Raw genomic sequence first — 71,896 nt, forward strand, 5'->3', positions numbered from 1 at the left:
CAAGTTGTTTATCTGGGGAAAAGGCTGCATAATTAAAGAAAAAGAAAGAAAAATCAGTGACTTATGATGAAATTCACAATAACAAATGACTAAAATCACTACAATATTATTTCTGTGCACAAGAAAGTCTTCAGAAATAATTTGTATAGGACACTGGCTCATAATGTTCTAGTCTTCAAACCCAATGAAAAAAACAAGACTAACACTTGATTCATCAAACAAGTTTTATCTACGTATCTAAAATAATATAGACTTAAAATATATATATGTACCTAACCTCTGCAGCAGGTCACCTCTTCCTCTGTTTATTCCCATCAGCACCATCCTGCTGCCTGAAATACTCACAAGAGCAGAAAAATGTCGGAAATTATGCATTCAAGTGCTGTTGGTATAATCGGAAAAATGTGTTTCCCCCTGGAAAAAACTATGTGAACGCCACCTCATGTTGGAACAACAACTCTGAAAGTCTGTGAAAATGTTGGTACATGAGTAGTAGGGTTGCTGATTTAGTTGCGTTCAATGCGAACAGATGTTTTTAGGATTATGTGTGTGTTCAGCATCCATGTTTTTTTCACAATCAGACTTCAAAGAACAGGAACGACAACTTGGCAACTCGGGAAGTGGGACCTTCTGAGGAGCATGTGACTGCACAGTTATCCTGCCGCTGTAAATATCCCACAACAAAGGCACTATTTTTAACGGATGATTAAAAACTACAGTTTTTTATCGGAAGCAAAACTGTACACGAGTGAGATATTTTTTTAAAGATTGTCTGAAACCCACAGACAGCCTGGGGAATTCAGAGTGAATTGAGCAACAGACCCATTTTACTCTGGTCATTTCATTGGATTTGTTGAAAAAGAAAATCAACTAGGAAGAAAACAGTGATCGTCAGTGTTTTTGAATAGAAAATTTTATTCTAAACCTGAAAAGTGATTTGAGGTGACATACCCACAGTAACATATCGACATACTGGAAACACATAGTCGCCATACAAGGAGAGCCTCGTGATTATAGACTCGTCGATCTATAATCACTGGAAGTTACACTTAAAAGTAGCATGCAACACCTGTGGAAATCATACAATTCTAAAATGTGCATGTGTGTACATTACCGCTCATGTTTATAAGTTCTACAAGTGGCTGTATACAAAATTTAAACGTTAGAGATGTCCCTTGACATAATGGTCCTAATTTAAAAACATTATCATGCATACATTTGAGGCAAATGACCAAATCAAACTAAAGATGAAAACATGGATATTGATTCCACTAATGCACATTTATAACGACTGCTCTGAAACCACATGATTCCCCTCTCTGTCATCATATCTTTAATGGCACCATCTTTTTCTATATGATTAAAGGCCAGTGGCTTTAAGAAGCCTGGAGTCGACTCCACATAATTAATCACTAATTGAGCTGCTCTGCCTACGCATACATCGCAACTTTAAATCATGAATGCCCTTACATTCATTAATGAGGCTCATTTCTTCCATTGTGAATGGAGCGATACATTCAACATGCTAGGGCTGGGATGTTGACATGAGCCGTGGGTTTAATTAAAAACTGTCACCCTGGGAAAGGAAGAGGCTGCCACGTGAAAATGTTTGAGTGGGTGGAGATGAAATGAGCTTCCTCAGACCCCAGTGCGCACACACACAATATTCACACGTTCAGTCATGCACGCGCACACACACACACTTACTGTAAACACAATAATGCACACGCATCCTGGCATGTGGCCTCACATGGCCTGACATTTCACGCTCCGTTTTCAGCACATTGTGTATTGCAAGTATGACATACAGTAGGTGATTTTATAATATTGATTGCTTTTCACAATCACATTAAAATGGCATGATGCTATTTTTAGTCCCACATCTTTACTCTTACTTTCTGCAGTGTCTCTCTGTGAACCCTGTTTGACTTGATTGCACATGACAGCAGTTGACCTTACAGTAAAGTCAGAGCGCAAATCAGCGGTTGTGCTTAAGGTGGCAGAGCAGATGTTTGAGCCTTTTAAAGAAAACCAAGATTCAAGCAGAGAAACTGTAACATGCACTTACAATTGGCAGGATTAGGTTGCACCAGCTATTTGTAAATCCCTTGCTAAATTTGTATTATTATTATTATTTGTGACTACTGGCTGATCTCATAATAGTGATTTACTAAATCAAGTTCAAGCATCCGTAAGGTTTACTTTCATTTATTTGTGCACACATGGAAAAATACATGTGTCTCAGATTAAGGAGATAATAAATCAGGTTTAGAACTGTGGGAAATATCCATCATCTATTATGATCTGCAAACTGCAGTGAGTGTAAATAGTAAAAGCTTAAAACCTCATTAGTTTGATAAATTTAAGGTTTAATGTTTTAATTTAAAAATTGCTGGTGCAAGGACATATTTATTTTCCTTCAGGGCTGATGCTCTGAAGCGAACTGCAAAACACACATGTAGTAAATGTATCACCCTATCCCCCATGAATTAAAGACACAAGGTATAAAGTAGACTTGGGTTGCCACATGAAAAACTGTCTTGTGAGATGCACTGTATTTTAAATGTGCTTCATAATGCTACAAACTGAAAACAGCACTGTCCGATGTATTGAATATTACAGCACATTATGCTGCATGAAAGCGCTAAATAAGACCATAGATAAGACAAACAACCCAAACCATTCAGCTGGGAGAAACCACGACCTTGCATAACAGCATCAAACGCAATCCGGCATGAACCATGAATAACACATATTAGACCAACGTATAGCTTAAAACTCCACATGAAGATTAAATACAATTAATCAGAGTGAGGTTCTTGCCGTTTTCATGATCTTTATCAACACAAATTCAGCTGCAGAGGAATTTATTCAAAGCAGCTACTCTGTTTCTATCTAATGCCATTCAAACACATCTGTAGTGATAATTGTGTCTCTCTATATATCTATAGATATACATAGATATATACAGTAAATAAAGCTTTTTGATGGCGTACATTCAGTATTGGCACGATATAATGGATCTCAGTTGAAGTACTATTACCAAACTCCCTCCATCATGAAAAGCAGGAAGGTAAAGAGATGCTTCACAGCCGCACAGCTTTCAATACTATGGTGCGATACATGCATGCATGAAAAAAAGACAGTTAACGCACCAAAAACTGAGCAGTGGGTTCCATTTGAATTTCTATAAACGCACAGGACAGGAAATCTTTAGAAGTACCAGAAAGCCTCCTGATCCCTTTGATGAGGCTGAAGACCTCTTTTATCCCTCTGTGGGAAATGCAGGATCATTACTTTGGTATGGGGGAGAGTGGGGTTTGATCAGCGAGCCTGGCACCGTGTGGTTAACATAACTATCTCAGCACATCAGGACAGGCAGTAAATAACTAAAACACACCTGCAAGACAGAGAGGCCACAGTTATTAATCTTATTTCAAGATGATCAAACTAATTTCCCTCTTCTTTATACTGTTTTCCCCCATGATGGCTCCTACTTTATTCCTGCTGTGCTCACATATAACAAGTATGAGTGGACGGACACAGTCTTTCATGCATCACCATCCTCACATGTTCAGTGTGGTTTTCAGTAAGGCACGAGCGGGTTTTTCCTTAGGGTGAAAAGCTGAATGTCAGTCGTGAAGGAGCGAGAACGTCAACATTCATCTCTGCAGTGAGGGCACACTGACAAGGCATATAAATTCACACTGTAGGAAGAATTCTAAACTTAAAAAAAACTAAAAGAACAAGCCACGATCGGAGGGTCCTCTTTATCTGATGCAGATTTCAGGGCCACTGGAAATAGAACAGGAGATGAGCACACGTGTGTCTATTGCTTTTCTGAGTTGGGTGAATGTGTTTGTGTCCGTGTTTACAGGCGACATGAGAAAATGAAGTTCAGTGTGTTGCTACCTCAATATGGGCTTTAAATACCTTCCTGCTCAGAGAGAAGACGGTGAAACTCCAGTCAAGGACACGCTTCGGATTTGTCGATCATGTTGTCGCGGATGTTGGACTCCATTGAATGAACGGAACCTGTGAACCTCTATCGCACCCAATAGGATTTTGTCTGAGTATTAAAAACACACATGAAAGTACAGAGGATGAGGATTGGTCTGTTTGAGTCACTCAAGGTTATCAAACAGTTGTTGGAGCTGATGATCACTCTAAACCATGTGTGTTCATCAGCCTTACCACCGCAGTCAATAAGCACAAAAAAGTGTGTATTGTGCATTTCACTCAATTCTCTGAATCTCATTTTCACTCTGCTCCTCATTTCAGATTTTCGATGATGGCGATCTCCCGCCGGTCGGCGTAGTCTGGGCTGAGGCCGTTTAGGTAGAGGGTGCCGTTCCTGGTGAGGGCCCCCGGGACAGGGCTGAGTGAGAGAGTCAAGTTGGGGTAACCCTCCTTGTCCTCGTACAGGTTGGCCGACAGCGTCCTCTTGCCAGGGGTCATTTCCTGGTTGAGGGCTGTGTTGATGCCCAGCTCGGATGACAGCTTGCGCTTGATGGACGCTGCGCGCTGGAACTTGTCATATATGTCAACGCTGAGCCGCCGCCGGGTCTCTTTGAACTCTGCTGACACATTCGCCGTCCACTCAGCTGCGTGAGCCCGAAACTCCCCGACCTGCGGAGAGAAGACAGAACATTAATGCCTGCAGGCTGATATAATGTTGTCTGAGCAGCATTTTTAAGTTTTGTGCCCGCTGATTTTCAAGAAATGACCACCAGTGGGTTTCCTGGAAATAGAAAAGCCAGAGGTGTGTTGTAAAACAACTGTAAATGTACTGTTGAGTACATAAAATACTGCAGAGGTCACTAATAGGTGGATTAGTCACCTGGGTGTAAACCCAAATGCCGCCCTATATTGACCCACAACAAATTATTAAGGATTGTTGAATTTTGACAGCATTTCAATTTTAATCAATGAATATTTAGCCTTCAGAGATAAGTAAAAAATGTATATTGCTCTAAAAAGAGAAAAGTAGTCAATTTTTACCAAAAAGAGAAAGTGAAACTTAATTAATTTAAATCTAAAATTTGCTTTAATTATATTATCTTCTAATATATTCTAAAAACGTTCTGTTATTCATTATTTCTTGAAAAAAGAGTTCAATGTGAGATCTGATAGTGAATGTTTCAACATATTATTGCATTATACTTTCTTTAATTTAACACTCAGATGTTGACAACTGGAATTTTAATTGAATACTCCTGAAATACTTGTATGTTAATTATTACCTATCAGGAAACATATTCATCTTTAAACAGCAATGATAAGATATTATGATATTTCAGACCTTTGCCTGAGGAAAATCAATGAAATACTCACTGGAACATTTGTCCATACACAGTGATGTGCACAAAAAGACACAAACCATCTAAGTTATCTGTTACTAATTTGCATGTGCGTGTGGAATAAAGGATTCGAACAATAGAAAGCAGTCCTGTTTTCTTTTTGTTAAATAATAAGCAACCACAAATGCACAAAATTCTTGTCTCTATTTTCTAATGTATTCTTTGATGGCAGACAGAATAGGTTAATGGAAAAAAATAACCTCACTGCGAACAACGGACCAATAATTAATGGAGTTCATTCTTGCAAACATCCATTTATTTGACCAGAGGAATGTTTGACAGCTCTTGCCTCAGCCACGTCTCAGCTGCTTTTCGATTAGTGAAGCCCATGAAAGAACTCTCTAGATTTCCTTAATTGATTCAGGTGAATTGTCATCTGGCCAGGAACAGATGTGGAAATTGAAAAATTGAAAAAAAAATAGAAGTTAATAAACACAGGATGTTTTTGCAACTGATTTGATGAGGTATAGTTATTATAGGAAGTCTGCCCTTTAGTCTCTGCCATAGAATTAATTGGGAATAAGTTGTCAAAGTTATTATATACTGCATGTAATATACCTGTACATGTATAATATTGAAGCTACAGGCTATATACAGGTATAATATTAACAGCACCACGTACCTCCTCCTTAGTTTTCTTGGAAATGACCCGGAACCAGTCCCCAATCATACTGAGCACGGCGGCGAAGTATGCGAGGCCCACCAGGATCCAAAACCACACCACAGGCTTGTAATAGTCCAGGTAGTCTGGATTGTTCTCTGAGGCACCTGCAGAACCCAAGAAATATCCAAAAAAATGAAGTCAGAGGTATCACGTTCATGAGAATGGGACGGATGGGCAAACATAAAAAAAAACCTAATGTCACTGGCGCAGAGGTATAAAAATACAGGTCTTTCCACAGTGAGCCTTGGTATTCCCTGTTTTCCTGTATACCTTAACTTAGTGGGCAGTCATATCTTTCTGCTGTGTCCCCGAGCTTTCTGTGCAGGACCGTTTTGTACTATACTATACTGTAGAATAAAAATATTCTGATATATACGTATACATTATATGCTAAAAATTGGAGAGATTTTTGCTCCCTGAGACTCTCACTGAGTTCAGGCTTTTCTGTGATATTTAGACATGGGAGTAGATATTGATTTAGATAAGAATATATCTGTAAACTTGCAGTCACTGCATTCTACTTTACTCTACCGAAATAAATAAAATCAGTCGTATCCAGCTGCAAACATAACCTTCAGTGTGTGTAAATGTCGTCCATCACTGACCATGTTCTGTACCGATGGATCGATTCGTAAAATATCAGCAGGGATGAAGCAGCACAGGCCGTCTGCTCACTGTGTGGTTAGATAACCACTCATCACAGCACCAGTTTAACTAACAGGTCCGGGCTGATGAATATACTACCTGGGTTGAGCTGCTGTTATCTAATCTATAATCATTAGATCTGCTCAGGATAATTTAATCTAGCTGTTTTTTCCCATCTGCCCCTCTTGTCGTCGCCTGGAAACCAGACCAGTCAGTGAACTCATTTATTTGCTCACGCACATGGGTCCCCCCCTGGGCCCCCCCCCGCCCCTTTCAGACAGATTCCCATCCATCCTGAGACAGGTCGGACCGATCACAACCATTAATCTAAAGTGGAGCAGGTTCAACACGATGACTGATCTACCAAATGAAATAAAATGGACGTTACATTTAAGATTAAACCGCTGCATTAACGGTGTTTGTTGCTGCGTCACATGTTCTGTTGCTGTGTCGTTCCAGCCGATTGTGTCCAGGGGCATTTTGCTCTGCAATTGTTGATAACGGCATCTTGGAAATCGAAAATGAAATGTGATTTGGTCTGGAGATGTCTGGCTATCTCAGCTATTGACTTTCAAGCAGGTCACATCAAGCTAAAACTAACCACTCGCTCACTCACTAAAAAGGAGCACATATAGCCACTCCCCTATCGTTGTGTCTCTGCAGATATACTCTTATGCCTACTCTATATAATTTATAAATAATACATATTATTTAGGTCTTGAGGCCACAGGGTCAGTCATTAAAGAAATAGCTCAGCATTTTGGAATATGTAGTTTTTCTTGTTGAACGAGATCAGAAAAATCAATTATTGTATCCTGTAATTATTTGAATGGGATGATTGTGGACGTTTCATCATTGTGACAAACATCTGTTGAGTCAGAGCCACTCAACCAGGAATCACTCAGCTATAAAAACAAACAGATGAAAGACAGCCTGTGAATTCAAAGACAAAAAATCAAATGACCCTTTTCACCAGCCACGAAGTCCCCGAAGCCGATAGTGGTGAGGGTGATGACAACGAAGTAGATGGACTCGAGGGTGCTCCAGCCCTCGATGTGCTTGAAGATGACGGCCGGCAGCGCCACAAAGATGAGGCACCCGAACAGGATGAAGACCAACGTGGAGATGACGCGGATTTTCGTCTGGCTGACTTTCCATTTCTGTGGGGAAAATGTAAAAATGTATTTTTACCAATTAGCACGAGAGAGACGAGGGAAAGGCTTGGAAGAAACTCACCCGCTCGACATGGGTGCAGAGGCTACAGATTCGGGGAATAGGTTTGAATTTTAATAGAGTCGATGTGTCTGTGTTACTTCGCAATTTGGCGGAAATCTCTTTAGTATCTCATTAAAATAACATTTGCTTAATGATCAAAATGAAAAATTTTCTGTTTGATCCAAAGGTCTCAATTTCTTGTAGTGCACAACCTGTTCTCTGAATTTCTCTCTCTGATTTTCCTACATGATTTTCTTCGCGATTCCGCCAACCTCCATCTAGAAATACACTCAATCCGCTTTCTAACGCCTCAAACCTCAGGCTGTCAAGTTAATTTGACATAACTTTTCGCCCACTCGAGCTGAAAAAGCTGCACATGACTTGACGTACCACGCATTTGCTGTAATATCAAATAACTTGGATATTTCACAAGCAGTCATAGTAACATGTATACTGACGGATGCATCACAGCTACAATCTGTGCTTCCAACTGTAACTCTGAGGATTTTCATTCGAGGTGACGCCTGCACTCCATCTTTCTCATCACATATTCAGCACTTAGTGTGCTCGGTGGGCTGCCAATCCCCCTGCTGCCCTTCCACTTGAGGTGACTGCTTTCAGCTGGTTCCCTGTGTCTCCTGCTCTGCCCCCCCCCCCCAGTTATGAGAGTTATGTAAGCCTGGTGCTTTCGAGGGGGGGGCAGACAGGCCTCAGAGCACCAAGTCTGTCTGTCATGTCCTCGCGGTGTGGAGTAGAAAACAGTGTACAGTTTACAGGGAATGAGCCTTACAGGAGCAGATAAAGTGAAGAGTAAACAGTGATGTTTTCTAAGGGGCTAATGAGGAGGATTCTCAGGCAGTGTCTTCACTGCAGAGATTTCAGCGGCTGCTACAGTTAATCAATTTCCATTGTTCAAACAAGCTGCCAACCACTCAGCTCGTCTCCGGGGAGAGAGACCACAGAGCCAACAATGACACAGTCGAAGTGTTTAGTTTTTATTTGGTTTCAGTTGGTCGTTTTCTGAGTCTTTGCTGCTGTCTTGGGACTTCGAGCCATCACAACAAGCTACAAAAGCTATAAAGGAACATGAGACACTTAGGAAATTAACTTGCGTACGATAATGAAATGGTGACGTGATTCTTTTATTGCCCAGGTATCATTGCTGAGTGGGTCCAGATCATACCTGCATGTAAAGATGGACAATGCGTTTCTACCTCCTCCCACTATCCCGAAATTAAGCCAAAAGATCCTGAATATGAATGCTGCCATCTTTTGAGGTCCCACCGATACACACACCAATCACATGTGCAACACAGGCATGAGTATGCCATGGCCCTGATAGCCCACTGAAACTTCCAGATGTCAAACGCTACTCACCATGTCATTAACATGTATGTGTGACTGTAGAGATTCTTCATCATATAGCAGAATAATCAGTTGTTTCACCTTTTGAGTTGCTTGCCATTTTACAGGAATCCATTCAAACCTCTTCACAGCCACACTCGACAGTGTTATATTCAGAAACTAATTACAGTGTCGCAGTTTTCCCAACACGTCTGTGTGTTCTGCCAACTCTCAAATCAACTGTAACTGCTCCTTATTTCAGGACAAAAGCCGACCAGGTACTGAGGATGTAGATTTCTTTAATACCTTTATAACAATCATCTTTTCCTTTCTGCATTTATAGGATCTCAACCTAAGACTCCAACTGATTATTTGATGATCATTTTACATTTTCTCTCTATGAGCCTGTTTTCTTCTACTGCATATTCTTTACTCTGTTTTCTTAATGATGCACACTGTTTCCATTCATCTATATGGAAAAGGTTAGTAATGATTTTGTGATTTATTATTACATACCAATTTATTAAATAGCTACACTGTCGCTTTCATAAATAATGGTAAAGTTCTAATAAAGAAAAAACAAATATCAGCTTTTACATTCAATTACAGTCTGGTGCACTTATTCTACTCTTCGGTGGTTGATGCTCCTTGATTGCAACTGTCCCTGTCAGATATCGGACTTGTGCACAAGCAGCCTTTTGATTGCATTGGTTTTTCAGGAGAAGCCAAACCTCCAACAATCAACCAGACTCTCCTGCACAGTTCACTGAGACTCAGAATGAACAACAGTGCCTTCTAACGATACTGTATGTTCTTGTATGTGAAAAGAGGTCAGTGTGTGACCTGCAACGTGGCTGCCAGGACTAACATCATTATTTTAGAGTGATGCACTGAGCTGTGTGTGCTTGTGTATGTATTTCAGTGCCATAAACAGACGTATATGAGTACGTTCAGTTAAAAAAGGCAGAATGAAAAAAGCAGATTTTTGAAATACGACTCTAAAATAACTTGTTGTACTGAACTGAGCATCCACTACTGGAACAAGCTGTACTGGGCTGTGTTGACATGGCAACCAAATAAAAAAAAATTAAAACTTAAAAAACGTTTTCCACATGGTGAAATACCGACTGCTCATCCACTACGCAGCTGTAACCTTGACACCTGGATATCACAGCACTTTATGGGAACATCTCCGGCAATACAATTTTACAGCTGCCCTCGTCCTACCTGGATAATTGAGTTTTAAAACGATCTGATTAAAACAGCTCATTGCACAGAGGTAAACACTCAGAGTTGACAAGGGGTCTCACCACTATCATCTTCTCCACTTTGGCGATGCCCTTCCCAAAAATGGTTCCCAACTGGTCTCCGACACCAGCCAATAAGAATCCAAACAGGGGAATCCCCAGCAGAGCGTAGATTATACAGAAGATCCGACCTCCCTCTGTGTGAGGAGAGATGTTCCCAAACCCTGAGAGACGACACAGACAGAGTTAATTAGTCCATCAGGCAAAAGGTATGTATTTATAAATGAATAGTTCTTTATTTACTTCAAATCTGTGTATGTGCTGCACTTCTGTTTGTTTTCTTATTTTCCACTATGCAAAATACAGACATGTATTCTGTTTAAAACAATTATGAGATCCCATTCTTCCCCCAACCCAGGGTCAAACAAATACAAAGACAGTAATAACAAAGAAGACGATGATAGAAATAAACATACAAATACGATTACATATAAATACACAGAGATACAATTAAATATTTAAAAAAAATAGATGAGCAATATTAAGAACTTTTACGTTGTATAACAATCAAGTGAAATAGTTGCTAAGCAACATTTTTACATTTTGGGTCTTTGAGAACATTTGTTTTTTTATAAACGGGTCTATTACGAATCAGGTGTGTGGTTCAAGTCCCTGACATATTGAAGTGTCTTAAGGCAAGATGCTGAACCCCAAACAACTGTGATAGCAGGGTGTGAATGAGTGAATGTGACCTGTGGATGATAGAAATAAATGGAGACAATAAAATACAGTCTATTTACATTGTTATTTACTTGAATGCATAAATCCGTTTGATGATGCAACTATATCCTGTGAATGCTGCGTTTCTCTGCAGCTTCAAATAAATATGTTTGTAATTTACTGTTGCAGTCTCTTCAAGAAGGAATATGTTTTGCCATCAATTTGAATTTTTCTTGTCTTATTTTTCTTACTTTGCATGTTACGCACTCCTCCATCCTTTCTGTTTTGAACTTGTCCTTGGGAAGAGACCTGATGAATACTTTGTTTCCTCTAAAAGTGCAAGGAAGTTTTGCTAGTGTCTTGTATCAAAGCGCTGAGGGACAGTTCTGGGAATTGTGGTCCTTTGCAAAGTATATACATATATTTTTATTGGCAGCTGTGGCTCAGGAGGAAAAGAAGGTCTTCACTAAATAGAGGGTTAGTGGTTTGATCCACAGCTCCTCCAGTCAGTATTCCTAAGTGTCCTTGGGCAAGATACTGAACCCCTAATCGCCCCTGACAGCTGGGCCAACAATGTGTGAAAAGTGTGTGATAGTGAAATCAAAGAGCTGTGTGAGTGTCTGCGTGTGTGTGAATGGGTGAATGCAACTTGTACTGCAAAGTGCTTTGAGTGGTCGATAAGAGTAGAAATGTGCCATATAAATGCAGCCCATTTACCATTAATGTACATTATAGTTCCATCCAAGCTGGTAGAAGATGACATGAGTTTAAAATAAACTTGATAAATGAGAAAACTTCTTACAAAGCTTGACTGTGAACACATCAATCTAAAAAACAGCTTTGAGGAATTTCATTAGAAAGAGATGGAGGTCTGAGTCAGACTAGAGTTTTTAATTCACATTCTGTTCAAAGCAAAAAGGAAAACTAAAAAAGAAACAAACAAAAATGAAAAGACACAACAGTCTGTATATAGACACACAGGTCCATCACTGCATTTCATCTACGAACCCAGAATCATGTGCAGCTATAAAAAGCAGACGTAGGGTGTATGCTGGTCCATATCCTGGTAAACAAGGTATACCTCTCAGTGCATAAACCTGACTGCATGAGATGTATTATTTAGCATTTAATTAGCATCTGAATTATGAACTCCGTCCACTTATTTATTATTGCAGTCATCAGTCTGAGGACAGGAGCTGCAGGTGGCCTCCTAATGACCTCACAGTCTCACTCTGCAGTGAGGTGACACTAAATGTGAGAAGAACTGTCAATCAAGTCTAATTTCACGACCCGATCAACACGGACAGGATCCCTGATTATTCGTTTTAAGACCTCCCAGTGGCGCTGCATAACAAATGTAAAATTAGAATCTGCACTGGCTTTGTCTTGTTTTTAACAACTCATATTTGAATAATATAAGAATATTAATGAACACCTAAGGTATCATTGTTACACAATGGAATAGAAATGTGGTATTCACAAGAGGAATTTCCTATTCCTCTATAATATTAATGATAAAGTAAAACAGCCTTCTATGGACATTAAGTATGAAAACATGAGCAGTGAAAAAATAGGGAAAGTATGGTTTTATTTAAAAATGCCTGAAAATAAATGGACTACAGATTCAAGAGTATTTTTTTTTCACCCTGAATATTAAAATAAAACCGTGGAAACAGACACGACAGAGTCCAAGGAGGAAAGGTTTATAAAAGTGAGTCATAATTATTATTCCGTACAGACTTGTTTTGATCTATACACTGTGGGGAGTGTGAGTTTCAGCAGGAATTGCTGAGACATAACTCAGGAGCCCCACATGATGAAGTGCAGAGAGTAACTTTTACTGCCAGGAGAGGGGAGAGAGGGAGAGAGGAGAGGCAATAAGATGTAAGTTATTTCAGTTCATTGTCAGGTAAAAGTGGGGGGGATACCGTCGCCAAGAGCCAACAGTCCCCTTGAATTCAATTAAGCTGCACTAAATTACATGCACTCATAAATATCAGTTCAATAAATGTGCCTGATTCATCAAGATTCATGAATAATTTCCTGGTATAGGTGATAATATGAAAAAAATAAAATAAAATCCTGGATTTGCCCCCATACTGAATCTGCTCGAATCCACCAAGTTTCAAGAAACAAAGAAATCTATATTTTTGCTTTTCCACCTAATGCTGAAGTGAGCAAAACCTGGTGAATAGAAGTAAACTGTAATGTCTGACATTATTATTTAAGAATCTCTTCTGTAAACTTTGTTGCACAGCAGCATCAGCGACAGAACATTTTGTACCAGACAAAATGATGGTGATTACCAACAGGCAGAAAATTATATGCTGTGTATGCTAACAAGCCTTTTCCATTTCTGTGCACCTTCACTTTGCAAACATTTGAGAGCTGTGGTTTTTAAATAGACTGCCGCAGTGAACTTTGTGGGAAAACATCACTGTATGTTCAGTCAATCCACAGTAAATCTGCCTTATTCAAAGAACTAGCTATAAATCACAGTAGCACCTGTGAACAACAGATAGTGAACATGTTGATTCTTAGGTGAGCGATGTTCCAATATCGAAACCAGCATCATAAATGCCTCCAATACTTCCAAAAATGCCGAATTGTCAAAGTACATCCACAATTTTCTTTTTCCAAGAAATCACTTCTTTGCTGCTCCAAAACAGCAGCTAACTACAAAAAATAATTAGGCAATATTTCAGGCTGGAACCTTCCACAAGTAAAACTGCAAACCAGTTTCAGGCTATTTAAACAAATTAATCATGCATTTCTACATTTATTCATTTATTTGTTTTGTTTCTTCACTTATGAGTTTTATTTTCGATGCATTTGTTTTCAAAGGATTTAACCTGAGCCAGGCCACACAACGACAGCAATCATCACTTCCATACAGGGTTAGTAGTACAGAAGTTAAAATAAAACACTATTTTAATGCAAAGCTGTAACATTTTGCTTTCGCCAGTTAATCTCTTACTGGTGAGCAAAGGAACAAGCAAGTGGTTAATGCAGCGTGGCAAATGTTAGAAATGTGTCAAATTTGTTTTGGCTTAGCAAGTAAAAGATCTGATCATCTAAAAAATAAGTAAACACATTTTCCAACTGGAGCGCTTAAAGCCCAATTTTCATAAAGGTATTACATTTTCTAAATGGAGGCTGAGCTCTGCCTGGCTGCTAGCAATGTGAAATGGAGCCCAGCAGCCCACTTAAAACACACCAATTTGTCAAGGTCCAATTGAAAGAGCCACATGAGTTGTCAGACAAGCCGTGTGTGTGTGTGTGTGTGTGTGTGTGTGTGAGATCAGTGAGCTCCTACAGCTGGAGGTGACAGAGTGAGTAATTGTGTAAAAAGGAGCATGGAGAAGAACTCCTTAAGACCAAATGAGGACAGGACCCTCACAATCATATTCATATTACAGTGTCAGATCCCTTTACGCTCCTCGGGCTGCAGTTCCTGTTCAATGAAACAGTTTCAGAGAAAAACCTGTCAAACTGCTGCTTCATCTGCCAGTTCCACATCGACTCTATATGAACAGAATATCTGTCTATGAATCCAGGAATTATTATTGTTAACTCCATCAAGCAGGTTATGTCTCAGTCTGTCAGTAGGATTACTGAAAAACTACTAATACAATTTCCATGACACATTGGGGAGGGGTGGAGGATGACTAAACAGACAGATCTTGATCAATAACACACAGAGAAAGGATGCTGGCCTCAGGGGAGGTGTGCTCTCTTCAAGCGCCCCTCTAGTTATCAGCATCATCACTATTATGCAGCGGCCGTTCTATAACCTGCTTCTTAGAAGCTTTCTTTCTGTAAAAAGTGAACTGCAGTAACTTAGTCACGGGAACTCGACTCAGAACCCGAACTGGAGAATGAATTGATGTTGCGATCGAGCTGTTATCATGATCAATAACTTCACTTGCGTAGATGAGTCCCAGCCACTGCTACAGAGCGCTGGTTGCCTTTTTTAGTTTATTAGTGTTGAAGGTGTAGCGTGTCCAAATCACACCAAATTCACCAATGCACTTCACTGGGCTCTTAGTAATATACATGCCAAGTGTGAAGCTGATATTTCTTCATGTGGAATTATTAGATACATCTATTATTGTTGTTATTATAGTGAAAGACAAATTTATTGCTGTGCATTCCAGAGAACATCTTAGCAACTCACCCTTGAGACACATTTCAGGAGTAATTTGAAATATATTTTTACCACTCACAAAGCTTCACAAGGTGTTTAAACAAACAAGTTTCGAACAAGCTCTTTAGTCAGTGTCCTTGGTTGAGCAGGACACTTGGACCTTTATGTTCCTGTTTGCATTTCTGGGTATTTTGCAAGACACACTTTATGTCTCTGGGGAAAAAAACTTGAGTTTTCTTGCTGAGAATTATATTTCAATACTGTTTTTGTTAAAGCAGTAGCAAGTGCAAAGAAAAGTGTTGATGCAGGTGAACTATAGTATCCTGGTGCAATAAGGAACAATCTGTAAAATAAGTGTCTGATTTTGTTATACCAGAGATGTGTCATGTCAAAAATGCCATGTCCCCACTCTAGCATTTCTTCTCTTGAAATATCTTTCTACGCAACAAGTGTTATCAGGAGTCTACAAAGATAAGAAAGACAACTGAGTTGCTCAAGAAATTGCTTTTTCTTACCGATGGTGGTGATAACAGTTCCAGCAAAGAAGAAAGAGGAACTGAGGTCCCAGAGGCTCGTCTGATTGGATGAATTTCCTGATGGATTCACACCCGCTCGAACTGCAGAAACGACTTGCTGGAGCAGGAAAAGAAATTTTAAAAAACAAAGAAAAAGTTAGTGCACAGTCTGTCTCAGAGGGAGAGTGATGTAAGGCAGAAAGAACATGAGAAAACCAGCGGTGTGCATCCAATTTCTTAGGGAATAAGCAACAGCCAAGAAAAATATCCAACCAAAACCAATTAAGAGCTGAGAGAAACCATGAGGAGCGTCTGTCACCTTAATGAAATACAAGAGATGTTTTACATACCTGTCACCTTCCGGACTTACAGTTAACATTTGCATGTTTTATCTGCTTAAACAAACATTGTGGTCACATGTAAAGATGAGCTTAACTCTAGAGGGTCAACGATCCTCATTTTTATAAAAATACAGTCAACGAGCGCTCACATTTTTGGACATGCAAACTGTATCTATAGAGTAAGCAGCAAGGTACATTTTCTGTTTATGCAACTCAGGCTATGGGCAAGAAAAGTGACAACAGCAAAGGCACTAGTGTCCCACTTGGTGCTGCTTGGTGCCAGATGTAATAGGGCCCCATAGGTTTGCATAAGACAGCTTTGTGTTAACCCACTGGAATCTACAATAACACAAGCATGATCAACATACTTTTTCAAAGTGGAAAAATTGTTCATTTAGGAAATATTGCATAGACAGAAAAAGACACCACACATTAGCAGATTGAAGATTTTGTTTAATGAAGACAAAACCAAATGCAATCAAAATCTTGTAAATCATTATTAAAAGATAGACTAACTATCTGACCCCAGAAGAAGAGTCTGACGGGGACAGTGATGGTGATTAGTGATTGATTGTGAGTATGTCAGGTGAGAATAGTTGGTGTGACGCACGTTTTCATGGCTCAGCATTAAAGCTTTGCGTGCCACGAACCTTTGAGACACCAGTCGGCTGCACAGGGAAGAAAACAGCAACATGTTTTCCCACTCAGGGGTTGAGCTGACATGACAGTAGACAGAAGAGGAGTAAAGCCAACAGCTGGAGGGAACACACACCACTGCACAGCCTCTCACACCCACTGACACCTAAACACAGGCATAAGGAGCTGAGGCTCAGACACACACTGGAGGATCAGCATCTAGTTTGTACGCCAGCATCCAATACACATTTTCTGATGTAGCAAAACTGATAAAGATTCCCTGACTAAATTAAGCATTTTGAACAACTAGCAAGACATTAGCGCAACAATGGCTTCTCCATATGTTAAAGGGTTTTGCATTATAGAAATAAAAGAAACATTTAAGCAGCGTTGCATTAGCCCGAAAACATGAGGCGGCCCTGAACCCACAAGCCTGGTCTATGCCATAAAAATACCATTTGAAAATGAGTTATTTTGCCCCTGACGTGCTGCTTAACCCACAGTGTAAGAATGTAAACTTAGAATGACATTTACAAGGTTTGTTCAAATGAAATGGAGACAATATTTATTAGCTTTGGAAACGTGTGACATCCAGTCACAATTAAAGTCAATTGTAAAATTCTCTCTGTCTCACCACACATCAATATGGATTCAGTTTAGATATATGGTTTCACACACACTCACATCAGTTGTCAGTTGTCATTTCTTAAACAAAAGAAGTCATTTTTGGTTAAAATCTTGTTTATTGCTGTATTTTTGGCTCACATTGTATTCTAGTCACATAGTTAACACCGTTTTTTCCTTGTTTGTTGTATTCATTCAGTTTTCTTTGCTGTTGCGTTACCGTGTTCTGCAGCTCCAGTCCTCCTTCCTGGTTTGGCCAAAGGATGTGGCTGAGGGTGGAGCCTGATTAAATACAGAGGCCCAGTTAAATGGACCAGACCAAGTGCTGCATCAGCATGGGGGATAATGGGGTTTCTTTGTATAAACTTTTATTTGATATCAATTTGTTTTCCTCCTCATCATTTCCGAATGGTCGGATCAGCCAGTTTATATGTCTCCCCTTTGCCTTATTTGTCAGGTCAGTTGTTTTGAGTAGAAATTGGGAGACCGCTTTTAATGAGCCCGATGATCAACTTATTTTCCTTTTTTTTGTCGCTCCTTTGCATTTTGGTATTTCAGAGTGAACTAAATCCCATCTTTTAAAAGGTAATCTTGTGCTCGTCAGTTCTTTGACTGCTTGTTCCCTGACAAAACTTAATGAAGGTAAACTAAATATTTCACTAACCTTCCTTTTTGAAGTCGCCCTCACTTAATGTATGATGGCAAAACACAGAATTGAAAGTCCAGAGTGGAGTTTAGGGTTTTTCATAAAGACAGTGGTCTGCTGATCAGATCTGCCTGGGTTGACCCACTATCTCAGAAAGTCCTACAAATGTTGAGTGGTAAATCTTCCCAAGTGGAAAATCCTCCACTGTCTTTATACACTGCATATGTGCTGTGCTACAGTTGAAACCTAGCAAGGCCAATGGATGGTCAGTTTCTTTGAATGTTGTGTTAGCCTGCTCTCACTTGGGGTTTTTCGGCTCACTGACTTCAGTCCACTGCAGAAAGACAAAGGGTTTTTGTGCGAGTGGATTTTCTGTATCATTACTGAGACAAACGCTCTGAGATCTCAGAGGAGCAGCCAGCACTGCTTCAGATTATTTAATAAATTGCAGAGGAATACTTCACTGGACTAAAGCTTTTATTCCCCTCTGTATTTGTGGGATATTTTCTCCTACTCGAGACCAATAAAAATGATCTAGGTCTAGTGGTCTGTGAAAACCTGCACGACTTTTCTCCAATATTTATATTTCATATCAATACACCTGCAGGAGCAGAGAAGAAATAAAACGAAGAGGTATATAACACTACACACAGTCCTCCTGAACTGGAGTCTGTGCACACACACACTCCCACCCACACACTTTATGGTCTCTGCAATTTCAGGATGTGTTTTGCAATGATCCATCTTCCTCGGTGAAACTAAGAGAGTTCTCATTAACCTATGGCTGTCGAGCGTGATAAAGCCGTAAAGGTCGAGTGTTCAAATGGACAAATAATGGACTGGAAATTGACGGAACAGGCACGAATATAATGACACAAGGTGAACATGACATGATGGGTCAATAGGTGGAGAGATAAAGGCTGATGCTGTTGAACAGTGTGATGTTGTAATCTGTGTGTCACTAAAGCAAAAATAACAGTGTGTAGCGGTTGGTGTCTTTCTGTCATCTTAACTGTACCTAATTTGACATAAACACATATTGCAGAAAGAGCGAAATTCAGAAATGCTGACATTGAACATGTGTCATTACTGAACCTTTTTGTCTGGTGATAACGTTGAACTAATTTCAGAATATCAACCATACAGATGTTTTTTATTTGTTCAAAACCATGTAGATGAAAGATATTTTGTTTGTGGTTCTTAAATAACTTCTGTTAATAGTTAATAAAACCTACAAGGGGCTTGCAGAGAATTATCACCCAGTGCTGCAGTTTTCTTCAGCCCTACAAAGAGTTTTAGTTTCTTTCAGTCCATTGTTTCTGTTTTATGGTCTACAACTTGTACCCTTATAAGACATTGTTAAGCTTTTAAAACACATCACTGTTGCATAATTTATGTCCATGCTACTTCAGCATTTTCAAGCGTCTAAAACAGAGAAGCTTGGATACGCTACTGGCCCCATTTTAGTTTGAAAACTCTGAGGCTGTGTTGTGGGATGGACGGGCAGAAACAGAACCAAGATGCAATGATCGGAATTCACTTCCTGATTGGTTGTAATCAGTCAGGACTCAATGACAAGTTTTCAAATGCTTCACTGGCAAACATCACAGTGAAGCCTCAAGCACAAAATAGAGACAGATAATTTTTCTGAATTGTTGTCGGAGACAGGAATAGAACTAAAAGGGGCAAGGACATGATGTTCTGCTGTGTCTGCTGGTTGTGTAAATAGGCAACTGTTACTGTCCGATAGCTTATGTGTAAAAAAGGTCCAAAATGAGACCCCCCAAAGGACACAGAGGAAATAAATGTATTCACAGACAGGTGCATTTTGTACAAAGGTGAATTAATCAACATTTAAGCATTTTTGTCAGATCTTTTCAAATTTCCAAATACAATAAAGGAAATAGTTCAAAGACAGAATTCTGAAACCCTGCCTCCACTCTTCCTCTGAAATAATCATTTAGCAAACCAAACCATCAGACAGGCTTGGCTCAGTTAGACCCTTTGTTTCCAAGCCAAAGCAGCCATATTAATTCAGCGTTTTGGCACTGAGTTGTATGCAAACAAACTACGGCCAACAGAAATGATAAGACAGGATAATGTGAAGACCACGTTGGCTGTGTCTAAGCTGAGCACAACAAACAAGGAGAGATAGAATCATCATCGCTCACTTTTTTTTAAATTACTCCCTCTGAGAGGACATCTCTCCTCAATACTCTGCTGACAGGATTTTTATCAGCAAGAGAATACAAAGGTTGATTGTGTGTGTGTGTGTGTGTGTGTGTGTGTGTTTGTATAAATAATTAAGAAAGACTGGGAGAAACCTGAGTTGAAGCACAAAAGAGAAGTAATTAGTTGGAGCTTAAAAGACAGCTGTTTCTTTGTTAGTATTGTTATTTTATAACCAGGCTCATAAGCTTAATAACCTAATGACATTAAGACAACATTTTGTTTTTTAAATGCTCTGTGCAGGCCCCTTTCCCTCATGTTCCTTGGCTTTAATTGTTGAGCAAGCAATCACTGCTGTTAGTTTTGCAGAGCTATCCTGTGTGTATATACTTCTTTTCTTCTGGAAGCTGTAATGACACACTCTGATTCAGCAGAAAGGTCAATAATAGAAGGAGTGATACCTTCTCTGAAAACAAAAAACTTTGAAAGACGTTTTGGGAGACAGAGGACAGTTTGCCATCAATTGACATTTGACTAAGTGAAAATATCATTATTACGGGTCTTACCGGGGCATACCACACCTTCGCCATCTGTTTCACAGCAGACTAAATCCTTGTTTAAACCAATTTAATATAATTTACCTCAACATGGAGGTATTAAGTGTAACATTTGCTACAAATCCCATCATTTCCTAGATGAGTGGTCAGACTAGATTTGATCCTTAGGGCCTTCAACATCTGTACAACATTTCATTATAATCAATCCGATAGTTCCTAAGATGTTTCAGGGCGAGGTGGTGGACAGAAGCCACATTTTAACAAAAGGTATCTGGAAGTTTTAGTCCTGCAAAGGTTTTAGTCCCTGCAAAGGTTCCTTGTTCCTGGAGAAGTTGCTGCAGTGGAAACACAGACAGATATTGTATCATCCCTGGAGCTACAGTGCGAGTGTTGCTAAAAAAAAGTGGTGCAGTAAACAAAGAGCACTGAGGACTCAGCTGTTCATACTGTTATTACCTCCAACCATAAATAATCTCTACCACTTAAGATGTTTGCTCTACCAGTGAAAACAATAGAAACAATCATGGGGACTTTGTTATTGCAATTAATGTGCTGCCAAGGGTAACAAAAAAGATAAGGTCTGATTACAATAGCAAATAATGAAAAAACTAATGACAAGCGTGAGCATGTGTATTATTTGCTATCATTCTTCATAAGAAACGTTTTTATGGTGTATTAATGAAATTGACAAATGGATTTAATAGGGGTTTGGATTTAAGAGCCCCATAAATTCATCTGTCCAGGGATCCACAGTCATTAAGTCCCCTCTGACAAGAGAACGTTATCTAACAGATCTCAGGACAGGAATCAACACCATCTTCTAACATGAACTCAGCCTCTCAAAGCCAAGAAACAGCCAGCTCTTCATCCAATCTCAAGCAAAAACAGCCCCCTCTGCAAACATAGACCTAACATTATTCAGTTAGAAGCTCAAAATTGTCAGCATGTGTCAGTTTTAGCATGGTCACCACTTACATGAACTTATTTCACTGAATGTCAACACAGAGGACAAACATAGCTTTCACCTGTGACATCTGATTTATTCATATTCAATCTACAATCTGACCAATCACAGAATTGCAGTTTTACTTTCTCGAGCCAAGATACCTCCACTATCAAGGGAGGATGGAAAAATACCTCATACACCCAAATCTTCAGAAGACTGATTTTAAGACGACATGGATGGAAATATCGGTCTCATATCCAGGGAAATTAACAAACAATAATTACATTTTATTCAGTATATAGGTGAATAATAGTGAGACAATAGTGAGCGTGGAGGAGGCTTTGGCATAGGGACTCAGTGTATGACTGGGAGGCCCCTTTGCTGCTAGAACAGATAAACCACAGGGATTTAAAGACCTTTCAGCTCTGGCACATTAGAGCAGTAATCATCATCATCAAGTCTAACATAACTGGAGTCCTCAAGAGGAAACGCTGCTCATCAAACCTGACAGGTTTGATTGGTGATGAAGTCCAATAATCGATAAAGGAAAAGCCATTAAACCAGTGGATCTCTTTCATTAGGAGACTCCTCTCTCATCTCTGGTATTCATAGTGGAGTTGTATTCTTTGTTTTTAAATTGAAAATGAATGAATGTCGAAACAATTTATTTCACATTCTGTTTTTAGATTCAGTGTGAGTTTATTTTAATTAAATTTGTTCATAGGTTGCTGAAAGAGAGTGTATGAGGTTTTGTAATCAAACAGGAAGTGAGATGTCAAATCATGAGAGCCTCTGGTGCAACAAAATAAATCTGTTTAAACAAACCAGTTGTTTGAGTCATTGACAGCCTGCAAATCAGGTTGAATCAGGCAGCCATAGAAATACTGCATGTACACCAAAGGTGCCATAGGTGGCCCAAATTTGTTTTCCACACTAATACTCATTGGGTTCTCTCCCGACCCATACCGCATCCTTCTGCCAAGTTCTGTGGTAATCCATCAGGTGCTTTTGCATTATCTTTCTTCCCACAAACAAACCAACAGAGAAATGGACAGGTGTGAAAATATAACCTGAGACATTTAGTCAGTCAATCAACAGTTCCTTCAGAGGAGACATGAACACTATCACCTACCTTCACCAGATCCTCCAGCTGGGAGGAGTTGACGCAGGCGTGCGTGGCCAGGAAGTCCAGTTTTTCTGCAAGAATGGCCAGTTTCTGGGAGCTCTCGTGCGGCTGCTCCAGAGCCCTGAACACCGTTGCCCCGATTATTAGGTAGAGCACCACCAGGAAGAAGATCGCGGACACTGTTTTCCACCTCATGACTGTAATCCGGGTGTCGCACTCATCCTCCGGAGGGTTCAGCACCACAGGATTGGCCGAGAAGGACAGGCGAGGCTTGGAGTTGTGGGCGGCAGACTTGGGGTCAAGAAGGTCAGGTGCAGCCACTGCAAGGATGGAACTGATTAATGTGGAATTGATTTCTTTCCATAACAAGAGACTCACCACAGGGTTACTCATTCATCACATCACTATGGTTTTTACCAAATCATTATTGTTTTGCCAGATTAACCAAAGCAACCTTATCACATCTTACAACGCTGCATTTCTGCTCTTTTAAAGAGAATGATTACATATATAATGATTTAATTACTGAAGGAAGTTGGTTTAGCACTGAACTTTAAACATAGTGCTTGATTGTTACAATGTAACCATGGCTTTTTAATGTCCTCCCCTTCAAAATAAAGGAGAGGAAATGATTTTCAGTCACAAATATATGACAAAGTTAGGGTATAAAATATAATTATCACTCGTAATAAATAAACCAAAGGTCCAACATACACTGTGCAAGCAGGTGTATTTATTAACCTAAAGTGAAAAGAATTGTTTAAAACCACAAGGAGCCAAAATCTTCTGTATCATTACTGTCCAGCCAATTTCTCTCGTCTCATTTATCCCATCCTGCAATAAACCAGTGGAACAGCGTCACGCCACTAACATGCAAAGATCTGCAGGAGGTATGGAGCTGCTGGTTTCATTCATTAATGCAACGTGTGCAACAGCTCCTCAGAACCTGTACTTGTGCAACACTGACGTTAAAGGTCACATCATGACTTCAGTGCTATGAGCCTGATCTAACAATGGGAATCATGCTGCTTTGACTACTCAGATGTTAAGTTTGTATATAAAAGATGATCCCAACATCATTTCACTCCACACATATCAAAGGAGCACATGTCTCCTACAGGACTGCAGCTGAAATACTATAGTGATTATATTGTTATTGCTTTTTGGGGAAATAAACAGCATGACTGACTGGAGGCTCATGAAAAATTGAACAGTCTGTATCTCAGTCCTGTTTTCCCAACAGCTTGCTTCACTACATACAATTACATAATCACCCCATCAGGTCCCGATGGCCAGTATTTTACCGTAAACAACTTATGGAGAGGCTCAGTCAACGAATAATGAGCTGAAACCATCATGCGCAGCAAACGCATCAAACAGAAATGAATTTCATATATTTGTGGAGTTATGTAACTGTTACTGTGGACGAGAAATGAAGCTCATACATGTAATAAAAATAATGAGAAATTATAATAAAACTATCACGAAAAGATTACTTTGTGCAAGAGGAAGAAGAAATTTCAAAATTCCTCTCCAATTAACTCACTAATTACCTAATCTTTGTTTAAATTTCATTATTCTGGTGCTGAATTCCAAATATTTGTTGAAGCACTTACTTCTCTACCATCTCTTCTCTCTATCGAAGCATCTTTTTTCAAGAAAGCGCAGAAAAATAAAATAAAAAATCCTCTTAGAGTCTTTTTCTGCCTCCAGTGCTCGCACCAAGGGACCCGTCCTCTCTCCTCCACATGGTCTCAGAGAGCTGCTCCTTCTCCTCCACTTTTTTTTTTTACAATCTCCGGAGAAAATACATCCAGAACATCTCGTTCCCAGCACAAGACGCGCTACGACGCAGAGTAAAGGGAGCAGCGGGTGGAACAAATGGCCACCGCGAAATCCAGCCAGGTGTGTGGAGACATCGCGCCCCGGTCGGTGCTGAAGCGTCACGCAGGAGCGCAGCGGTTTAGAAGAGGCGCATCATCCAGCGTGACACAGTCTGGATCTGCTGCGCACTCCAGGAGGACCGAGCGCCTCTGCTGTGAGGAGAGAGAGGGAGAGAAGAGAGAGGGAGAGAGAGAGAGAAGCTGCTCCCTCCTCAGCTCCTCGGATGCTTCAACAGGGGCAGATGGGCATACAATTTGGGTGGGGGCCAGGGGCACAGTTGGGGGAGTGGGTTAGGCTTGAAAACCACAAATCTAAAAAGTTGAATAAATTAAGCTGCACCGAATTTCACAAACTCATAGATATCAGTTTCTGTGCCTGATTTTTTTTTTCATCAAGATCCAAGAAATGAAATATTTGATCCACCTGATCCGGATCTGGATCTGCACCACAATTTGATGCATTCTCTCCTGATCCATGCCGCATCCTTCCACCAAGTTTCGTGGAAATCCATTGAGTTGTTTTTGAGTAATCTTGCTTACAAACAAAACCAACAATTAAACAGAGAGGAGTGAAACCTCTCTGCCTGTCTTGGGAGAGGCTGGGGTTGAAGTGCCTGCAGGAGCACACCGACAGATGTATTAATGCTCTGCCTACACTGAGAAAACATGATGTATTGTGATCTGTGCATCATTAATTTAAAAAACCTTTTCCTTCTTGCCTGTAAGTCACCGTCAGCTTTTTGTGTTCAGTTTTTGTCTCAAGGACATTTTGCTGCTGAGGGATAGTAAAGCTTCACTCTTGCTGGCGCACTGACTGAAACTGGTGTCCTCCCAGTCACATGCACACGTCTCACATCCAGGCAACAGCCGGCTAATCAGTAAGTGGAAGCAAACCAGGTTGAGGTGGCTACATGCCCTGAAGGGCAGCTGTCAGTGCATTAATGCAATCCATCTGAATTAGCGGTACAGTGTGTGTGTGTGTGTGTATGTGTGTGTGTGTGTGTGGTTTATATCACACACACTGTGACGTGTCATTCACCTAATATGCAAATTGTGATCACTAACAGACATTGTCTGTTGTTGATTGTCAGTTGCTGTTGAGCTAATTTTTGTGAGTGTGTGTGTGCACGTGGAGATGTGTCCACAATATGGATTACATTTGCATGAGCTGCTACTGTTAATTGAATTGAGATTGAGCTGTGCGTCTTTGGTGCTCTGACACTCTGGCACACACACACACACACACACACACACACACACACACACACACACACACACACACACACATACAGAAGAAAGAACATAGAAAACATATATATTGGTGTTGTGCAGTATGATTGCTCATGCACTAATGCTCCTCCTCTTAAAATGTGTTTATTAGATTGTGGCCAGATTCTAATAAGTGCTTATTTCTTTAATCTATTTCCTGACCATCTCCTTATGTCTGTGCCCTGAACAATCATCAGATGACAGATTATATTTTGAAGTGATGTTTTCATCTCCCGTCAAAGGTACGTGTCTGTGTTGGGTTTCCTTCACTCAGGAGGTGAACAATCCAATGTTACCTGTGTGATGCAGTATATTTATGTAACAATGATGAATAATTTCTGTGGTCAGCATCAAGTCTTTGATTTACTTGTTTGAAAATTCTCTTTATTCTTCTCAGAGACACACTTGGTGAAAACTGTCTTTGATGCAGCTTTACTGAATCTTAAATTCTTCCCATTCTTCATCCAATCACCGTGAAGTCAAGAATCTTCTATATCTGTGATTATTCTCAATAATACTTTTAATTTAAATGATATAAAGTTAGACGACATGATGGCTACCCTAGAGTGAGGCCACAGAATCTTTAATATACAGTTTATAATTTAACCTTAAGAGCCAAAGGTTTTTGAGTGGTGGTTTGAGTAAAGCTGGGGTGACAGAGGAATTAAGGAATTCTTTTTTCCAGTATCTCTGGTGGCAGCGTCTACTAATCAGGATATAACACTGTCAAACCATCTATTGGGTTAATTTACCGAATTAAGGCACCATTCACCAGCTAGCTGTTTATTTCTCTAAGAAGGCAGCCACTGTGTAAAATGACCAGATGGAGACTGAGAGAAAAAATGTACATGTCTCCAGATAACGACACTAAACCAGAGACAGGCTTTGCCATTTAAACTGTAGTCAACAAATGTTGTGTAAGGATATTAACCCGCTGAGGCAGAATTTTCTCCGTGTCCTCTGCAGAGGTCAGAGGTCAGGTTTGGGAAGAGATTGATTAGCTCTCAAGCAAGATGGACAAATCCCAAAAGGCTTCCTCCTGGTGCTGTCTTGTTTTGGCAGCAGAGCTACAACACTGCAGCTTTGCCTGCTGTGGGACTCCGACAGTCTGGAACTCTGTCTGAATTAGTTAGTGTGAGTTTATTTTACTTCAGGGCCCCGGGCAATAGGGATGTGGGCTACATCCTAGTATGTTTACGTGTTGTACACTGCATGATTTGGGCACAAATTGAAAGTGATAACCTATAAACCTGCCATCAGTGCATTAACAGTTAAAATAGAATCAAGTTGACTATTGGTAGCTTTTAAAAACTGTACTACTGTGCTACAAATTAGCCCCCAGATATAACGTAACAGAATCTTGTCGCATTTTTTCTTTTCCTCCTCTCCCTTCTCTCCTTTTTATGTCCCTTTTGGACAATGTTTCCCTTCATCACAACCTTACGATTTGTCCTTTATAGGTGTTTCTGCTTCTTCACCTCACTTCTAATTATTTCTGAGTGGAGATTTCCACCAGACAACACAACAATATGTCTCATCGGAGCCATAGGAGGTAAAATTCAATTCAAAAGCTTGAATCTCCATTAATGAAACTATCACACTCCTACACGGTGTATAATGACACAGGAGGCTTATCTGTAAATTGGCTGCCGGCTCAAATTTATTTCCTATTTGTGGCTGTGCTGTGTGGTGAGAGGCCACACACAATGGAGCAAAAATGTAATTTGCAAACATAGTTATAAGTTAAATGACCTGAATTTCCATTGACTTTGAAACGACTTATTTATGGATGTAATGTAGATGCACAAAATGAAATTAGAATTAAAAACATGGCAGCTCTCAAGATGAAGACCCTCTCAAAGTGTTGTTATCCACTCAGACAACAAAGTGATGCATCTTCATGTGTATGTGAGAAAACTTGCTGAAGAAAATTATTTATCATTTCAAGTGGATCCATTTCGTTATTTTTGGATAGATAAGGTAGATAGAAAAGGTGCTTACAAAGTGGTTTCTTAACACTAATTAGATCTCAAAGATTCAAAGATCTTATCCTGAGGAATAATTTCATGCTGTGAAAGGCCGTGCTCACTTTTGTGGTGTATATTTGCTCTGTTTATATACAGTTAAATGCACATTGTGTCTTATGAACAAAAAAAGTCGGAGATTAGCTGCTGATTGCTTCACATAGATCCAGAGCTACACAAAAAGACAAGATTATAAAAAACAATGCTTTTTTCCGAGTTTCAAATAATAATATTTCGTAAATCAGCTTCACAGCACTTGTGTGAACAAGGTTACAAAGAGCTTTACGAAGCCCGATTCATGGAACAAAACAACACAGAACAAAACAGAAGGCAGAAAAAGAAAGACACTCAGAAGTTTTACTCTAAAATGCACCTCTGCAGCAAATCCTGCTGAATTGTTTCTACTGACGCTGCAGTTACAGGGACTGTATATGCACTGATTGTGTTTAGATCCATATCTCATCTATAATCAAATTTACAGATGTTGACTTTGTGTTGAAACATCATAAAAATATGTTTCTCTGAAGAAAGATGTCTGTGCAGGTCTTCAATTACTTTGCTGTTATTGAACTTATACCATGTTATAGTGATAGCTATAGAGACAGATTAACCAGATTGTAGGTTATAGAAGAGGCTGTAACTGAATCCATGCTTCCACTTAATTGATTTTTCCTGATTTCTGTTTTTCATATCAATCACTGACTCTGAGGTGAAGCATGAGAGCAGACATAGTTTCATACACAGTTGGCACTCATGTGGAAACAGTGTCTAACCGACGTTGGTCTAAAGCTTCTACCTCATTACTCTACGTTTAACACGACGTTGCACATTTTTCGTCAGGTCTGCTTGTTCCAGCCGGTGGCTCTTGATTGCAGCCGCAGCTCAAAAAGAATAATCCTGCTTTCAGCATAGAAAAAGAAGAAAGTCTTTCATCTCCTGCTTAGTCAACTGAGCGCTGCGCAAAAAACAATCATCAGGAACAACCGAGAGACATTTACTCGTGCACGTACGCATGCAACACCTACACGGGCACACATTCACATACACTGGCCTGTTTATTGAACACACATGATATAACCTCACTCTGGTGCCTGCAGCGTTTGAAGTATAAAAGCCTGGAGAGCAGATCTGAAGTCTGCAAACGGTTTGTGCTGCTACAATAATTACTTGATAGTGTTGAATGGGCGTTCATCATTTGAAGGGCACCTCGTGCACATGATATACTATCAAAGCAATTTAAGGGGTTGGTGGCAACAGTGATTCCCCAAACTCAGAATACATTAAACTCTATTTACCTTGTGATGGCAAAATACACACAGGACAATTTGTTCCCAACATGATACACGCTGAGACAGAGCGTGAAAGGAACAAGTGGAACAAATGGGTACTATGAAATCCATCCAGGTGTCTCATCTGACACAGTGTCCCAGTGCTCAGTCTCAGCATCTGCCCGGATCCAGTGCTTTGTTTAAATGCATCAACTGTAACACACTCATAATCAGGAAGCGTCTAGAGTCTGAACTCTTGTCTGCTGGACAGGATTAGCAATGGAACCTGAACTACAACGTTTCAGGCTTTAGACGAGTGTGACTAACAAAGCGTCCTGTTATATTGTCCATGGATTTCTGCTTGAAGAGAACATTTTAAGATAAATGTGGTGGCTGACAAGGGTATTGCTGAGTGAGATGACACACACACACATATTCATACTTTCCGATGCAAGCTGGGGAGAGGAGATAACGGTTGGGTTGTCGGTCCATGAATGCAGTGATATGTATCCATGAGTATAATGTAGATATGTGAGGTTATGAAGATAAAATATAGATGTGGGTCTCACAGAGCATCTCAAGTACCAGAAACTTTTATTTGTACTGTTGAAAACTGAGTTAAAATGGATGTTTATTACAAGAGTAAGTACATAAAGGCCATTAACTACAGATTTAGATTGTACAGGATTGAGCATTTTTTGTTGTTTATGTTTTATCCATAGACTTTAAATAAAGCTGGATAACATTTATATTAATCTCCAAGTCAGAAAAGGGGGAGTGGATTTCTCTGAATTATAAAACCATGCAGGGTTGTTAACATCAGGTGAGATATTATTCAGTGTGGATAAATTGCTGGCTTTGGTCTTTTTGGGGTAAATATTTTTTATTAATGAAATACAAGCAGTTTAGAATTAACTTGAACGTTTATTAGCTGTTGATGAAAGCGCAGCAGGTGATGTGGCTGGAGCTGTAAGAAAACCACTGGTCGAGAATCACTTCAACCAAACATTGGCTATTTTAAAAATGGTCACATATAAAGTTACAGAAATAATTGGTTGTTGAAAATTGCTTTTCTTCTTTTTCTTTTTTTTTTTGACTCTGCCCTTTTTAGCTTTTCTTCCTGCTGCAGGATACATGATTATTATGGGCTCAGCACCGCGTCCTGTCATGATGAGAATAAGGAACTTTTCCTCTGGGGTTGATTGTTTGACAGGGAGATTTTCAGAGTGCAAGTGTAACACACACACACTCACACACACACACACACACACACACACACGCACACACACACACACACACACACACACACACACACACACCAGTCCATCACCACCATGTACATCTGTATTAGTGAGGACACTCACTGGCATAATGCATTCCCTGGCCCCTTACCCTGACCGTAACCATCAAAACTAAATGCCTTACTCCAATCTTAAACTAAACCTAATTCTAACCCTAAAACCAAGTCTTAAACCTCAAACAGCCCTTTAAAGAAGTGAGGACCGGCCAAGTACAAGTCCTACAAGTAGCCTACACACACACACACACACACACACACACACACACACACACTGGGGAATCTTGCCTCGGTCTTTGCAGACAAGAGACAAACAGAGTACAGACAGTGACAGACCATCAATATACCTGAGAACCCATCTGGGAAATCCATACAAGAGAACTGGGCTTCTCTTCCGCCTCATCCTTCCCCATAGACCTGGACAACATCATCACCAACTGATCTTTGGAGTTTGAATGGAGAGCACGTTGTTGTCGAGAGGAGGAGTAAATGTGTGCTGTAAAATATTCATGTTTTTGGACGTAGGGGACGCCTCTCGAGTGTGCGTCTGCTGAAGCGTGTGCAGCTGGGGTTTTGCACCTTGCATAACAAGCTCTCGCCCAAGGATGTTATTATGTGGTGGGCTTTGATAAGGAAGCACCCACAGAAGTCCTCCCTCTACTCCCATCACATTCACTTTGTGGTTACCCATTTCCCTTCGGAGCCTTCAACCTGCAGCAGCCCAACAGCTCATTATCTGTTGGATTACACGTTCCTTTTGTTGGCACCTACAATATAGCCCTTTTTATTTGTTTGAGAATATGCTAACTTGTGATGGTGATGATTCTTTATATATAAACCAAACTGTTTATTTGCAATAAAACCAAGTTTTGTCTACAGTTCCTCACATTTCAGGGCGAGTTAAGAGTGATTTAACTTTCCCAATGTGTACTGCAGAAGCAGAGACATTTTCATTGCTGCCTTTTAAACACTCTCTTCAAACACTCACTGTGCTTCACATCATTTAGATGAAAAGTGTGGGTGTTGGATCACAGTGCTGCCATGTAGGTCACAGCATATAGGCGTTATTCTGTCGCTCAAAGGCAAACACACACAGGCATACACATATACACACACATAGACTGAATATAGTAATAGGGAAATTCAGTGTTTGAAATGCAGCTGCATGTGTTGTGTACTTTTGTCCTATCTTGTGATCCACAACAGGAAACATGTGGCATCTGTTTGGAAATGATACTGGAGACGAACGGATATGGGCTGGAACATAATATTAATCTATGACTTTCTGTTTACCTGCAGCAGTTTATATGTGAATTTACATCCACATTCACTTGCTTGGCACTTTTCTCCAAAACGATTGAGTAAGTTGTTTTGGAGAAAGTTTGATAAATGTGGTCATTAAGACAAAGTGTAGGGGACGAGGACAAGAAGTGCAACCAAAGTACGCAATGAGTGCTTTTTACATATACAGGGTTTAAACGAAGACGGATGAGATAACAGCTCCCTTAAAGTGAAGCCAAATTGTCTTGATTGAACCCTGGTGGCTGGCTTGAGAATAGGTCATAAACCATGCCTCCTCCATGTTAGTGTATGGGACACGGAAATGTTCTCAAAGGCGTTTTCTGTCACTTTGCCAGAAAGTTTTGTTTTAAATATTTATTTGACGCTATAAAATGTTGGAAATGTCATTATTGACAGCTGATACTGACAATACAGCATGACTACAGCATTATAATATTTGTAAAGGTAGGGACTCCAGCTACACAAGCCTGTTGCTTTAAATACTCTTCTGTTTCTTCGAAATAGACTGTTAGCTATTTAAAAATTCATTACTCACAACTGGGGATTTCACTAAAAGTGAAGGGCCACTCAAAGGTCCTTGAGATTCCCTTTTCTCAAATAAGCATTCTCATTACTGGAAAATTATGCAGGGACTCGTATTTGCTTTTTTATTGTGTTATATATCATTAATTTCATATTTTTTATGAGTGCCCACATTTAAAACACTATAATTTAAATGTGGGAACAATAGTTCAGCCCATTAATACAAAGCATTTGTAAAATTCCACAAAACACAGCAAAAATGGTCCAGCATCAAGAACTTCGTCTCTGTTATAGCTCTTAAAGATCATTCTTTTCAAGTGGATCTTTTTCTGTATTCTATACACCCTTGAAATAAATTGCAATCTGTTCTGCTCCCTTGCGTCCATTAGTCTCCCTGCTCACATTGTGTCACAGCAATCGTTCTTAAATCGTTGAACCTCAAATGGTCCAAAGAGAGAATACTGAGAATAGGTCTCTGTGGTTTGATGATGTTGTTTGAGGAAAACATAAAGACTGTATATAAAGACGGATGATGCTTTTGGAGTCGGAGCTGTAGCGATTGGTTGATGGAGCCACGGTGCAATGCTCTGTTGATACACCAACACAAATTATAATGAGTCAGTGATCGGTGTGACAAGAAAAACTATGAGAGAAACCAGAAATCAGAAACAATCTTTGAGAAAAATGTATTCGTATACTCTGCTGACGGGCGTGACAGTGAAAAGAAAACTGATGACTAATTGCAGCAAAAACTGCAGTGTGTTGTGCAACGGATTTAAAGATGAACGCCACAATTTATCTGGTATATATGCACTTTTCTAAAGCTACAGTTTGACTCTCTGACTAAAACCTGCTGGACCTTTTCAGTGTCATGGGGTGAAGACACAAATGTTTTTCATTTTAACAAATAAATTGTGTTTTCAGAAACATCGTTAATCAATAAGAATTACAGTAATGTTGGAAGTGGTGAGATCTCAAATGCATTAACTGTTTGCTCATAAGAAAGATTTTCTCACAGACTGTATTCTGCGGCAGGAAACATCTTTCTCCTGAAGCTACACTTTCTTTCTCTGCTGGAGTTCAAAGAGCAAACATTTCTGAACAGGCAGCAGTGAGGAAAAGCTCGTCCTATGGTCTCTTCTTCGCACCACTGTGAAACATAAGTGCTGTGGGCTGTTCATTCTTTTCAAGTATAGCCGACAACCCGAGGAGCAGTTAACCAGATGGCTGCAACAACAGAAATTTCAGCTCGGGCCAGATGAAATCGGTAATTCTCAGTGTTTCTTCTTTGTACAGAATGTTGCATGATGAGGTGTTGGCTCAGACATTCTCCTGTTGTTTACTGCTCTGCAATTGATGTAGCTGTCTCACTGAGTGCCCGAGTCACTTTCCAGGAAGAAACGTTGCCCGCTCTGTAATTGCAAGTGTTTCTCTCGCTGCTGGCATCTCAAGCTCCATTAGCCGACTAAGACACAGTGCGAGATTGAACAACAACAAGGTACAAGACTGTAAACACCAGGTGTTACCTGTTGGCTGTCATTAAAGTTATCCTCGATCCATTCTGCTTATTTTCCAATTCAAACCTAAACATAGCCCTTTTTAAATCTGAGTTGGATCTGAAGGGCCGTTTATAGTGCATCATCTCTCAGAGAGAGCACAGTGTTGAGAGGTGATGATACAAGTATTCAAAGGAAAAGATGCTGCCAAGGTGAAGCGTCCATGTTTCTTCCTGCTTGCACAATGCATAAGCATTATATCAATATATGTTCAACTTCTGTTATATTTCTATTGATGAGAATTATATTGCGATAATTATGCACATTGTTTTATTGCCCTGCCCTCTCCCACAAGGACACTTACACATGTGATGCACAATGAAAGTCTCGTTTTCACTCAGCTGGATGTAACAGATCTGTCCAAACAGATGAAGGCCACGTAAGTTTGAAATTTGATGGAAGTCGAGTGACATTTTGCTAACTGGACTCCACTGGGGTATTATATTGTAAAAAATGATGTTGGCTTTCAGAACAAATTAAATGAGGGAAGAATGATTGTGCCTCAAGATAGCATTCGTCTTGACTCTCTGTCTGCACGCATCATTTCATGTAAAATTAAGCCTCCATCATTTCTATGCATAAGCCTGAGTCTTATATATTGTCCTTTGAACCAGATCCATTTCACTGTGGATCACCCCACGGGTTTTTGGATTTATGGAGCTTGCACACCTCAAGTTGTCAATGTAAAATTCATCATGTTTAATGCAAACTCATATTAAATTGTTTTATGGCCCATGAAAATACTGGGAAAACTAGTGCAAGAAAAATCACATCTTACCACCTTTCTCAGAATTTGAATTTTTCATGCAGAGTTAGAAGAGGAATGCCATAGTTAGCAGTGTACTGGTGTGCAGAAGCTTCTAATCTGATCATTTGGGACAGAGATGCAACAAAATAAAGAATTATTTTTGATTGGAGGTGTAAAATGGTAAACTGTGGAATATGCATCACTTACAAAATGTGTAAGTGTGTGAATACATACACACATAGTGTTAAATACATGCACACACGCGTCCTGTGTAACAACAAACTGAAGCAGCACTAAAACGGAAGGATGAGACTCAAACTGAATGGAGGCTTCACTTAAACGAAGAGACCCTTAAATTTAGAGAAATTAAATTACCCCTCTCATCTGGCTGAAATAAAGTCCCTCATTTAATTCAGGAATGCAGTTTTCATTACCTTTGTCTCAAGAGACTTGGAGTCAAATAAAATTTGGAGAGAGATTTGAATAATCGTGAACAGACACAACACAAATCGCACAATATGTAACAATTCTTCATTACGATGTCTAAAAACACCTTAAACCATGTTATTTATGTTGGGGTATAAGTCTGTACTTGCATTATCCAAAATGTTTCCAGTAGTATTCAAACCACAATCTTGTTCAAAAAGTCAAATATCACCCAGAAGCAGCTGGTAAACAATAAAAATATCTAGCGTCTCCCAGTTGACGTCTTCTCAAGCTGAAATGAATATTGTCCTCGAAACTGCTGGTTAGTGCAGTAATAGAAACCTGTCTCTTAACAACCACTTCATCAAGTGGTGACCTCTCCTTCATACCGCTTTGTGTACACATTTCATCTTATCTATTGCTCGGTTTCTGCATCTGTCTCTCTGTCATTTCTGAAATGATTTTGCTAGATTAAACCCCTTCAGCTTTTCAATTTAACTCATGACACTTCATCACTTATGAAAGCCTCTTATTCTTTATTTATGGCAGTTGAAAGACGGGTTACTATGGTGTCACACATCCCACTTTTCCAGAATTGGGGTCACGCTTACAGTCGGAGTCATTACAATCAAAACTTCTGGGTTCAAAGATATTTTCTATGTTTATTCAACTGAAAAATAACTGTGACTTTCAAGCTTTTCGAGGAGGAATTATTTTTACCTTATCTTGACTTTGGAGTCCAGAACTTTAAATTGATGAATGAAATATGAAAGATAATTTCCACTGAGTAAACTGAGCAGACGTGATGAGATGTGACCTTGCTTTAGATATGTAAGAACAATGAAGATCATTTTTCAATGGTTTTAATGCCTATGGCAGTTCAGTAATACATTTCACTTCATCATCTAGGAATAATACATAATATTACAGACTATGGCTTTTAATTGGTTATCCACTCTCACCCATTTACCTAACTCCCATTGATGACCCAAAAGTAATCCACAAAAAAGCCAACTATGCCAAGTTTGCGAATGAGAGATGTCCTCTCTGGTGTGCCCCATATGCATTTCCCCATTCTGACCTTTAAACATTAGCATTGTTGCTAACTGGCTACACAAGGCATCAACTTTGTATCATGGAAGTGAACCAGAAACAACACTACCATATACAGCCATCAGTCATCTACTCCGCTTCATTCTTAGAACGCACTGATGATGATCTCGTTTCTTATGTTTACACCCAATCAATTGCAACTAGTTGATACAATAAAGGATGTGGAATTTCCAGCTTTAAAGATTGGTAATCAGTCTCTTGTTACTATCAACAGGGAAACCCAGTAAAGCCTGGTAATAGTCCTGATAGAGGCATCAGGATCCTTTAATTAAAGACTGCCAGGCTGCAGAATGGCTGAACACACAAACACACATTCCCCCAGTCATCATCATTATGCAAATGCAATGAAAAAGACAGCATACCAAAGGGATGAGAACAGAAAGTGGGCACAAAGTAAGTCAGCAGGCCACAGTGGGAGGATGGAGTTATACTTTGACGGACAGTCTGAGGGATTATGGAAACTCATCAGTCGTCTGTCAGTCATTAAAGCAAAAGAGCAGGATTCCATCCTCTGTTGCCAGATGCAAACATCCATCCTAGGTTTCTCTGTTTTCATCATTTGTTCCTACACCTTTGTCCGAACAGGAATTAGACTCTTCTGTCTCGTAAATGTGTTGTCGTTGCCATGGTTACGATGTCATGTCAGGCAGAATGTAATTTAGGGCTGGTTTCTGTTATTTTAGGTATTTTTTCCATCACTTTGATGTGTGAGCAAGTGTTCATTTTTCAGGTTAGTTTGGTTTTAATTCAATGCCGTAAAAATGGGGCTTAACATCACTCGTGATTGTTCGAGCTGCTGTAATAACTGGACTTGCTACCATGGATCCAAAATCTAGTTTGTCACAAAAGATTTTCACACATTGTCATGCTAATTAGTAAGTTGTTCAATTCAGTGCCGAAAGCGACAGAGTGAAAAACACCATTTTCATTCACAATACATACAATTACTTGACACTAGATTACATAAAACTCTTCAAGTGTGAGTCATTTTCACAGCTCGGCCGGGACCAAGAACAAAACACACCAAGTCAGATGAACTGATTCAAGTGTCCAAACAGAAACAAAAAACTAAACGGTCAGTGAGTTTAGTGACAATACATAAACACAGACGGCAGTGAGAATCAGAGAGACGACACACCACTATGGAGAGAATTTAACTGGCGACAAATGTATTTTTTGGGATCTGAAAAAAAAGAGATGAGATGTGTAATTGGGGTTCACCGATGCATTTTTCACCTGACAGCCAGAGAAATTAACAGGGGAACAAACATCAGTGTGATAAGAAGTTAATGACAGAATTTAACTGTTTGTTGACTTTTTAGCTTGGTCCATGTCCCATTCTCTAACATGGGGGAGGTGGGGTTTATGGCCAAATCTGCAGGCAGCCACTTTAAACTTTATAAAGAGTCAACGATGCAATGTTATTATTATTGATGTTAACAATTAACATTCATTCTGCGAATGTCTGAAAAATAGTCCCCAGGCCAGCACTGAGGCGAATATCCCTCCATGGATAAAAAAGTCTGTAGAAAAGCTAGAAAACGGCTAATTAGCCATCTTTAATTCTTTATTTAAAACCTGACATAGAACACAACAGTTCAGATAAAGTCTTTCAGGTCCACTTCCTCCTACATCAGTTTTTTCCCCACCAGCAGTGAATGTGTGTGTGTTGCTGCAGTGGAAGCAGCTTTATCCTCTCGCAGCAATCAGCAGAAGCTTTAGCGAGCAGTGAAACAGTCCGTATGGATAATGCAATTGACAGAAAACCACCACAGTCCCCTTTTGCGTCATCAGCAGGGGGAGAGCATACACACGGAAAGGCATCGCATTCATAAAACATTCATTCAGCACCTCGCTCTGCTGGAGAGAAGCCACATGCTGTGAATAAGGATGTCGGATACAGTCCATGTTACTGTGTGTCACAGTGGAGGCTTTGGAGAATGTAACCAAAGTGACGTGAGGGTCAGGTGGGTCCAGCATTTTACAACGACAGGTCAGAAATGTGTTGTGACTCACAACTGCTGAGGTCTTACACAACTGTAACAATTATCCAATCAATACTGGGATCGTCTCTATCCCCCGGACGTGCATTAACATGTTTTGGGCCATGCAGGCAGAGCTTATGTGCACATGAGGGTTTTGTGCTCTTTTCTTGTCCGATCCTCACGTGTCTCCTGGGCTTCATCTGGCCAGAGGGTATGTGGATAGAAAAATCAACACTGTCTTATTTAATCAGTAGCTTTCATCAAATTTTTGACGAAATGCTTAAAGTTGCCAAACTGTTTCTAAGACGTAGAGATGAAGGTGTGCCTGTTCAGGTCCCATTTTAAGCTACATGTGGAGAAATGGGATGGTCTTAGCGACCCTGACTTTTCCTGCAGTACCACCATGAGACTGATATGTTTGGCTTTAAATTAATTCATTGATAGATTTTTAGAAAAACTGGGTGAGGAAAAATATTCTGCATTAGAGTGGACAGGGCATGAAAAGGTTGCATTTAGATTTGGAATTATCGACTGATGGGCAGGATGTGATGCGGACTGAAGCTCAGGGCAGCAACAAAGAAATCTTTAGTTTTTAGACTGGAAAGGGTCGACTTGTTGTTTTGCGGATGTATTGTATACGGTCAGTTTTAACACTACCTGACTTAGTTGCAACTTGTGGCTGACAGGTTTAAAAGTTTATCCTGAAATATTCAAGTGAAAATAATTTTTCTTGTAATGTGAGTTTGTTCTGAGATAATCTGTATCTCAAACTCTGATCTTTACATCCAACTTTATTTTCCAGGTATTTACTGTAAATTCTACAGTCAATTCTTTACAGTGTGGCCTAAGTGAGCTGTGGGTAGAGCATTGAACCAGAATTGATTTAATAAGGGATAAAAATGTTACAGGCTTTGTGAGCAGAAAGTAAGATTTTAAGTAAAAGCAAAATATCTCAGGATTTAGAAGATGTATTTTCATGAATTTAGTTTCAGACATTTACACCCCCCTCATGCTGAAATGCTAAACTAAGATCAAACCCACTAAATATATCTGCTTGTTAGTGTTAGAAGAAAGTGCAAGGTAGAACGGTAGACTCTCAATCTTGTTTTCCTGCTGCCTTGCTGAGCCTCTGCTCTCGTCCCTCGTGTTAAATGCTCTGTCATCTCCTGTTGCTTTTGATTTGCACCTCATACACAGGCCCCCAAGACAGAACAACACCAGAGAGAGAGACAACTGCTGAGCGAAACAAGACACGTCAGAGTGTGAATAAACTTTCCATAAAAAAATATGAAGTGGAATTGTTCCCCATGACCACATCTCTCTCTTTCTGACCTTGATTAGTTCATTCATTGACATTCTCCCGTGTCACATATTTTGATTTTCAAACCGCTTTTAAAGAAATATTTTTTTCATGTGATGTCAAGTAATTTAATTTTGAGGAAATTATCTGTGGAGAAATTAAAGTGTCAAAGCAGACACGGTTTACAAGTCACTGAATCTATTTTATGTGCAATTAATAGAGGCTGCTTTGATGATCTGTATCTCTGCTGTAGTCATTAATGGTTTGTGATATTTGTTTCTCCTCTCAGAGATACTTCAAAGTAGTCACAAGAATGATTTTTAATTTGCACACACACACACACACACACGCACACACACACACACACACACACACACACACACGCACACACTTCATCATTTTGGAGAGGAGCTCTACCTGTGTGAAAACCTGACAAGATGTTTGACAGGACATTGTTTTGTAGAAACATAAGAGCTGGCAATGAGTTCACTGCTTAGTGCTTTCTTAACATTGATTGAAATCCAAATACAAGTTGTATTTGGGTTGAGTTTTTGTTTTTGTGTTGAGAGTTTAGAGAAAACATGTATATGTGACGGATAAGAATAAGATTAAGAATAAGATTAGGTTGACATGATGCATAATAGCAACAACTCCCTGGTGTTTTGGCTTTGACTCCATCCAGACGATTTTGGAGATGCATCATGCCCTCTGATTAAGATTGATTAATTCATTGATTTATTGATTGATGTGGATGCTCAGGAGCTCTTGCTGCATTTTATGTGTCACAGACAGATGACACGACTTGTGGCTAGGGCTAGATGAACAAGCTTATTGAAAAGCAAAAGGTTAAGCGTGCAGGTCACGGCGCTGGTGGAATGAATTCATGCATCTGTAGATATTCATCTGCTCATCACAGCAAGTTGTCTGCTAAAATGTCGGTCCTATTCCATCCGATTTATATTTGGAATCACACTTGACAGAAGCACCTTCTCTCTCTGCTGCTAATGAGGACCCGCTCACGCCGTTTCTCTCAGTAAATTGTCAGCCTCTCACCCTCAGCTCTCAACCCAGACTCTATTTATTCGTCACTTCAGAGGGGGCTAGCATTTTATTTTTGGAATGAAACTGCCCTGAGGATGCACAATTCATTAAATCTTTCTAAAGGAGAAATAAAGTTCATTCATATGTGGAGAACTGTGTGGGTCGATACACAGAGGCTTTTCAGTAATCTCCTCTGATGTGACTGTTCATTTATTAGTTGGCAGAAGCTCTTTACGCCACAGCTGTAAAGAACTCAGGTGTCCGTAGCCAAGAATGCTAAGACTAAATTTAGCACAATATTCTACTTGGATAATATTTGTATGGATGTGTTTGTTAAATGTGTTTGTTTGTTGGCAGATTTACACAAAAACTACTGGTCAGGTTACCGTGAAACTTGTGTCAGGAGAAGGGATGGGTCAGAGAACAACCCATTCAGTTCTGGTGCAGATCAGGATCAGTATGCTGATACAAGACATTTTTTCACTTTCCTTAAAGTGGCGATTTTTTACAACATTTCTCCTAAATTTCTCCGAGAATAATTCATATATCTTGAGGGGATAAAAACAGGCATGTTTAGGGGAGTGGGGTGGCATGGTGGTGTGTTGCGTCACAGCAAGAAGCTTTCTGGTTCCATCTTTCTGTGTGGAGTTCACCCCCCCGTGTCTGTGTGGGTTTTTCTCTGGGTGTGAATGGTTGTCTGTGGATGTTGGTCTGTGGATGTTGGCCCTGTAATACTCTGGCGACCTGTCTAGATTATACCTGGGATGGCTCCAGCTCCCCCCAGGACCTCAAAGGATACATTATACATGATGGATGAAGGTTTAGGAGACAGATATTGATTGAGTGTGTGAAATCTGGTGCAGATCCAAATAAAAATCAAGATGTAGTGAATTTAAATGTGGTTTCAGAAGGAGACCATTGGGTGGAGGCATGAACTGTACTAGATTCTAGGGGGGATCGTTTGTGCTGGGGGTGTGAGTGAGTGAATGAGGGAGGCAGAGAGAACAATATTCCACAAAAGTGAAGCATTAGACATAATGCTTTTTTTATTAGGTTCTGCACCAAATTGCACACACATCTAGAACTAGGTTTAAATCTGATGACAGTGAAGGCCACAGCACAGGATCCACACATATTTTCATACTAATGAGACCATTAAGTGACCTTACGTATGGAAACCTCTGCATTCATTTATTCAGGTCAGTCATCTGTATGCGCCTGAGAAATAACACTTCATAGACCCAATCAATCCTCTCTGTGGACACTGGAGCCAGCAAGCTGTGTCTGCTCAAAGGATTTGAACTGGGATTTACGTACGAGATGTACGATCGCTCTCCCTTCTCTCTCTCTCTCTCTCTATACATATATATATATATATACATTCATTCAAACATGTTTTCCATGAAAATCTAATTGACACTGGTTCCCCCACACTCAGTAACAGTCGTTTCACTCAGTGTGATGGACGTTTGCCTTTAAGTCACATATGATCGATCTGCAGACTCACAGCGGGCAGCTAGCCTTTCAACTAACACTAAATTAGTGGGAGTCTGATGCAGAAAGTCAGATAAATCAGCTCAAACTCTTTGTCTTTGCTCCCATTCTTGTCCTGTTTGCCCAACTCTTACACCCCCACCCATCTCCATTCACTTTCTTAAAACATTACCACCTGTCCTCCATCACGTCAAACTGTCGAGTTGCTCAGCTTCAGCTTTTAGCTTGATGTCGACACACGGCAAAAAGCCACTTAGCATAATAACAAATGTTTACCTGCCTTTTTTCATATAATGAATAATTCATCGATGTAAACCGATTTAAATGCAAAAAAATAGTAAACAGCTTTTCTTCATGTCTTCACTGACATGAGGTTATTTCTAAAGGCTGTATCAGAAGTTGCAAATGAGGTCAAAATTATAAATTCAGCTGAATTATAAGTATGAGTCCATAAATAAATGTCACTTCTCCACTTGTGTCCATAAAGGGATCATCAGCTGGGTCCACAGTTTGTGAGCCAAACACTTCAGACTTTCTAAATAATGATGTTTTTCTCACAGAACAGTGAAGGTTTGAGAATGTAAACAGCTGAGTTTATCATATTGTTAATAAATCATTAATTAGTTGAAATGGATCAATAAAACACAGCAGCACCACAACAGCAGCAAATTCACTCCTATCTCGACTTGTAATTCATTTGAGTTATTTGCTGCTTGTTGTGTTTCTCTGCAGGCACATGAAGCTTTAAGACCTTCCGGTAATTAAGTTGTTACGTGGTGCCACCATGTGGCCCTGCAAGCATCTCAGACGTATCCAGAAGTAGAAAGTACTGGAGAAACAAGCCTGGAGCAGATCAATGTTGCACAGTCACAGTGCAGACAGCTGGTTTAGGAATCTTATAATAGCTGCATTAGAAATGCGCCTAAAGTCATGTAACAGGGTCGTCATTAGCAACTTAATTTCCTCATGATATTGGAACTGTTTGTGTTTCCGAGCCACAGTGTGAGGGTGTGAAGATGGAGAGAGTGGCTCGGCCTCTGTAATAGGATCAGCACCCCTCGTACTCCCACTCTGATCGGCCTTCATTACCACCAGCTTCGATCGGGATTATTGTGCCTGTAGGTGATGCTTATTCACAGTATGTGGGGGTTCTGCTGATGCATGTAATGTATGCACTTAAAGCTCTGCAGCAATGCATGGACTCCATAGGTCCATCTTTGTTACAGTCCTGCAGCAAAATGCCCCTTCATATAATTTGTCTCAACACAATCACAATAACCAGTGCAATCTAAACATATTATGACCATGATTTACAGATGCAGCTGAATTTGATGAAAAAAGGAAACAAAAACAGCACAATGATTTATAAAAGTTATATCAAAGGAAATGTGGATATTTCATTTCCTAGCATGTCTCACTTTAACCAGCATTTTTTAATTGGCTCCCTACTTTATCTGCCTCTCTTCATCCCACTGTGAATCCTCTTACAGGTGGATTATGGGACTAAGATACCTATACAGAGAGAGACAGAGGGAGAGAGGGGGAGAGAGAGAGAGAGAGAGAGAGAGACGGAAGATGAGCATGAAACACTCAGAGTAAGAAACATAGGAGATACAGGAGGAGATACAGGAGGAGATACAGGAGAAGGAGAGGAAGGTAATGGGAAGAACTCCTCAGCCCGAAATGGAAAGGGCTTGGAGATGGTCTGTGAGTGAGGTGAGTCAAAGCGTCACCACTACAGGTGCATTTATTTTGGGGCATTTTCACCTCGATAGAGAGAACAGCATAACTGTGAAACCGGGGAGAGAATGAGGAAGACATGCAGCAAAAGGCAGAGTCAGAGCCGAAACCTGCCGCTAGTGAAGGAGGACTCAAGCCTCCCAGCAAACGTGTTTGTTCCTCCACAGGAAAAAGAAAAATATATTTGCACCAGAGAATCATTCCACATTATGTCGTATTGTCGTCATGCTCATTGAGAAAGATTTAGAAAGTTAGAAAACAGATCAGCTAAATTTGGCTCAGTTTAGTTCAGGGCCTCAGTTTGGCTTCATGAGCATCAGACATGTTTAATCTTGTGTATGTGTCTTTACTGAGCTACCTGAGGACAAACTGCAGTATTGTGATAGACTTCAGAGATCACCCCACTTCAGTCTCACTTTCCTTAACTCATGTCTCGTTAATCAAACAAATACAGAGCAAAATACTTTTTGTGACGAGGTGTGAAAATGAAGCAAAATATCACTGTTGTTTTCTGTGTTGTGTAGGAGCCTGATTCACACCGGAGTGTCACCCCCGCAGGGACAGACTAACCGGGTGCCAACAATGTCTCTCCTGTCCTCAAACAACCAACCCGGCTGGAGTGTGTGCTCTGCTCTCTGTGTCCTCATCGTGTTGCTCCCAGATGCCAAAGCAGACAACCTGAACAACACCTCCCGCAATGGAGGCGGCTCCCAGTGTGGGGAGTACTCTAACCAGGTGATTGTTTGGATTAATGCACAGATGCAAACACAGTATATGGTGTTAAACTAGCTGTCACCATTTATTTAACATTTTGTCAGATTTTTGTTCCCATTGAAATGAATAGAGCGAATAATAAAATCTAGTAAAACGTTACCTATTTTGGCATTCAACTAATTTAGCATAATTTTAGCTACAGACTTTATTTGAGCTGAAAACAGGGAAGGGGAGCCAGGCCAATATCTCAAAGCAGGGAAGTGTAATGTGTGTCTAGAAAACTAGTACAAATTAGTACAAATGTTTTATAATTGTACATAAACACAGTATTTTTAAAGATGTTGCTTGATGTTACTTTCCACCACTGTAGGACAGAAACATCAAAATCAAGAGAAACAGAAGAATTTATGTTGTAAATGGCAATTAAGACAAAAACTAGTCCTGCTTTCCCTTTCCATTGAACAATGTTCTTTCCTGTCAGCCAGATAGTTCACTTTGTTAATGGGATGCAGTTTCTTCTTATCATTCAATCCCACTACTGCTCAGTAGTGATAAGACTCCAAATAATATGTTCTATGCCCACAAACACTTCTTCATCTACCAGGTGATGGAGAACGGGATGTGTCGGATGGTGGCCACGCTGCCTCAGCTGGACGAGCAGAGGTGCCCGGACATGTTCCGCTGCACGGACGAGGTCTCCTACTGGCTGCACGAGAACGAGGAGAGGAAGCAGCAGATCGTGGCGATGAGGGAGACCATCTCTGAGCTGCAGGAGGAGCTGAGGAACCACCGTCACCGCATCAAGGTGCTCGAGCTGCAGGTGAGATTTCTATATTGACTTAGCAGACCCGGGTCAAATATCAGCAGCAATCCTTTCAACCGCTTTGTGGACTTGCTTTAGTCTATGTGGAGACTCCATGGACATTTGGACTATGTGATGGGTTACTTTACTTATAGCAGGACTCATTTACAAAGGTGAATGAAGAATATTGTTGGACATATTTAAAAAAAGTTGCCAATTGTTTCTGCAACTTTTTATCTTGATTTGAACAAACTTAATTAATTTTTTGTGTTATCACTTAAATTGGTTCAACAACTTTCTCTTTGTAGTGTCTTCTTGTGTGTGGTATTTCACAGCTAGACTTTTTGTTAAACATTGACCTCGTTTTTGTATTTCCTCAGCGCAGAACATTGTCAGACTGGACATGTATTTGTTTAAATAAGCTTTGCACACTTCCACATGGCTGCTCTCTACACAGTTCAATTTCAGCTGTTTTTTAAAACACCCATTAAACCCCCCCGCCTCCTGTGCTGTGTCTTAGAGGAGGAAACGCATTGCGTTATTCCTTGTCTGCACTTCTGCCCTGTAATGTGGTGCCCTGCCATCAAGCTGGCTACCCTGCAGCATGTCCTTGACCTTAGTCACTAACAGGATTAGCCTCCTACTCTTCCACGTGTTGCCTCATGCGTCTCAGGCAGTGAGCCTACACACAGTAGCAGGGACTCGCTCTCCAGCTGGAGTGTTCAGCAGCTACAGGTGGATGGTGGAGTGCACTCATGTGATGAACATTAGAAGAGGGCTCCAGGGTTGGTGGTAATGGGAGTTAGTGTTATCCTGTCCAGGCTAGGAATAGACCACACACTGAAGTGAGCGGAGTTTTCAAACAGGGGAGGCGTCGTTTTTGTCCTGAGAGCAGGCAGCAGACGTTGCAAGTTTTAATGTGCAAAGAGATCGACTGTATATGAGGATACATGGAGATGGTGGGAAGAGATTATAGATGATGCAATTTCTGCAATGCACCACTGCTGCAAAATTTAAAGTAGCAATAGGAAAAGCAAAATGAGTGCATGAGCTCTGAGCATGTTGTTTCTCTGTGCATGAAAAACTAAAATATACCATTTTTTTTCCTAATCAAAGCAAAACTATTGTATTTTTTAAATATTTCATTTTTCTGCTACTCTGCACAGCAACAAAGCCAAAAACTGTTACCTTTGATTTCTTTTGACAGCTCATGTAGTGAACTTTTACATTGACCTCAGTTATTGTGCGTGTCCTTGGTTGTGTGTTTGTGTATTTATGTGAATAACATCAGAGCGAAGAGAAACACCATTTGAACGTCTCCCTGGAACAGCGTTTTCATGAGATGGAGGTGCACTATGCTGAAGCCACCACCCTGCTGCACCTCCAGGGCACTCTGATCTTAGAACTACAGGTAAACTGCATCTCCTTATCCTAACTGGGTCTTTTCAGGATCAATGCACACTGACTATTTCTTGATAGTTGGACTGTTTGTGTCTCTGTTTAGGACCAAGTCCACAATCTGACACTATTGGTGAATAATGTAAAAAGAGGCCCTGGTTGTTTTATCAACGTCGTCCATCCCAACCCTCTCATGAGCGGCCAAGAAGCCCTGCACCCAGGTACGCATTTTCCCAAACCCACATGCTCAGCCAGCAGAGGGCGCCAAACTGTCCCTGTTGATTAACTCCTCTGTCATTCTCTGCCGTCAGAGGCTCAACGTGTGAGGAACTGCCCCATAGACTGTGCCTCTATCTACTACAATGGCGTGAGGAGATCAGGCCTCTACACTGTAGTGCCGTCACTGGCAGGCATGCCGGTGGAGGTTTACTGTGATATGGACACAGATGGTGAGTCTCATCTATGAACATGAGGAAAATACACGTTGGCTTTGCTTCAACTACTTCACGGTACTTCATCTGAAAAGCCAGAGTTGCAGTCTTTCTGTTGGCCACTCAGTCTATCTATCATGCCATTCACGTGCACAAAATAACTTAACAATACATTGATGGATTTTCACCATACTTGATGTGAATATTACTTGTGTATCTCCAGATGATTCACTTTCCAAAAGTGGCATCTACCGAGTCTGCCTGCCACAGTGTGTTCAATCTTTTTGGGATGTTTTAAAAGCCACCAATGTGGGTGGTCAGTTCTACTGTGACAGACAGTCGGTGTGTTCGTGACGGAGAGCGAGGGAGAGCGAGAAAAAGAGCGATTCCCTCCAGTTGTCTTCAATGCCATGCAATTTAGTTAGCAGCATTGACTACAGGATGCTCACCTGCACACACAAATCCTCTATCTGCACCTGCAGCACTCTCTTTCATAAGGGAAGGATGAATGGCTGAGAAGGGATGGCAGTATCGACAAGACATCCCCCCTCCTAACAATTCACCTACTGGCACTTAGTGGAAATCATGGGCAATCCCAAGACATCCTCCCCTTGTCTTTTTGCCTCAGGTGGTGGCTGGACTGTGATCCAGCGGCGGGTCGACGGCTCAGTGAGCTTTGACCGCAGCTGGAGGGACTACAGGGACGGATTCGGTGACCTGCACTCCGAGTTCTGGCTGGGCAATGACCACATACACGACCTGAGCACCCAAGGCGACTACAGCCTCCGCATAAGCCTAGAGGACTGGAGCAACAAGTACAAACACGCCCTCTACCAGAGCTTCAGGTCAGTGTCATGAAGTGTGCAAGCAGGTGGGATACACATGCACAACCATTTGTATCTCTTGTATCACTTATGTGTGCAGTGTGGAGGATGAGGAGCATCAGTACCGTCTCCACGTGTCAGGCTTCAGCGGCACGGTGAAGGACTCTTTCAGCTGGTACCACGACAAGCAGGGCTTCAGTACGCCAGACAGTGGGAACATCTGTGCCGAGATCTCTCACGGTGGCTGGTGGTACAACCAGTGCTTCTACGCCAACCTTAACGGCTTCTACTACAGAGTAAGTGCGCAAAGATTGAACTTTAAATTGTTTTGTTCCATTAAGTCATGAGAGTACTCACTACCTCTTGACCCCGCAGGGAGGCCATTACACCCCTCAAGGCCGGGGGCCGCTGGGTCCTGATGGGATCGTCTGGCACTCCTGGAAAGACTCTGACTATTACTCTTTACGAAAGGTCAGCATGATGATCCGACCACGCAGCTTCCGAACCCGTTTGTCACCCTGAACAACCGTCGCCCTGACAACGGTTAAGCTGCAGAAACAATTCTTCAGCAGTGGAGATGACGCAATAAATCACTGGACACCACGTTGACAGTGACGTCAAACGATGTTTTTACTGACAGAGGGACGTTAATGTTGATGAACTGTTTTGTAGTGAGTGGACCTACAGACTAACCAGTCGATATGACATCTCCTGTTTTTGAACTGATTCTCTGGCTGGTATCCTGATTTTCTCCTGCAGAGTGTTCCTGGGACATTTTTCACTCAGTTGTGGGAAGTGAGTTCTTCCTAATTTTGTACTTCTATTTTATACTTTTAGCTTGACACATTATTAGTGACTCAGCCAAAATAAATCAGCAGCTTTTGTCTGATTTGTTGACAGTGTGATGGAACTCATGGTGTCTGAGAGGAGACGTGTACAACTGGCAGGCAGAGCATGTGTGATTATTGAATGCTTTGCATTCGCTGTGTACATATACTACGATATCTATACTGTGCTATATTACATTTATTTTGAATGTCAGCCAACTATTCATTTATTCAAATGTTTATTATAAGAAAACCTAATTGTATTAGATAAAAAAGACCCAAGTGCTACTGTCTCTGTTTAGGCTCAGAGAGGAGAATATGTGCTCTTGGAGGAGTGTGTATACACACATATGTGCTGTACAATAAACACTACATATCCCGTGAGTCACAAAGGGTACTATATACACAGAATGATGCAAGTACTAAAAGTTATTTGATTGATCAAAAAAAAAATTCGGACCAGGAGATTGAAATATCTCATCATAAAGTAAACTAGAGTTTGTGTGTAGTATCGAGTGAGTGTTGAGTCATGTGTTCACATGAAATCACATAGGGGTTTCCTCAGACCTTTAGCATATTGGCAGGTTTGTGTCAATATAGCAGGCATGTGTCATGCAGAGGTAACACCAGGTGGCCAGAACAGACAGAAAAAGAGACTTCAGCTTGTGATGACTTCGATTTAAACTCTCAAAAACTCCCCTGTGGTCGTGTGCCTCCAACAAACAGAGTCGTTTCAGAAAATCTAATCAGTTCATCTTTCAGTCCAACTGAGAGTTTTTACAAAATATGAAAAGTCCCTCAGGTAGCATGTTCAAAAGAATGAGACAGACAATCCAAAAACATATATGCAATGCTTGGCCACTGGATGTCGCCAGCGCGGTGGCATAAAGACCAGAAAATAATATGACTGATGTTTTAAGGATCATATAAATGTAACAAACACACTAGATCACATCCACTGAGAACAAATGAGAATGCATGTACTGTCTGTTGTATATGGCGCCTGGTGACTTTATGTGGCCTCCACATCCAGCTGCACCTGAAGCCAGCGAGAGCTGAATGTGGGGTAAAAGGGCTCTTTCACTTCCTCCACTGCAACACTGCACAAACACACTCTTTGACCCTTTGCACAGGCGGCACACTCATTCTCATTCCTCTCCATCTCTACCCAGAGTCTGCGGCCTGGAATAAGAGCTTTACTGTGAGGACAAATCAGAGAATGCGTGGTGCTTTACACTTTGAGTCAAATCGAGAACAAGATGAGGTTTCTTTCGAACGCACACAAAAAACAAATCAAGCCCCAATGAATACAAATCATTGTTTAATAAATCAAACAGAATTTCTGCTCCTCTCTGAGTTGCACTGTATTGAAAATACTTCTATACATAAAATCGTATCTCAATAACAAGAAGCACCTTATAGGTCCAACAGAATATATATATATATTTATATATATGTATATTTATCATGTGTGAAGTGATAAGAAAACAAAGAGTGAACAAGATTAGAGACTGATTGAAAATTGGGCGGTGAAAAACGAAAGAGAAAAATTGCATACATGACACAACCCATTTATAAAACTTCATTTTCTGGTCAAAAGCAAAACAAATATTCTTCATATCAGAACTGGGAGAAAACAATCATGTCTAACACCATCCACACACAAGGTGTCTATTCACCGATGTTTGGTTTGAATGTAAAATGCTTAAAATAGTGAACCCCAACCTGAGAGTCAATTTATCACGTTTTGTCTTCTTTCATGAATTGTAAACTGCAGTATCATAGTCGACAGGGGGGGGGGGCTTATCAATTCAAGCTTATTCTGTCTTCTTCAAAGGGGGTAAGGCACGTGAGCAAGACAGGAAGGAGGTGGAGCTTCCTGTTAGCTTTTTTGAGGAAGTGCAGGTTGAGAGAATTTGGCACTGCCGGCAGTGGACACAGAGGAGACACACTCCGCCTTCGCCAACTCTTCCAAGACTTTTAAAAAACGATCCACCGCTTCTACTGACAACGTTAGGCGACGCTTGCATAAACGTATTGAAGGAAAGGGCAGTAAAGCTGAGATATGCCGTCAAGCCGACCTTAAAAAACGCATCTCCCTAGCCCCCCCCCCGGTGACAGGAGGGAGAAAGGCTTTGGTTTTTACTTTGAATACATCCCCAGATAATCGTGCAGATAACAGTTTTGCTAAATGTGCATATTTGCTTGCATCTGGTGCATCAACTGAGTATGGATTTAAAATAACATAAGCAAAGTTGAATCTAATGAAGATAAACTTGAGGGTGTGACTCGTGCAATGAAGAAATTCATGGTCACAAACTGTAGCTCGGTTGTTTGCTTCCTGTATCACAAGCTCTGGACCTTGGACAGAGGAAAGGATGTGTGTAAATAGTGTTTCTCATTCTGCTCTCTTTTCTGATCCACAAAAAATGAAAGCACACAAGTGCCAAAGCCTTTTCGGCTGTTGCACATGTTCTTAAACTGTTCAGAAACTTCTGAGCTGACAAATGTAACACGGTGAGCTGGGTCTGTACAAACGGAGGCGATGAGGTGAGAGCAAAAAGAGAGAAGTGGTGTTTAAATTAAAAGGAGAGAGGGAAATTAATGCAGAATAAGCAAATATATTTCAGATGTCGAGCTGGGGTTCACTCTTCTTGTCTTGTAGTGCGACGCTGAAGGCTTTCACATCGTAGTGAACTGACTGTGTGCTTGTCTCAGCTTTGCAGCAATCTGGGGATTCAGAAAAAGAAGAGAAACGAGCATGAATACAAACTCAGAGGCAGGTGGAGATGGTTTAGTAGTGAGGCTTTATGCAGCTTCCCTGCAGCAGACTGGTTTAGACTCTAATTTACTGTGAGAGATGGTCAATGAAAAACGCCTTTACCGTCTCGTAAAACTTGACTTGCTCCTCCAGGTACAACTGCATGACCCTGTTGTAGTCATAGATTCGGTTGCTATGGAAGTGGTTCATCTCAGCTGCGGCAGAAAAGAGCGAAACCAATGAGATCAGGCAACACTTGCTGTCTAGCTACACTGCGTCACTGCCTCTGGCTCAGAGAGAGTCTGGTACCTTGTAAAGCGTAAGACATGGTGCTGACTCGTTTCGCCATGGTCACTTTTTCCAGAGGACTAATTTTACTGGTGGCCACCAGCTTGTCGCCCTCCTTCACCTTGTCTATGGCAGCCTGGAACAAATGGAAATAAGCAAATAACAACATGGAAGACTCGAGTTACATTGTATGAAGGAGAGAGAATCATTTTAACATATATAATGCAACTATATACAACCAACTGGTGCTGCAAATCCACTTCTCTTTTGAATTTAAGTTCAGTGTGTAGACACATCCCAATAAATGTGTTTTCAAGTAAAACTTTGTGTAACTATTTGCAGATGTACCTTATGGACTCCAATGGTGTCTGGGAAACATCCAAGAAGACCCTTGTATTCATTGTTGGTCTCCATGAGGAAGTGGAGGTCTTTCCTCGGCTGGAAAATGAACAAAAAACTAAAAGATGAGGCTTCCAGTGATTAAGTAAAAAGAGGGAACAAAACCTAGATATGAAACTAATGATAAGGAAGAACACAATGAAATGTTACGTCAATGGAATTGAATTTTAACACACGTACAGAGCTGAAACAATACATGTATCATAAGGTCATAGATTCAGCAAGGACATCCAGCCGGTGAAGATAGTGAAACATTGAGATGGTGAAGGAATGAAAACATCAAGAGAATAAAAAAGCAAAAATGATTTTACGCCTTTTCTGTTATTTTCTTTGCGATGGATATCTTTGGGTTCAGAGGAGGAGGAAGACACTGTGTAAAGGGTCGGAATCGAACCCATGACGCCATTTGTCCAAACTGTGTGTAACATCAAGACTAACACTTGTTCTTGAATATATAAAGGAAATCTCTATGCAGGAATATAAAACACCAGATAAGGAAAAGCAGATAAGTCCTGACATGAATCCATGTCTGGATAATGGCTTCTTCATAATTCTGCAAACTATCACAGGCAATGCTAACCTACAGCTAACAACTCTACTGACAAACACAAGCTTACCAGGTGAATCCTCCTCCTGCTGCTGGGACAACAAAAAGCCCACATTTGATTTAACAACATCCCACACAGTGCTGTTGAGACAGAACGTTCAGCAAAGCCACATCTATATAGGTCCAAACAAGAGCAAGGAAACACCAGAGATAAGTCTGCCATGACACAGATACAGCAGGACGCAGGGTTAGAGGGGTCATTAAAACACTGCAGCTCGGACGTAAGCACCAACTGCGAGCAGGAAATGTTTGCAGGTATTGCGAGATGTTGTGAACTGGAACAACAATGTGGTCGATAAAAAAACGCCTGAAATAAACCTCAAGACCTTTGAGACACCAGAGGTCTGACAGCTCTTGTTTCTGAAAGGACACAAACATTGTGCATCCAAACACACATGACAGGATCTGTGCTGAATTTGAAGACAAGGACATATGTCATGTTAATCATTAAGGATAAATACAAGAAGAAACTGAAACAGAAACAGTTGTAACTTTTTGATACGCAGTAATTGGGGCTGTCACACAAATCAGATTTCCCTAAACAATTATCGTGACCATGAGAAATCCTGATAATGATCTTATCATGGTACCTATAGAAAGTCTGAGGATTCTATTTGTACATTTTATCTTTAAAGGAGACATATACAACGCCTTTTCCTGTTTTTCTTTCCTCTAGTGTGTTTTATAGTTTTTTCTTTGAATGTCAAAGTTCAGTCACAACAGTGTGAGCCTACTGGCCAATCAGAGCAGACAGGGCTTTAGTGGGAGGGGAGTCTTTATGAGACAGGAAATAAAACCCAAGTGTTTCAGACAGAGGCTGAAAAGAGGAGCAGCATCAATGAACAGTCAGAGGAAAGTGAGGCGTTTTCTCCAAACATTTAAAATTCCAAACAACGTTTTCATGTGAAAAATATGAACCAGAAACAATATAATATGTTTCCTTTAACCCTGTTTATTGTGTGTTTATGAAATTTCTAAATAACTTATGCTCAAAATATTATAAATTCCTATACTATATACTGTGATTGTGCATACATGGCATGGTATAAGCGGTTTAGACAATGAATGGATGGATGGACACTCAACACATACCTGCTCTGCAACCAACTGAGCGATCTCCTCGTACGTCTTCCCTGCTGCTGTCATGGCGTCAGTCAGGGTTGACTCACCTGAGGGATTAAAACATGTCACCACCCTGTTTCTTAAGACAACTTGTTTGTCATTTCCATTCAAAACAGTTTTCCACATAATGAGCGACTGCAGAGTAAACTGCATCTGCAAAGAGCATGAGGCATGACTAGCAAATGGCTGCATGTGGGAAATTTCAATTCAGAAAGCTCTAAAATAATAATTGTGGTCGTTACCTTGGTATCCACTGCTGGTGAAAACTGAGGAGAGGTTTTGAAAGGCTTTCCCGATTCTCTGGTACTCTTTTGGCAGAGCTGTGGACATCAAACATGAACAAACATGAAAACACTGTGTGAATAAATCCAGAATACAAAATACTAAACATAATAATGACATCTTTTATTCGTACAAACAGTAATTACAGCACAAAGTTAAGGTGTGGCCTGTGTGTGTGGTGCAGTGCAAACATACGGCCTGTGCATCTCTTCCAGTGCTCGTTTCCCACTGTGAGGATTTCCTTCACTCCGTCATCCATGGCTTTGGTAAACCTGCTGAACTGTTCGCACTTCTGCTCCCTGAGGACGAGGAGCACATGTACGAAACCATTACCATAACTGCATCATGCATTAGAACCTGCGGTGATGAGCCACTGTTTGCAAAGCTTAAACTCACACTTCTACAGGATCCAGGTCTGCAGCTTCAGGCTCTATTGTGGAGAAGATCATCACTCCCACCGTCTCATCCTTCTCTGCTTTTCTCTTCCCTGTCTTCCATTCCTGCATGAAATCAATGACTCATTTTAATTACAAAATTAACTTTGTGTTTCAGTTTCACCTCTCATAAAACACATTATTTTAATGCACATAAAATAAGACCTTAAGGAGGAAGAAGGAAGTGGCATATCAAACCTTCTCATCCTTGTATGTGAGGAAGAGCTGGAAAACTTCACTGCTGGAAACGATCGGATGTCTGCACATCCTGGTCATCCAGCCCTGCAACCGCTCCATACGCATCTTAATAAACTCCTCCTCAAAACGACCTGCAACAGTGAAGCAAACAATGAATGAAAGATTCACTTACATGCTGACTTCAGGAATGTTTAGCTTCTTTCTGAAAATGTGTCTTACATCGAGTTGAGCACTCACCTGTCACCTGCTTGTCTGGTAAAGAGGGGATAGGGATGGCGGACCCAAATTTGTCGAGGAGCCGCTCATACAGCCAATCAAAGTGCTTGTATCTGTGATTGACTGGTCGGTTTGTGGTCTGCAAACCAATAACATGGAGTTATAGTGACGGCAAGTCATGTAAACAGGTGAAATTATTACTTTAACAGTAGAACTCACTTGGAAAACACAAATGCTATGTTAAACTTACACTGGCTGTGATTTGGTACTCGATGTAGCTCTTCAGGCCGTACAGCTTTGAGCCTTTCTTGGGATCAGCCACAACACAGTCTAGCTGAGATTCTGGGTAAGACCACACAGGACCAACTTCTCCTATCTGAGCAGGAAACATTAGGTTTAGAAACGGATGCTCTTTACCTTCTGACATTAAATCATAGATCAAACAAAAACAGGGAACCATCTCCAACCATAAGTTCCCTTATTTATAAAATGACAAAAAATATATATACATGTATATTGTGGTTAGTCAAACAAGCTAAGTGACTGTACCACTACCAGTTAGTGTAACAAGTAAAGATATCTGATGTTTTATATTGCATTCAACTGGCACAAATACTTAGAGATAACCTACATAGATTGAGAGTTTTTCTTTGCCCTTAGCGAGCTGTTTGCACAGAAGGTAGAGCTCCGGCCCAGACTTGGAGAACCCTGGGAACCTGCTCAACGAGAACAGACAAAATTTAAACAGTGATGGTGTCAACCCGTCTCTCTAACTCTCTTGTTTGAGGAAGCTTTCTGTGGCATATTTAAATCACAAGTATGAAATTATTGCAACTATACATACAAAAACTATAATGTGCTCCTGCATGGTTGTGGCTCTTAAAAGCAAGTGAATGTTAAAGCAGATTCAAGCAGAAATAAAAGATAAAGAATGGCCTGGTCCAAACAATAGGAGCATTGTAGTTGTCATGTGAAAGAGAAACTGTCGTTAAGGGAACAGGAAACTCCCAAAAGCCAAAACTCAAATTCAAATCCAAGCTTAATCTTATCACTAATAACACAATGCTTTGCCACTTTTCTTTGTTTCTTTCCTTCAAGCCCAACACTGCCTCACTTCAAATCCTCCTGTTTTACAAACTCTTACTTGTTGAGGGAGATTTTCATTGAAGTTGCATGAGCTCCACCTCTCTGCATCGCTCCACCGTCTCCAGGGTCTGACTCTGAGTATCCTCCGCTGGACTTCACGTCATCCCACTCGTCATCCCACTCATCATCCTCAGCTCCTGAGGTCACACACATGCATACTTAAAAAAAAGCTGCTCAAAGATGTTGCACAAGTCGAAAGCAAGTTAAACATTTGCTCTGTTCATTAAATATCTCTACTTCCATGATTATTTGTAATTGTGCTTATACAAACAACTAAGGGTTGCAGCATGAGTCTGATATATGGCATAAGTATATTTTTTATACAGGTTTTCTTGTTCTTATTTATAATATATATTTAAGTAGAAATACTTTGCTAAACTTTACTTTCTGGTCCTAAACATTAGCAATACATTATCCTGAGATAATGGCATGTAGGCTTTAATCCATCAAATACACTGCACTGTTGAAGACATTGCACTTTGCCCTTGTTTTGATGTAGAATGTGTTAAAAAGGTTCAAAGATTGTAATTTTAGATTTCTACCATAGGTCACATGAAAATGCATTACATGCATCATTGTGTTAAATCCATGCTCGCACTGCACACAGCGTATATCATACAAAATCAAAGGTTTCAAAATGCTTTGAATTTGGAACCAATCCTCAGTTTCCATTTCTACATGCTGCTAAACAAAGACATGATTTGTATGACCTTCTCTAAAGCTGAGCACTTTCAAAACATAAAAAACAAGATTTTAAGGTTTGAATGTGGCTCCAAGTGAAATGAGACAACAAATATTCTTACTCAAACACAACAAGCAAGTAATAATTAGTATTGCGTGTACAGCAGCATTACACCAACTGTAAAACAGCCAAAATCAAATAAATGGAGTTCTGACATTCAACTCAAGCTTGTATGTGACCTCATTCTCCACACTCCTCTACCATATACAATTTGGTGGTCTACTTAAGCTGCAAAGATTTCCCATCTCTGCGTCAGTATATCTGCCTGTCGATTCAGCCCCTCAACAACCCCAGCGTCCACCTGCAGGGTCCAACAGGAGAGTTACAGCTTTATAGTCAGAGCACAGGTGCAAAATTCTATATGTTCTGCTGCTGTAATGAACATTTCAAATGTGAGTCATCCTATTGAGCCACATATTTGGTCCAAATTATATCCAACATTTCTGAAACATCATTTCAGAGAAAAAAAAGCTTTTCAAAGTTTTAAAAACCTCCAAACTTAAACAAAGCACATAGTTACGTGTACTGTCTAACACTCTGAACAGCATTCATTCTGCCATGATGTGACACAAACTCCTCATTAAACAAACACTACATCTGAAAGATAGCCCTGTTTCCTGAGATTTCACATCGCATGTGTCAGATTAACAACATATCCAGTCACACTCATGAGACACAACTGTCCCACATCACATCACCATCATCATGTTAATGTCAACAAATTAAATTCATCACACACGTGCTTTTTATAGATGCAAATCATTTCCTGAAACCAATTGCTAGAAGCTGTCAGTCTCAGCCCCAGTCCACACACAAACATTAGGAAAAAAGCTTCCACCATTGCAACACACAGAATACCTGTGCAATCGATAAGGTAAGGATATGGGTAGATGTCTTTTGTAAGAAAAGGAAAGAAAGGAAAAGTCTGTTAATTCCTCTCCTCTCCATTTAGCCCCTCTGTTCTCTTTTTACAAAAACAACTGGAGAATTGAAAAAACAGGTCAAGTAATTTATTCTTCTGAGTCATGCATGAGGCTAACGTTTCCAATCGTCTGGCAATAACCAAGCCGTGACGTGCTGGTCCGGTCCACGTACTGGAGCATCTCTGTAGAGGGGACAGTATTTTTGCTGGACACTTTGAGTTCCAGATTAGAGGGTTTACTCTGTATCTTCAAATAATATCTTATCTTATTTCAGTCGGTATCAGGTTTAGACTAAGCTCTTTATACTTAAGAGAATATTCTTTCTCATTTTGGTCCATGATGCAAACCTCCTTGGAGAAACCAAAGAAACTAATTTTTGGTATTACTTACCAGGACTAATTGACTTATATATCACTCTGAGGATCATGGGTTTTATAATCTTTTTGTTGAACATAAGATGTTTGTTCAAGATTTAAATTTGAGGTAAGGACATTATAGAAGTATTTTTTTTTTTAAAGTCATAATTGCTTATAATTTTACTCAAACATTCAGGATGTAGTTTTCATTTTCATCCAGACACCTTTAACCAAGGCTACAACAAATGGACTGTGGTAAAAAAGACTCTCACACAGGATATGTACTATATTATGTCTGACTGAGCAAATATAAATGTACAACATATGACACAAGCCACATAATCTAATTAAGCGGCAGTAGAGAGAATACTTCTCTTTCCGATTATTTGATGCTCATGAGTAAATCTTGTTTTTTAGAATAACCTCATCGACTGTAGCCAAACATTTTGGCATGTGTTCACATTTACAATTTTATAAGTAAACTACCCACAAACAGAAAGACAATAACTTCAAGAGCTAAAAACTGTGTGTGACCTTTGATATGCAGGCTCCATTAACTTTCTTTATAGCAAAATACTTTTATTAGATTTGAATAAACTTCAATCATCCTGTTAAACATTAGACAGAAAACAAACATAACAACTTAAGAGGAAGAAATATTCTCTGAATAGCCTTTATTTCCTGTTTTTACTGGTGTGGTTTTGAATAGTAGTTCTAAGAAGTGTAAGTACAATCACGAGTATGAACCTTTAGAATCTGTAAATAACCCAAGATCAAGGGTAGTGAATTTATTCTGCTGACACATAATTAATCGGTCAACCATGGCGGCTAACCGTAGAGCTGTCCTTACCGGGGCCCTGGTAAGCCTGAGGGTGACCCTGTGATACGGAGCTCCAGGGGTCAGCAGCATTCTTCCCAGTCTGGGTGCCCTCCGGATTTGACGCCCAGTTGTTGTTGGAGCCCCCTGAGGGGTCTGTGTTCCACACCGACCACGGATCATTACCGTTACTCGCCTGGAAGAGAGAAAGGGAGAAAACGTGAGAGATGAAAGAGTAAGGAGAAGCAGATGAGAGAGTGGAGTCCAGCCTGATTTAGATTCTGTTTGATGTGGAACTGACATCTTAACTGTCATTTTTAAACAACATGCATTTCATGTAGAGCTGGCCTCTAACAGGGAGTCTGTTGAGATAATCGACCAACTCCATGGTGACAGTGTGGTTTGAGGTCTAAAACAAAAGCTTCATATCACATGCAGCCACAATAAATATCAAAATAATAAGAAAATTAGATTTGAAAAAAACTAATTAGCAAAAGCTACCATTCTCAAGTCCATACACACTATTATTTAAACTACTTACAGGCTGAGAATGCAACTCCATGCCATGCTTACAAAGCAGGCATATTCACCCCGATACAAACCTATGTGGATGGGCATGCAACCAAATATGTGTGTGTGGGCCTTTTGTGGGTTGCAGTTAGCTTTCAGCTAACTAAACAAAGGGCTGTGTGTCATGTAATGCACATTCAAATAGAGAAACATAAAGAAATCAATAGCTTCAAAACAAACTGTTGCAACAAGTGACATATCAACACATTAGTGCACTGAGAAACAACACTGAGACTGAGTTTTCTGGATTTAACAGCTTCTTGACAAACAGACTATTTTTTATTTAAAACTCAGTCAAGATGATATTAAAAAAAAAGATGATTATTGATATTTATTGGTTTCTTGTCATAATCTCATATAATGATCATAAATATCTTGAATCTTGAATAATCTGGGGTCAATGCATGTGCTGTGATTGAATGATTATCCAGTGTGATAAATTAATTACATAGGTATAAGAATCACTGACTGACTGTGGTGCTGATTCATACAATTTAGTGGAAACATGCTTTCTTCAGAGGGTAGGAGTAGTGGGGGGGGTTTTGTCAAAACAGACCAATTGGAGAGGGAGGATGGATGGGGTGGGGGTGGGGTGCTGGGTGAGTGTGGGAGGAAATTGGGTTCATGCCTCTGGCCACGCCCACCGCTCCCCAAGTGGCGGTTACCTCATCAGGGGACGAGAGATAAGGGGAAACTGGGGTGTCAGGGGTGTCCGGCTGGGGACTCAAGCCCCCAGCATCCACCTTGAGAGGAGAAGAAGGTGACAACATCACAAAGCGCCAGCAGTGATGGTTAATGGGATGGGTTAAAGTGATGGTGTGTGTGAGAGGGAGAGAAAGAGAAGGAGGGATGATGGTTGAGACATTTCCTGCCTTGACTCAATCCCTTGCTGTGCACATTTCTACTGATCCAGCAGTACACTCATTTTCTAGGAACTTCCTGCTAACAAGAAAAACAATCATTCCAACCATGTTTAGAAGTTACTCAAGTTCTGAGTTAGAAACCTGCTTTAGCTATAGATAACCACGATGACTATCATCCACAGCAGCAGCTCTCACTTCTGCTTCTCAGGGTTCACAAGAACAGCCAGGCAGCGATGACAGTTGTACTGACGTTTGTACAGGTCAGTACTGTCATCACTGACTTTTTCTTCACTCTGTCACACAAACTTTTGAGTGAGAGAATGGAAACATGGCAGGAGTGCCATGCAGGGAATGACTGTATATATTCATACTTACTTCTCCAGCACCGGTCTACCTACTCAAGGCAAAGTTGTTCATTTGCAAAACTAAAATTACCCTGAGTGCCTCCGACCACTGAAATCTTATCAGAGTCCAAAAATTTGAAAAAGGCAGACCTGATATATCAGGTTCAAAAGGCCAAAACATGGTTTGTGAGGTCAAGGTGACCATGAACTTTGACCAACAAATTCTACACAGTTATATAGTGTACATAGTGAACATTTGTACCAAATATAAAAGTATTCCCTGTAAGTGAGATATCACATTCACAAGGGAAAAAAAATTGCTTTGAGAGGTCACAGCCACCGTGACGATGAAAACATAATAATTTCATCCTTGAGTAAAACTGACCGTTTGTACAAATTTGGAAAAAAGGCCCTCAAGGCATTCATGAGATATCATGTTCACTGTTTGTCGACAGCGCAGACGCTCCAAAAGCAACAGTATGAGTTTGATAAACATGTACGTTCAGTAGGTGAACGCGTTACCTGGTTTTGTGCAGGTGTTGATGCGGGAGCATAGGCATCAAAGAAGGTCAGGTCCGGGGATGCAACATTTCCTACACTTGGAGTAGGTGCAGCGGTTCCTGCTCCTGGAAAAGGCTTACCAAACTACAAACGAAAGAACAAAAAGACAAAAGTAGTTCCATTAGAAATCTAAATTTCCCATTGGAAAAAAACAGAAACTAATCCAGTTATTCCAGAGGGATCTGATGACTTTTTAAGATACATTCCTCTGTGGTTATGTGATCATGTCTCCTTAATGTTCCCTGGCTTTGACAACTGGCTTTTTCACTTCCTGTATTTATACCGAAATAAATTTAATTTGCACATTTAAATTTGTTTCACCTCTTGCCAGTATAAAAAAAACACACCAACATCTGTTGGCTATTTTTATAGTTCAGCATCCTTTTGTTTGAACTGATCTTATTCTCAGTAGAGTGCTGAATGAAATAGAGAATAAGCTGCTTGTCCTGATGTTTTTCATAAGAAATGACATAAGCTACAAGTGTATTTGTCATTAGAGGGTTTCTATGATTTGGAATAAAAACTGTCTGAGGGCAGCTGGAGGGGTAACTTAAGGCCAGACAAACACATCCATGTGAACTTGTTTGCAGAGTTAAGAGCAGAATGGTATCGGCCTCTCTCTAGTACACATAGACATTAGATAGTTAAATGTTGCTGTAAGTGCTGTTTAGAATGAAGCTGGGCTGTTAAACTTTGCTCGTTCTCTGTCTCTTTGTGAATGTCTTCTGAGTGAATCATATCCCCCATGATGACGTCAGGGCTTTTTGGATAAAACAGGACGCAAACACCAGAATCAGCAAAACTCTGTAGGAGGAACATCCTGTCGTCATTTTACTTTCAGGCAAGAGACTTGTTGTTGTCTCTTGGGGTGAGCAAATGTTAAATATTTATCTGTCCTCTGATATGGACAGTGACTTTAAAGCGTGACAGCAGAGTTTTCTTTTACTTCAGATCTGTGGTGAAATCATCACCAAACACAAAGGGAAACTCTTCTCACTAACCTCGATGTAGTCCTCTGGCACCAGTCCCACCTCCCCTTTGGAGTTCTGTGCTTCAATCCAACCGCCTCCGATATGCTGTAACAGAGTGAGACGCAGCACAACTTGTTAGCATGAATGACTGTGATTGGTTGAAGACAGCAGAGAGTAGATATCTACACCTCATGCACATACAGGACCACATTTAAAAGGGATACTTGCATTGCAATACTTTGATTAGTCAAAAACACACATTTCCATGGTGCTGGACAGAAATCACATTAGTCCTCGTCTTTCTAATTTTTTTTAATGATGCTCCTCATCAAAAAATTGCAATGATTTCCAAGATCTTATTATCAAACCCTTATGTAAAAATGTAATTGAGGCTTGATAAACTTTTTTATAAGTAACTAAAAAGAAAACAGAAATACAACCCAAAATATAGAGCATTTATTAAAAAAATAAACATTAACTCTTGATTTAAAATGAAAATACTTCATTTCTGCTTCATTTGTTCTGCAAAGAAATGGTCACACTGCTTCAAGTAATGCTTTGATCCCATTACTAAGCTGCTGCTGCTGCTGAATGAAGCTTTTTATATAAACATTTGTGCAGAGACTGGAATAACGTGTTTCTGTTAATTCATTATCTTAATTAAAGAAAGCAGGCTTCCCATTTACAAGTTGTTTAGAGATTCAAGTTGGAACTAAAATCTGACAATTACCAAGTTACCTAAATATCCATAAACACATAAATCCTGTAAATTGATTTAGTGGAGAAAAAAAGTTTGTTTTTGTGAAACAGTCTGTCTTGAATGGATTAATATCGACTTTGATTAGGAAACTATGTAGGTCAGCACATAATGAGTAACCATTGAACTATTAGACACCATCTGTAATGACATCATGTTCACCCCCACAGTTATTTGTTTCCTCTGTTTGTGACACTCAATGTTTGTAGACAACTCATCATGTGACTTGGACATTTGCAGGACTGCTCATTTTAAATAACAAAGATATGAAGGAGAGCAAGATGCTATAAAACACAAATATATAACAGTTAATGATTTCTTACAACAATAATACCAATTAGAACGTTTTTAAGTAAATCTAAAAAACTGTTATCTGGACTCAGGTCCAAATAATATTTTTTAATTATCGAATAATTGAGACAGTATTCACTGGAACTAATGCAAAGAATGAAGCCTCTATAGTAGAAACTTCATGTTTACACAATTGATTTACCGCAGAGTGTACTGTGATCTTACATAGGCAGAAGAATATCAATAAGGATTTACCTGATTGGTGATAGTGACCGTCTCTCCTTCTTTCACTGACAGTTCGTTGTTTCCAGGCTCAGCGGAGAAGTCATATAAAACCTGTGCCTAGACACAACCAAGAAACACACACACACTCAAGGCTTAGTGTGTTTGATACCATAAACATATACTTGTACATGTACGTGCATTTGAACATAGGCAAAAAACAGCCAATAACCCAGAGGAGTGTAACGTTTGTGATGTGGAATAAAGGCTGAGTGGAACAGGACAAACTAGTTCTTCTGCACCTGAAACGCTGACTATTAACTAGACACCAGTATAAACCATAAACAAGGCCAGAACCTGCATGTTACCTGGTTCAGGTTAATACAGAAGCCTGCAGTTCTTCTCACAGTGACCTACATCTACTTATCTGCCCTCCCCCAGGGCCTCAGAGTCCACACACATGCAAGTGTGTGTGTGTGTGTGTGTGTGTGTGTGTGTGTGTATGTATGTGTATGTATATATATATATATATATATATATATATATACACATTCAAACAAGCAAAGTTATCTCTTCTAAATACAGTATATTTTCTCCTTTCACATGTCACTTCATGAGTTTTAGGCTTAGCCACTTATTCATCATAAATTTGACTATACAAATGAATTTGCCAGGAATTACCCTAACGATTGAGAGAGCATGCCACGTTTTGAGTGTGAGTTATGAGTGTGACTATCTAACTTTGTTCATGAACCAGTAAGATGTAATGCCTTTAGTCTTCTTTGAACAGAGATGTTGATCAGTGTCATCCTGCCACCTCCCAGGAGTCAAAGGAGCAGGAGTATGTTTTTAAAACGGGAACAACATGTTTCTGGCCACAGCCTCAGCCTCACTTATTACCTTATACAACTAGCCTCCAGTGCACATCCACTGACAGCAGAGCTCTAAGTAACGAGGGAAACATTATTATGAAACATTATGTCTCTGACAATTATAATAATGAACATGTCTCAAAAAATGGCTGGAAGGAATCTTTAACATTGGTGAGATGGAATCTGGAATAAAATAATATTAAACTGTGATCAAACAGGGCTCAGACTCTTTATTTCCTGTTATTCTAATACTAATACTCACAGGCTTCTGATATTATCATTCAAAATCATTTCCCCACTAATCACGTCTTTTTTGTTCTAAAACAGCTGTAGCCTGCTGTTTTTATAGCAGTGCGGAAGAAGTGACTTCTAGTGGTAGTTTTAGCCAGAGCTAGCTAAAATGTCAGCATTTTGGCAGTATTACACACTGAAAATAAAATGTGAAGGAAGTAATTAATCCTACAGCTATTTATTTGTGTTCTTTTCCAGTTATGACTATACTGCACATTTTACAAATATCAACATATTAAAGAATATAAATGTACAGAAATTATAATAGCAAAACTACAAATGAACATCAACATGTTTATAATACTTATTCAGGAGTCTACCACTCAATAATGACGTTCACTCATATACACAAAACTTCAGCACACAGAGCCACACACAGGCCAGCGACTACATTTCCCAGCATTCCTCGGGGAAGACATGACCCGCAGCGCAGAGGTAGTAAAATGTCACAAGACACTTTGTTAATGAGACACATTTTCCATGTAGACAACAACACAAACACGCAGGATTCCACATCCACGGTGCACACACGATGTCAGCGTCCATTACACGGAGCTGAAGCCGAGGGTTTCACTCCTCGTGCGGAACTTGTCGAGTTTAAATGTTCACAGTTGAACTGATGCGACGGACCCGCTGCTCAGTGCGCATTTTACCGTCAAACACGACCGTGAACAGACTCTGGGGGAAACAGATCTTCCGGTTAACGGTGAAACAGCAGAGAAAAGCTGTGGGACTCACCTTTAGCGCCATTGTCCGAGCTCTGATCAATCATTACAAACACAGGCCCTGCGCTTTCTCCGGCTCTCAGCTGGACATTTCCCCCCGCGACTCCTCAGCTGGAAGCGGGGAAAACACGGCGACTCCTCCCGCTTCGCACGCTCCTGTAAACCACACGCTGCTAAAAAAAACAACCTTATTTACCCGATTTATTTACCGTGTTTAACTTTAAAAAAACAAAAGTCAAGATACCGGAGACAGGACAGGACAGACGGAGGCAGGAGGAGGAGTGAGTGGAAGTTTGAACCGCGCAGGGCTGCTGACAGAGCGGAGGGAGGGAGTGACCTGCACCGCGGAGGGGAAACCGGAAAGGTAGCGTCGGTGTGATCATACGATCCCCGAGACGCGACCGATTTAAATGACATCATCTCTGTGTTTTTAAAGTTTTCTATACATTTTGTTTATATATAATTATAAAAGAAAGTTGGAGCTCGTCGATAAAACAGCATCGGAAATAATCGCAATATTATTTTCATCGACAGCAATATAACAAAAGTCCAATAAATCAGCAATCAAAGCATCTATATATAACATAACACTTAATCAGTCTACCTCAGATTATGTTTCTGCTTTCCAGCCCTATGTAAAATATAGATATAACAGCATACACACTGAAAGCAATAATTCAATAATAGTAAAAATATTGTGACTCTAATGACTATATGTAATTATAAAAACAATTGGGCTTAAGTATAATGTTAATAATGACGATAATAACATGAGCAAATATATCTAATATAACAATAAACTGTTTCCTAAAATGTTCTGTTTTTCCAAATTATTGAGAGAATAGGGAATTCTTACAGTAACATATAGAAGTTTTCATAAGTCCCAACAATATAATAGCCGTGTCTTTTTTCTTTTCTTTTTTTTAATTCAGAGCCTCAGTAATCTTGCTAGAGTTCCGGTGTATTAACCCACTGTGGCCTCCAGGCGGCTCCTGTGAGTGTTGACTGTGTGACAGCTCTCAGCTGCTCAACGGCTCAAAGGGAGTCACCCTCAACTCTTCTCTAACGCTGAAGGCGAGCTCTGCTGGGAGCGAGCTGCTACTACAGCTTCTTTTCCCTTCATGTGGTCCCAGTGAGGTTCACTAGCTCCTCTAAATATATATTGATACAAGCAGGGACGCAGGCACAAGAACTGCAGCAGAGAACCGCACAAAAACATTCAGGGATGAATTCGGAAAAATAAAAAGCACATGTTTAAAAGCAATGACATTGTTCGATGAAAACCGAGTTCACACTATTTCTAGAGAGGGTGGTGGGTACAAGTTTAAAAAGTCTTGCACCTCATTCCAAGCATGTGCTGTTATAAATGTCAGTGGCACTGTCCCCTCACAGCAAAAAGGTTCTGGGTTTGAATCCCAGTTTTTCCCAGTTTACATGTTCCTGTGTCTATGTGGCTTTTCTCCAGCCTCCTCCCACAGTCTGAATACATACAGATTGGTGTGAATGGTTATTTGTCTTTGTATGTTAGCCCTGCCATGGACTGGACACCTGTACAACCTGTCCTCTCACCCAGTGTCAGCTGGGATTGTCTCCATGACCCCCAGGCCACGCGGTATGGATGATAATTATAATAGTCATGAGGTTTTTTGTTAATTTGTTTAGGACTTTTCTTAACAAAGTTACCAAGTGTAACAATAAACCAACAATTAAATTCAAGTTAAAGCTTAAATTCACACAGAGATTTAGGTTGTGTATAAATTAGGTTTTAAAAGGGAACATAGGCTCAGCTGAGTGTTGGGAACATCTAGCAAAGACTAATGCAGTCTGATACAACAGTGTGTAAGTCTGTCCACTATTTATTTCAATAAGAATTAATATCAGAATCACCAACTCAACAACATTGCTCTCATTCATGTGACTAAGGAACAGAGCTGGGGCAGCAAGCTGATGATATCAGTGAGGGTGGAGTTGAAAGCGGATACAGTTTACTCCAAGTAGCCTCAGAGAAGTGCACAGCCATTGTTCTCATATCAAAGACTGAAAGACATTGACAGTAAACATTGAAGAAACTCTTTAATTTAACTGAAATGAAATTCAGCACAAAAACCTGAATGTGTTTGAGTTCCCAGTCAAAGTGTGTGTGTTGTATTCATCGCTGCACAAGTCCTGCTGTGAAATGACTGTGCACTTTTGAAGCCTGTATCACCTGGCTTCATCTCACAGCACAGGTGTGTGTGGGAGGAGGGTGGGAGGGTGTTTGCTGGTCCACAGACACTGAGCTCAGTGTGAAGATTTCCAGCTCCACAGAGACATCATGCGCACTCTGCTTACTCTCCTCTGCCTCTCCCTGGCCGGGACGAGAGGAGCGGGGGCGTCGGACCCCGACATGCCCTTCATGGTGTACCTGGACCTCAACCAGCTGGTTTGCCTTGAGTGGGGCTTTGATAAACTGCAAGGAGACATTACATTCAAACTGACTGTCAACACCACGGGCTGGGTGGGCTTAGGCTTCAGTCCGAGCGGAATAATGAAGGGGGCAGATATGGTCATAGGGGGAGTTGGACCCAGTGGAAACTACTTCACAGTAAGTCATTATCCACATGTTGAAGATGTGGAAGTTTGTTTTATGTATCCTCCATCCTTGTATATTTGTTTTTCATGTTCCACAGCAAACACGAAACAATTACGGGCCAATTTTTCCCTTTTTTGTCCAATAGGATCGTCACGCCACGGGGAAATCCATGCCTTTGGTGGATACGCATCAGAGCTACACTCTCCTGTTTCTGAATGAAAGTGAAGGACGAACCATCATGAAGTTTCAGAGGGCCCTTCAGACGTGTGACGACCAGGACTTCCACATCACTGTAAGAACGTTTTGTTATCCTCTGGATTAGCTGCTGCACATGTACGACACCAACATCACTGTGTGAAGACTCAATACTGTTTTCCTTTAGCAGTGTGAAACCAAAATGATGAAATAAATAATAATAATAATTAATAAATACATTTAATCTAAGTTTAATGGAACTCTCTACCTCCTCTATGAGGTCATTGTTTCAGTGATGACAATAAGTTGTTCAGGCCTCACTTAAACTTGGTTTGAAGTTTCAGATCATGGAGTTTATGTCTTTGTTGTGCTCTCCCTCCACTGCTTTGGCTCATTACTTGTCATGCCATCATCTTTTGTATTGTTGATCTAATTCTGCATGTGCGACTCAGGTTTCCTACTTGAAACCATGTAAACCACCTTATAGGACATCTTTTGTTTGGTTCACCTCAATGTTCCCTTCACCGTGGCTTCCATTGGCCAGTTTCACATATGAATACAATGACTACAATGAGACACTCCAGAGGCGCACAATATTTTGTTTACCATTGAACACCTGAAATACAATAAGGCTTTAGAATAAAACCTAGTTGCACATGGGGTGTTGGACTGCCATGGGATTGAACCGTATCTGTTCATCTCTTGGATCTTTTGAAATAGTTGGGGGAGGGAACAAAGACTAGATTTTTTTCGTTTTAGGAACAGAGAAACATACGATATTTCCCTCTGAATTAAACAAGTGACATTATCACTTTAGCTGTATCACAGTTATTCCCTAAAGTTGCCATCTCTCTCTAACAGGATCAGCCCATTAAGCTGATCTATGCCTATGGAACGACAGATGAGGTCAGTTACCACAACAAACGCAGAGGCACCAAGGAGGTCAACCTGCTGAACTACATGCCCAGGTCCTCCCTACCTATCTCCAGCTATATCAGCGCCACAGTGGAAAATGTAAGAATGATTTCAAAACAGTTTTGATGAGAGACAAGACCAATATGTGAACATTTTTGTAGACTTTGATACTTATTATATTATCTAACAGGAAAACTGCATTTAATAAGATGTAGATAGAATGTGTTAATTTACCCGTGTCTTTTTATTGTTTTTTTTGCAGGTCACTGTCCCTGCCATTCATACCTACTACCACTGCAAAGTCATGAAGTTTCCAAACTTAAGAACAAAACATCACATTTATCTTGTAATTATCCCTTTTTGTCATATTACAATCACCACTCTGACCAAAGTATTCATAGTATAAATCCCACATTTAATCTACATTATTTTCGGTTAATTATTCTTTAAACCCACCGAACAAAATCTCTCCTGCTCTCCCTCAGATTGTCCCAGAAATCGAGCACCCTGACATTGTTCATCACATGCTACTGTACCGCTGTCCCTCCTCTGTGACCGAGACGTACGACAACCAATGCTTCGTCGGAGACAAAGGGGACATTTGCTTCGGGGTGGTGGCTGCATGGGGAGTGGGAGGAGGGGTAAGGGAGAGTCAAGTTTCCATTCTCTCTACATTAATAGCATTAAGAAATTCCCAGATTCATTATATTGTAATTGGACACCAATGTGCCTCAATTACTCTCTGAACCCTCAGGTGTATGAGCTTCCAGAAAATGTGGGTATTCCTGTTGGAGGTGGAGACAGTGATACACTCTACAGGCTGGAAATCCATTACAATAACGTACACCTTGAAGCAGGTAAATAATCATTTTCATACAATCAAAACTAATTACATACAAAATATGGATAACTTGAACTTGAATATTATATTACAGTAAATTAAATTATACTATATTATATTATATCAAATTATTTTTTTGTCAGCTTAAAGTGAGCTAGTGAGCAGCAATCCTCCAGTTTGTAACACAATGATTTTTTTTTATGTTTATACTTTTTATGCCAAAACTAAATAACCAGTTCACCCCATTTTCTAAGTCTTGACATAGCTCCCTTATGAACCTAATGGTCATTACATTTACTTTTTTGTCTGTATTGTATCTCTTCTTTTCTTTGTTCTGAAGTCTCAACATCACATAACCACGATGCAACATTTTTAAACTCCTGTCTGTCTGTCCATGCGCAGGAAGGACAGACAACTCAGGGCTCAGACTCTACTACACAGCCCAACTCCGGGAGCATGATGTGGGCATCCTGATGACAGGTGTGCTACCTTTTGACCACATACAATACAGAATCCCTCCAAACGTGCAACAGTTCCACACCTATGGCGTGTGTAACACCACTCTCTTTTCTCAGGTACGGTTTGGTATTTATTTAAAATGTCAGGAGTTGTCATTAAAGATAAATGAGGAAGATTTTCTTGATTGTCTTTATTTCCTGAAACTAGTCGATGGATTCTGTGCCTGACCTTCAAGTGTTTGGTGTCCTGTTGCACACTCACTTGGCTGGGAGGCAAGTCAGAGCTGTCCACTACAGGTAAGACAGAGGGAATAAACATCAATTGTTCGTGACTATAAATAAGGAATCTGTAGTTATGGTAGTTGTGTTTTTGAATTAAATCCAGTTTTGGACACAGGTTGTATATTGTTTTTATGTTAACCTAGCATTATTATTTCATACCTCTCTGTCTCTGTAGAAATGGAAAGCAGATTAACTCCTTGGCTTTTGATGAAAACTACAGCTTTGAAGTTCAGCAGATTGTCAATATGGGAAAAATCAAGACCATCAAGCCGGTACAGTCTCTTTTAACTCTTTACCTATATATCGAACCGTCATATAAAGATTTTCAGAGGAATATTAGTTGGTTGGGCTGTTAACACTTTATTATATTTACAGTGCTTATAAATGAATAATTCCTTCTTACTTGTCTCTCATTACAGAATGATGAGATTGCAGTGGAGTGCATCTACAACACTCTGAATCGCACTAAAGTCACCAAGGTGGGTAAATACTAAATTATTAACTTCATGTAACAGCAGTAACATGACCCTTTCAATTAAACAAACCTTTTCAGAACTAGGAATCTAAATGATAAAACTAATAGATGTAGGCACATTAACATGAATATCATTTACTGTGCTCTACTCCCTGTCCAAACTATTGCAATATAATGTTAAAGCTGGACTATTCAACAGATCAATAGAATACATATGAAAATACTGCAATAGACCTAAGTGGTGTAGGTGACTGATGGATGGATGGATTCATTATTAATGACATTTGTCTCCTTCAGATGGGGTTGGGGACCACTGATGAGATGTGCTTGGCCTTTCTATTCTACTACCCTGCAATCGGGATCACCTCATGTATAAGCCACCCAATGACAAATGCTCTATTGAATACATCCTACGAGTAAGACCTGATGCACTTCATCACATGACATTCCTGAGAAAACTGAATCTGCAGCACCATTTCTAGGTTTCATACATTATGTTTTTAAGTAGTTGTACATTGATATGCTCTTTGTCAA

General features: G+C 40.2%; 4 protein-coding genes across 8 annotated transcripts in view; 2 read left to right on the forward strand and 2 right to left on the reverse strand.

The window, feature by feature from the left end:
• Positions 1-895: 895 nt before the first annotated feature.
• kcnk2b (potassium channel, subfamily K, member 2b) lies at positions 896-24,963 on the reverse strand. Of its 2 annotated transcripts, none has more exons than XM_020097819.2 (7): positions 24,519-24,963; positions 22,909-23,222; positions 15,858-15,975; positions 10,539-10,699; positions 7,643-7,829; positions 5,983-6,128; positions 896-4,629 (listed from the first exon to the last, which is right to left on the reverse strand). In XM_020097819.2, coding segments are annotated over exons 1-7 (1,284 nt in total). In that variant the 5' UTR covers positions 24,520-24,963; the 3' UTR covers positions 896-4,272. The 2 variants fall into 2 exon arrangements, with proteins under 2 accessions (XP_019953378.1, XP_069371309.1); XM_069515208.1 differs by having other exon boundaries at positions 7,634-7,829; positions 24,519-24,958.
• Positions 24,964-43,686: 18,723 nt separating this feature from the next.
• On the forward strand, positions 43,687-49,250 carry LOC109636043 (angiopoietin-related protein 7). Its single transcript, XM_020097539.2, has 9 exons — positions 43,687-43,846; positions 44,395-44,605; positions 45,189-45,404; positions 46,678-46,797; positions 46,891-47,005; positions 47,096-47,233; positions 47,844-48,060; positions 48,140-48,335; positions 48,415-49,250. Exons 2-9 carry the CDS (start codon positions 44,453-44,455, stop codon positions 48,559-48,561), a joined length of 1,302 nt encoding a protein of 433 aa, XP_019953098.2. The 5' UTR covers positions 43,687-43,846; positions 44,395-44,452; the 3' UTR covers positions 48,562-49,250.
• Positions 49,251-50,170: 920 nt separating this feature from the next.
• snx9b (sorting nexin 9b) lies at positions 50,171-66,065 on the reverse strand. 4 transcript variants are annotated; one of them, XM_069515219.1, is made up of 20 exons: positions 65,638-65,958; positions 63,770-63,856; positions 62,497-62,571; positions 61,457-61,579; positions 60,393-60,470; positions 59,191-59,353; positions 57,920-57,955; positions 56,318-56,456; positions 55,805-55,889; positions 55,424-55,549; positions 55,195-55,312; positions 54,958-55,088; positions 54,722-54,825; positions 54,521-54,624; positions 54,286-54,363; positions 54,014-54,090; positions 52,264-52,353; positions 51,937-52,051; positions 51,751-51,842; positions 50,171-51,596 (listed from the first exon to the last, which is right to left on the reverse strand). In XM_069515219.1, exons 1-20 carry the CDS (start codon positions 65,647-65,649, stop codon positions 51,549-51,551), a joined length of 1,881 nt encoding a protein of 626 aa, XP_069371320.1. In that variant the 5' UTR covers positions 65,650-65,958; the 3' UTR covers positions 50,171-51,548. The 4 variants fall into 4 exon arrangements, with proteins under 4 accessions (XP_069371320.1, XP_069371321.1, XP_019953218.1 ...); XM_069515220.1 differs by lacking the exon at positions 60,393-60,470; XM_020097659.2 differs by lacking the exon at positions 57,920-57,955.
• Positions 66,066-66,191: 126 nt separating this feature from the next.
• Positions 66,192-71,896, forward strand: part of moxd1l (monooxygenase, DBH-like 1, like) — a 6,874-nt gene continuing 1,169 nt past the window's right edge. The window contains exons 1-11 of the mRNA XM_020097530.2: positions 66,192-68,208; positions 68,342-68,488; positions 69,253-69,405; positions 69,569-69,652; positions 69,792-69,947; positions 70,061-70,163; positions 70,550-70,722; positions 70,814-70,902; positions 71,063-71,159; positions 71,307-71,366; positions 71,660-71,778. Coding sequence (XP_019953089.2) covers positions 67,939-68,208; positions 68,342-68,488; positions 69,253-69,405; positions 69,569-69,652; positions 69,792-69,947; positions 70,061-70,163; positions 70,550-70,722; positions 70,814-70,902; positions 71,063-71,159; positions 71,307-71,366; positions 71,660-71,778 — 1,451 coding nt within the window. The 5' untranslated portion in view covers positions 66,192-67,938. The remainder of the gene's footprint in view (positions 68,209-68,341; positions 68,489-69,252; positions 69,406-69,568; positions 69,653-69,791; positions 69,948-70,060; positions 70,164-70,549; positions 70,723-70,813; positions 70,903-71,062; positions 71,160-71,306; positions 71,367-71,659; positions 71,779-71,896) is intronic.

This window comes from Paralichthys olivaceus, chromosome 19, assembly GCF_024713975.1.
Source record: "Paralichthys olivaceus isolate ysfri-2021 chromosome 19, ASM2471397v2, whole genome shotgun sequence".
Classification (NCBI taxonomy): Eukaryota; Metazoa; Chordata; class Actinopteri; order Pleuronectiformes; family Paralichthyidae; genus Paralichthys; species Paralichthys olivaceus.

Bases quoted from the DNA above. Each gene is read 5' to 3' on its own strand.
- kcnk2b (XM_069515208.1), bottom strand. The intron at 15,976-22,908 runs GTAGGTGATAGT...TTCCTGCTCCAG, and splicing joins AGCTGGAGGATCTGGTGAAG to CAAGTCGTTTCTGCAGTTCG. The intron at 10,700-15,857 runs GTAAGAAAAAGC...GTCGTCTCTCAG, and splicing joins AACTGTTATCACCACCATCG to GGTTTGGGAACATCTCTCCT.
- snx9b (XM_069515219.1), bottom strand. The intron at 62,572-63,769 runs GTAAATCCTTAT...ACTCTGTTACAG, and splicing joins CGGTCACTATCACCAATCAG to CATATCGGAGGCGGTTGGAT. The intron at 55,890-56,317 runs GTAAGAGTTTGT...CTCGTTGAGCAG, and splicing joins ATGAAAATCTCCCTCAACAA to GTTCCCAGGGTTCTCCAAGT.
- LOC109636043 (XM_020097539.2), top strand. From the start codon at position 44,453: ATGTCTCTCCTGTCCTCAAACAACCAACCCGGCTGGAGTGTGTGCTCT. The intron at 47,234-47,843 runs GTGAGTCTCATC...TTTTTGCCTCAG, and splicing joins CTGTGATATGGACACAGATG to GTGGTGGCTGGACTGTGATC. The intron at 48,061-48,139 runs GTCAGTGTCATG...TTATGTGTGCAG, and splicing joins GCCCTCTACCAGAGCTTCAG to TGTGGAGGATGAGGAGCATC.